This window comes from Budorcas taxicolor, chromosome 3, assembly GCF_023091745.1.
Source record: "Budorcas taxicolor isolate Tak-1 chromosome 3, Takin1.1, whole genome shotgun sequence".
NCBI classification, from domain to species: Eukaryota; Metazoa; Chordata; class Mammalia; order Artiodactyla; family Bovidae; genus Budorcas; species Budorcas taxicolor.
The window spans coordinates 110,652,663-110,721,174 of NC_068912.1; the positions used below are offsets into that span (position 1 = coordinate 110,652,663).

The window sequence follows — 68,512 nt, forward strand, 5'->3', positions numbered from 1 at the left end:
TCAGTATAGGTTGAAGGAACGGATGACTCCACAGATTTGATAGGAAGCATTGTGAAGTTCACAAGGGGATTTAGAGAAATGTCTGTGATCTTGACATTGGTTATTAACAAATAATATGAGGATTATGAAGCCCTAACAGTTGCATTCAGAAAACTAAGATCATGGCATCCGGTCCCATCACTTCATGGCAAATAGATGGGGAAACAGTGGAAATAGTGACAGACTTTATTTTGGGGGCTCCAAAATCACTGCAGATGGTGACTACATGAAATTAAAGACGCTTGCTCCTTGGAGGAAAAGTTATGACCAACCTAGACAGCATATTAAAAAGCAGAGACATTACTTTGCCAACAAAGGTCCATCTACTCAAAGCTATGGTTTCTCCAGCAGTCATGTATGAATGTCAGAGTTGGAATATAAAGAAAGCTAAGCACCAACCAAAGAATTGATGTTTTTGAACTGTGGTGTTGGAGAAGACTCTTGAGAGTCCCTTGGACTGCAAGGAGATCCAACCAGTCCATCCTAAAGGAAATCAGTCTTGAATATTCATTGGAAGCACTGATGCTGAAGCTGAAACCCCAATACTTTGGCCACCTGATGTGAAGAACTGATTCATTTGAAAAGACCCTGATACTGGGAAAGATTGAAGGTGGGAGGAGAAGGGGATGACAGAGGATGAGATGGTTGGATGATATCACCGACTCAACGGACATGAGTTTGAGTAAGCTCCGGGAGTTGGTGATGGACAGGGAGGCCTGGCATGCTGGAGTCCATGGGGTCGCAAAGAGTTGGACGTGACTGAGTGACTGAACTGAACCGAACAGTTGCTGTTAGAACACCTGGAGCAGATTCTTTATTTCAAGGGAAATCTAGTCTTCTCTCCATGGTCCTCTGACTTTCCTTGTGCATATTTGGTCTCGTGAGTCTTTTTAGGGTTCCCTGGAGAACCTTGGACACTCAAAGTTGGTAGAATGATGCTTTTGGCTGTTGGCTGCAAGTTTCACAAAATCTGTGAGGTATTAAAAATTAAATGAGATATTTAAGATATTCAAAAGTATTACTTGTCTCATTCTAGGGTTATGTGGGAATGCAAGATTCCTTCAAGTCCCAAAGTATTTAAAACTTAAAATTTTAAATGGAAGAAAATATATCCTTGTGTTCCCTCAAATCCAGTGGTTTTAATAATTAGGAAGAAATGACATATACATATTCAAAAGCCCTGGAAATGCAAAAGTCAATCAACTAATTGAAGAAGGAAAAATTAGGAAATGTGCATATTTAACATAGGCTTGTTATCATACTCCACTTGAAGTTAATGAGTACTGATTTAACAATTTTAAGGAGAGTTCAGTATTTCTGTGGTCATTCATAGCTTCAGTAAATGTCTCCCTTTCTGGTCTGCATCTTCTCTCTCTCTCTCCTTTTTTCCCTTTGTCCTAGTGGAACGCAGGATCCTGTTTCCCAGACTAGGGATCAAACCTGCCACCCCTTCGGTGGAAGTATAGTCTTAACCACTGGACCACCAGAAAGCCCCTGCATTTTCTAACTCTGGGAAGTTTTAGAATTTAATATGGGAAAATGTAAGAGACTCAAACTGTGTTATTACCACTTGTGAGTTCAGAAAGAGTATATACACAATTGATAGTTTACATACTTTTATGTTAAGAGAAATTATCTCTAGATTGAAACAGTCTAACAAATGAATGAAAGAGGCTCACCTTAAAGCATACATTCTTAAAAATCTCAGGTTACAGGGACTTCCCTGGGGGACCAGTGGTTAAGATCCCGACCTCCCAATACAGAGGTCATGGGTTCAATTCCTGGCTGAGGAACTAAGATTCTGAATGCTGCAAGGTGTGGTCTAAAAAAAAAAAAGAAAGAAGGACTCAGATTCAGTTCAGTTCAGTTCAGTCACTCAGCCGTGTTCGACTCTGCGACCCCATGAATCGCAGCACGCCAGGCCTCCCTGTTCATCACCATCTCCTGGAGTTCAATCAGACTCACGTCCATCGAGTCGGTGATGCCATCCAGCCATCTCATCCTCTGTCGTCCCCTTCTCCTCCTGCCCCCTATCCCTACCATCATCAGAGTCTTTTCCAATGAATCAACTCTTCTCATGAGGTGGCCAAAGTACTGGAGCTTCAGCTTTAGCATCATTCCTTCCAAAGAAATCCCAGGGCTGATCTCCTTCAGAATGGACTGGTGGGATCTCCTTGGAGTCCGAGGGACTCTCAAGAGTCTTCTCCAACACCACAGTTCAAAAGCATCAATTCTTCGGTGCTCAGCCTTCTTCACAGTCCAACTCTCACATCCATACATGACTACTGGAAAAACCATAGCTATTCAGATTACAAACTATGAAAAGGAATTCCTAAAAGTTTCCAGAGAGAGGAGGAAAACAGATGACATTCTGAAATCATAATGTAACACTGGAAGCTAGAAGATGATGGAGCAAGACTTTCTTTACCTTACCATACTGTGAAACATAACAGTAAAATTAAGACGTTTACAAGCTTTCAGGAGATTTTCCTTACATGCCCCCTTAATAGAGAAACTACTGGAGGGTGTGTTCCAATAAAACAAGGGAATAAACCTAATGAAATAGATTTCTTTTATTTCTAATGAAATAAGATGGAGGAAACAGAAGACACAATACAGCAAAATGGTGAAAAAGAGTGCTATGCAAATAGTTTGTGTCAGATCTGGAAATCTTTCTCTTTATTTTTTGGCTGTGCTGGGTATTCATTGCTGCACAAAATTTTTTCTCCAGTTGTGGTGACCGGGGCCTACTCTCTGGGTGTGACACATGGGTTTCTCATTGTGGTGTCTTCTCTTGTTGCAGAGCATGGGCTCTGTGACTTGCAGGCCTTCGGGAATTGTGGTTCTCTGGCTCAAAAGCACAGGCTCAATAGTTGTGCCGCAGGGGCTAGTTGCTCCACAGCATGTGGAGCATGCTGGACCAGGGATAGAACCCGTGTCTCTTGCATTGGCAGGTCTTCACCACTGAGCTACTAGGGAAGCCCCTAGAAATCTTGATCTTACTCCAGAACAGAGCAACGAAATGAGGCTCTAGTAATGAGGTGTCTGGGGGAAAAAATGAAGCTGATAGAATATCTGATATGTTTGACCAGTTTAAAAATAATATTGTTAGACATATAGCAGACTCCATGGAACACTCAAAGCAAGCATTTTATGATTATTGAAAACTAAACAAATGTAAAAATGAAGCAATAACTGCAGGAAGAAACAACAAAAGAACAAGAGAATTCCCTACTGGTCCAGTGGTTAGGACTCAGCACTTTTACTGCCATGGCCTGGGTTCAATCCTTGGTTGGGGAATTAAGATCTTGCAAGTAGTACAGCATGGCAAAAAAAAATTAAATTTCAAGCATTTATTATTCACTTCTGTACCACATGGCACCAAAGTGAATAATGCTTATTAAATTATAATAACGTAAAATATTGCTTACCAATTGAACAAACAATTGTGATACTGGGAGAATGAGGAGAGGAAGAGGGAGAGGTAAATGTAAGGAGCTAAATCCTCACTTTACATAGTAAAAATCAATGAAGAATGTCTGTAATTAGGAAGAATCAAGAAATAATGGTATGAGGGAGTTCCATGATGGCCTAGTAGTCAGGATTTCAGGCTTCCACTGTCACGACCTGGGTTGAGGAAGATCACACAAGCCACATGGCACAGCCAAAAAAGAAAAAAGAAACGAATAGTGACAGAAGCATATGATTAAAAAACATGAAAATAGTTATCAGGAAAAAATATAGATAACATGGTCTACAGGTCTGGGGAGTGGAATTAGCGGGCAGGGACTGGTAGGAAAAGGGTGACTAGGTTTCATAAAGCCAGCTCATACTGATATTTTAATTACATAATATAAACTATATTAGTATAATTCATATAATATAATAATATATTATATAACACATAATTATATAATTAACATATATTATATAACATAATATATTATATATCATATATCATATCATACATTATTATATATTATTAACAATATACTATATTATAATAATTAAAATAATTAATTATAATAGTATATGAAAATAATACAAAACTTTAATATTAAATTTTTAAAATTACAAATGATGCTGCTATACATATACACAGGCATGTGTCCATGCTAAGTCTCTTCAGGCACATTTGACTCTTTCTGATCCTATAGACAGTAGCCCACTAGACTCCTCTGTCCATGGGATTCTCCAGGCAAGAATACTCAAGAGTGGGTTGCCATGCCCTCCTCCAGAGGATCTTCCTGACCCAGGGAAGGAACACGTGTCTCTTATATCTACCTGCTTTGGCAGGTGGGTTCTTTACCACTAGCATCACCTGGGAAGCCCAAATATATATATCTTTATACTCATTTTTGATTATGCCCTCACAGTCAGTTCCAAAAGATAAAATTTAAGGGTTGAGGGGACTGCATATGTTCAAGGTTCTTGATGCTAATTGCCAAATATCTCTTTGGTAGCGCTAGGCCGATTTGCATTCCCATCAAAGAGGGCTAGGCTAGCCTATCACCTCCCCAACAGGTTGTCAGCAGCTCCAAACACAATTTAACAGATTATTATTGTTTGCCTCCCAGATCATTCCTATGCCTGCTATTAGAAACGAAGATTTTGTTTTTGGCCACGCTCCATAGCATATGGTATTCTTTTTCCTCTGACCAGGGATGAAATCTGTGCCCGCTGCATTGGAAGTGTGAGTCCCAACTACTGGATCACCAGGGGAGTCCAAAAACCAAGATTTTGAACTGGGAAGTTTGGTCAAAGAGAAACCTGGATCAGCAATTCTATTCTGGATCTGCTACTGCCTGCCTACATGGTTTTGAACATTTCTTTCTTTCTCTGACCTCAGTTTTAGTATCTGTAAAATGAGGTGCTTGGACCAGAACAGAACTCCTGAAAATCTGTCCACTAAGATGCTTCCTTTGAACACTATGTTTTTATCTACTGAAGAAATTGCATTTACTAAGAAATTATTTATTCTCGTTCCTTTATGTACTACTCACACAAGGTGTGAGAGTCAGCAAGTATTTCTGAATAGCAGGGGTGAAATACCTCTTGCAAGCTAAGTTAATTAACAAATTCAAGCTGAAAGAATTTTATTATCCTAGACTTCCCTGGTGGCTCAGATGGTAAAGTGTCTGCCTACAATGCAGGAGACCTGGGTTCAATCCCTAGGTTGGGAAGATCTTCTGGAGAAGGATATGGAAACCCACTCCAGTATTCTTGCCTAGAAAATCCCATGGACAGAGGATCCTGGCAGGTCAAGGTCCATGGGGTCGCAGAGTCAGACACGACTAAGCGAGCTTGCACAGCCCAGCTGAAGCAAATAAATAAACTATATCGAAATCCTCACAGACCATCTTTGTTGTTTTCAGATTCCCCAGGGTTAATGGAGTGAGATCCAATAAATTATTTTCCCCAGCGTAGACCCCCACCATCATCAGATTTTATTCTTTCAAGACTGCTCCCCCAGCAAAATCAGTTTAACTAGATATACCAAGGGAACATTTCATGCAAAGATGGGCTCGATAAAGGACAGAAATGGTATGAACCTAAGAGAAGCAGAAGATATTAAGAAAAAGTGGCAAGAATACACAGAGGAACTGTACAAAAAAGATCTTCATGACCCAGATAATCACGATGATGTGATCACTCACCTAGAGCCAGACATCCTGGAATGTGAAGTCAAGTGGGCCTTAGAAACCATCACTAGTAACAAAGCTAGTGGAGGTGATGGAATTCCAGTTGAGCTATTTCAAATCCTGAAAGATGATGCTGTGAAAGTGCTGCACTCAATATGCCAGCAAGTTTGGAAAACTCAGCAGTGGCCACAGGACTGGAAAAGGTCAGTTTTCATTCAATCCCAAAGAAAGGCAATGCCAAAGAATGCTCAAACTACTGCACAATTGCACTCATCTCACCTTCTAGTAAAGTAATGCTCAAAATTCTCCAAGCCAGGCTTCAGCAATACGTGAACCGTGAACTTCCTGATGTTCAAGCTGGTTTTAGAAAAGGCAGAGGAACCAGAGATCAAATTGCCAAAATCCGCTGGCTCATGGAAAAAGCAAGAGAGTTCCAGAAAAACATCTATTTCTGTTTTATTGACTATGCCAAAGCCTTTGACTGTGTGGATCACAAGAAACTGTGGAAAATTCTGAAAGAGATGGGAATACCAGACCACCCTGACCTGCCTCTTGAGAAACCTATATTCAGGTCAGGAAGCAACAGTTAGAACTGGACATGGAACAACAGACTGGTTCCAAATAGGAAAAGGAGTACGTCAAGGCTGTATGTTGTCACCCTGCTTCTTTAACTTCTATGCAGAGTACATCATGAGAAACTCTGGGCTGGAAGAAGCACAAGCTGGAATCAAGATTGCCAGGAGAAATATCAATAACCTCAGATATACAGATGACACCACCCTTACGGCAGAAAGGGAAGAGGAACTAAAAAGCCTCTTGATGAAAGTGAAAGTGGAGAGTGAAAAAGTTGGCTTAAAGCTCAACATTCAGAAAACAAAGATCATGGCATCCGGTCCCATCACTTCATGGGAAATAGATGGGGAAACAGTGAAAACAGTGTCAGTTTATTTTTGGGGGCTCCAAAATCACTGCAGATGGTGACTGCAGCCATGAAGTTAAAAGACGCTTACTCCTTGGAAGGAAAGTTATGACCAACCTAGATAGTATATTGAAAAGCAGAGATATTACTTTGCCAACAAAGGTCCATCTACTCAAGGCTAGATGGTTTTGCCTTTGATTTTTCCAGTGGTCATGTATGGATGTGAGAGTTGGACTGTGAAGAAAGCTAAGTGCCGAAGATTTGATGCTTTTGAACTGTGGTGTTGGAGAAGACTCTTGAGAGTCCCTTGGATTGCAACCAGTCCATCCTAAAAGAGATCAGTCCTGGGTGTTCATTGGAAGGACTGATGCTGAAGCTGAAACTCCAATACTTTGGCCACCTCATGCGAAGAGTTGACTCATTGGAAAAGACCCTGATGCTGGGAAGGATTGAAGACAGGAGAAGGGGACGACAGAGGATGAGATGGCTGGATGCCATCACCGACTCGATGGACATGAGTTTGGGTGAACTCCGGGAGTTGGTGATGGACAGGGAGGCCTGACGTGCTGTGATTCATGGGGTCGCAAAGAGTCAGACACGACTGAGCGACTGAACTGAACTGACTGAGCCTTTTGCATATTTGCTGGAGCCACCCTATAAGAAAAGACCATTGGAACAAAGATTAGCACTTCGTCCTATAAGGAAAGAAGGAAGGAAATAAGATTTATTGTGAAGTTAATGAGGCTTATTGGAGAAGGAAATGACAACCCACGCCAATATTCTTGCCTGGAGAATCCCAGGGACAGAGGAGCCTGGTGGGCTGCTGTCTGTGGGGTCGCACAGATTTGGACACAACAGAAATGACTTAGCAGCAGCAGCAGCAATGAGACTTAAGTTTCAGGGTCCCTCACTTGCAGGAGCCCCTATGAGAGGTGGGAGTTGCTGGGATTTGTTGTCTGCGAGTTTAGGAGAGGAAGTGGCTTGCAATCAAGAAGCATTTCTGAAAAATTGCCTAAAGATCTCAGAAAAGAGGGATCTGAGACTGAGTCTTCAATAATTTGTCTTGACTTCTTTTCTCATTCTAAACAAACATTTACTTTCATACTTAATATTGTACTCACAATTTTGTATTCTTTTTCTTGGAGAGGATCTTTGGGCCTGTAGAAACTCAGCTCTTACAAAACCTGGATCCATTGCACATATAGACACACATGCTTCCCAAGCTAGATAATAGCTAGTGATCTGACTTTTTCACAGGAAGCAGAAGAGAAATGGCTCTCTTGCTTTCTTATCTTTGATCAGCATATCCAGGAAGGCATGCTCCACTACCGTAAAACAGAGCACGTGGGTGACCAGCGACTCCTTCGTAGTCCCAGATTATTACAGCTATCTCACTAGAGACCCTGAGAGTCTCTGTAACTAATTATTCAAACAGTTTCTCAATTTCTTCTTTTGACCATTGTTTTCAAATCTCTCTTCCCAGTTGTTTGCCTTCCTTTCTAATACATTTCAAAAGCAATGTGTTGGGTTTCCTATGCCTGGTACATTTGAAAACATGCAACAAATAAGTGCTAAATGAATAATTTAGAAGAACAAATCCTAGGCTTTCTGGCTCTCAGTCTCTGAGAAGAGTGCAAACAAGCTATACAATTACAAAAATATGGGCAGGTGTAGGAAGGAGGAGTCTTTATTCACTGAACCAGTTATTTGCAAACTCAGTGTGTTTTACAGTCTTATTTTAAATGCAGATTCCAGGACTGTGGCCCTGGAGGTTGGAATCAGTAGTCTGGGAAAGGATTCAGGAGGGCACATTTTGATTAAGGACCCCTTGGTGATTCTGATGTAGCCTACTTCTTGAGAAATGCTGCAAAAGGGACTGGGCCTGGCTGGTATAGAATTTAATTATCTTCTACAACCACTCCCTACATTGCTAATTCTGGTCCAAGATCTGTTCTGGAGATAGTTTCTGAGAAGATTTGGCCCATGGATTTGTGGTAATCCTCAGTTTCTATTCCTCAGGCAAATATTCACAGCTACTGTAGTGAAAACAATGCAAATTTGGGAATTTGGACAGATCTGGGTTCCAACTGCGACATCTCTCTGAGCCTGATTTATCCATAAAACAGGGATACTAGTGCTATTCATAATTAATATGAGGATTAAATACATTGATTTATGTGAAAGTGTTGTATACAATGCCTAGTATGGACAAGTTATTCAGTAAAAGTTAGTTTTTGTCTCATTTTTTTGCTGTCAAGGATTTAGAGTTTCCCCCGGAGAACTGAGACACCTGGAGTTTTCCCATTTAGAGATCCCTGGTGGCCCAGATGGTAAAGTGTCTGCCTGCAATGTGGGAGACCTGGGTTTGATCCCTGGATTGGGAAGATCCCCTGGAGAAGGAAATGACAACATAATTCAGTACTCTTACCTGGAAAATTCCATGGACAGAGGAGCCTGGTAGGCTACAGTCCACATGGTCACAAAGAGTCGGACACGACTGAGTGACTTCACTTTCACTTTCTTAGGCTTCAGCCTTTAGTCCTTGTTTCCTTGGGGCTTCCTTGGTGGCTCAGATGATAAAAAATCTCCCTGCAATGTGGGAGACCTGAGTTCGATCAGGGTTGGAAAGAACCCCTGGAAAAGGAAATGGCTACCTACTCCATTATTCTTGCCTGGAGAATTCCACGGACAGAGGAGCCTGGTAGGCTACAGTCCATGGGGTCACAAAGAGCTGGATATGACCAAGCAACTAACACTACTACAGCAAAATGAAAATAACCCTGGAATTAGTAACTAGATGCCCCACTCTTATGTATGACATAGTCAAAGTGGTTCATGAATTGTTTGGGGAAAGCAAAGGCAGGAGGACCTCTTGGGGGTGACATGAAGGAAAAGGAAAGAGAGGGGAAGAGTGTAAAGAAAAATTGAAGATACCTGAAAACAAAATTTTCCAACATTACAGTCTTATATGGGGCCAGGAAGTTGACTGAGAACAATGGTTTTCAGCTAATACTTCTGATTGTCGTGTGAAGAAATGTTGAAAGAGTGCTAGACACAAAGGAATTTTATCTCATCTGTTGGTGAAAAGGATGTTCTTAGTGTAAAGGTGTGGAAATTTTAACAGCTTTTCTAAGCAAAAGTTTTTCCTTGAAAAAAAATCTTGATAATCCTCTTAAAGTAGAAGGTGAACCTCTAAGGGGATGACTGTGGTTGGATAAACCACTTCAAGCAAACTGGGGAGTTTGGTTTCACTCCTGAGAGGGAGAGGAAAGAAGAATGGAATGGGACAGAGAAATGCGGAAATGTTATGAGGTTGGAGAGTATGTGGAGTAAAAATGGCTGGTATAAATTCCTTAGTGATGGGGTAACCAAATGACATTAGAAAAAGGAATGTCTGGTGTTCTCACTGAAACTTTTGGTGGTAATGTAATGAAGATGATGATGAATAGCCACTAAAGTGCTGGATCTTCCCAGATCCATCTTCTACTCTTATGGTGGTTGCACCCCAGCTTTGGCAGAGACTGCTGATGGTCTTCCCAAAATCCAGCCTCCTCTTCTTTAATCTTTACAGAAACTTTAGCTGAGCACAGAGCTGTCTACTATGAGACTATACTTCCCAGCCTCCCTTGCAGCTAGGTATGGCCATGTGACTAGGTTCTGGCCAATGGAATGTGAGCAGAATGAATGAACTGTGCAACTTCCAAGTATGTCTTTAAAAAAGAGTACACTATCCTTTTTCTACTGAATGTGGATGCTGTGGCAGCCTCTAAGGCACCCATCTTAGTCATACAACAACCAAAACTTCCATTGTAGCCACGATGGCTACTTGTTAAACAGAACTATCCGACAGAAGTAATCTGGGTCTTTTGCCAACCTTGTAAAGCAAACTGCCCCATCAGCTCTGGACTGCTCTGTCTAGACCTTTTTAAGAGAAAGAAATTAATTTCTATCATGTTTTAATATTTTTTATTTCTGTTATAACAGCCAAATTTTCATCCTTAACAAATATATAAAAATGCATTGTTTGTTTTTAGAACTTTAAAAAGCATATTACTTTTTATTATAAAAATAACATACCAAACTCCAGGAGATAGTGAAAGACAGGGAAGCCTGGTGTCCTGAAGTCCTGGTGTCACAAATAATCGGACACAACTTAGCTACTGAACAACATACCAAAAAGTGATTAAGTACTCAGACTGCAAGGAGATCCAACTGGTCCATTCTAAAGGAGATCAGTCCTGGGTGTTTTTTGGAAGGAATGATGCTAAAGCTGAAACTCCAGTACTTTGGCCACCTCATGCAAAGAGTTGACTCATTGGAAAAGACTTTGATGCTGGGAAGGATTGGGGGCAGGAGGAGAAGGGGATGACAGAGGATGAGATGGCTGAATGGCATCACTGACTCGATGGATGTGAGTTAGAGTGAACGCTGGGAGTTGGTGATGAACAGGGAGGCCTGGCGTGCTGCAATTCATGGGGTCGCAGAGTCGGACATGACTGAGTGACGAACTGACTGAACTGACTGACTCTTGAGGTGATAAGAATGGTACTCTATTTCTCTGGTCTTTCCTAAAACCTGTAACTTCAGTCTGGGAGAAAAACATCAAACAAATCTTATAAAACAACTGACTATCTCCTAAACTATCAAGGTCATCAAAAACAAGGAAAGGAGCCAGAGGAGACATAATGACCAAAACTGTAGACAGCCCTCCATATCCATGCGTTCCATATTCATGGAGTCAACCAACTGCAGATCAAAAATATTTTTTAAAAATTAGAGAAAGTTCCAAAAAGCAAAACTTGACTTTGCTGTGCACTGGCAACTGATTACATAATATTTACTAATACATTGTATTAGGTATTATGAGTAATCTAGAGATGATTTAAAATACATAGGAGGATATGTGGAGGTTATACACAAATACTACACCATTTTATCTAAGGGACTTGAGCATTGTTGGATTTTGGTATCTGTGGGAGTCCTGGACTATAGTATGTGGTATCCTGAATAGGATCCTAGAACAGAAAAAGGTAAAAACTAATGTCCTTTTAGTATGGAATTAAATAAAGTATAATTAAAGCATGAATAATACTTCATTTAAAGAAAGTATGAAGTTTAATTCATAATAATGATCAATATTGGCTCATTAGTTGTGACAAATAATGTTAATAATAGGTGAAACTATGTCGAGTATAAGAGAACTAATTTTTTTTCTGGCTGCGCTAGGTCTTCATTGTTGTACACAGGCTATCTCTAGTTGCAGCGATGGTGGGGGCGACTCTTCATTGTGATGTGCGGCCTTCTCACAGTGGTGGTTTCTCTTGCTGCTGGGCACAGGCACTAAGCATGCAGGCTTCAGTAGTTGCAGAGCATGGGCTTAGTTGCTCAGCAACATGTGGGGTCCTCCGGCCCAAGGACCAAACCTGTGTCCTTCGCATTGGCAGGTGGATTCTAAAACACTAGATCATCAGGGAAGCCCTAAGAGAATTTGTCAATGTTAGCAACTTTTCTGTAATCTAAATCTACTCTAAAATAAAGTTTATTGAAAAAGTAATAAAAGATAATATGCCTTATAATGTTTTTAAAAATTACATGCTACATTTCAGAAAATTTGAAATACAAATTGAAATTTTAAATTTTAAAATCATCCTAAATTCCCCGGCTATCCGGGGGTTAGAGCTGCATTCTCACTGTGGAGGGCCTGGGTTTAATCCCTTTTGGGGGAACTAAAATCCTACAGCCATGCAACACAACCAAAAAAAAAAAAAAATCCCAAACAACAAGGTCCTACTGTAGAGCATAGCGTATCCTTGGATGAATCATAATGGAAAAGAATGTTTAAAAGAATGTATGTATATGTATAACTGAATCACTTTGCTGCCCAGGAGAAATTAATGCAAAATTGTAAATCAAGTATCTTTCAATTAAACAAGAAAATAATCCCCCAAATTTTGCTGTATCTGTGTTTGTGTGTGTTTTTAATAAAACTACCATACTGTATACACAGTTTTCTGTCTTGATTATTTCACTTAACATTTATCATTAAGCATTTTTATACATATTCATTTTTGAGCCCTTCAAGAGCACCAGAAGCAATGACAGTACAAGAACATTGAATATGCTTGGAACCAGGAACTCTTAGAGAAATGACTGATTACAGGGCTGGGACAGAATAAGCCTACAAATGTTTTGTTGTGCCAGAAACTAAGCAGTGCTCAAAGAATGATGCAATATTCAAAAGTACCCATGAGCCAGCTTGAAGGAGCTTCCCCTGGTCAAATCTAGAATAATTTGAAAATCAGTACTCATTGATGAGTCCATCTTTAGTGACAGCAATGAAAAATAACTCAGGGAATAAAATGAGAAAGCAGTTCCAACAGTTTTCTCTATTTCCCCACACCCTTGCCAGTACTTGATAGTAGCACTATTTTATGTTTTGCCAATTAAAGGATAAAAAGTAGTAGCTCACTATTATTATAGTTTTAGAAATCACTACTTACCAGTAAGGAATATTTACTGAACATATGTGATTATTTATTCAGGGAATTTTTGATTCATATTCTTTGCCAATATTTCAACTGGATTATCTGTATTTTTCTTATTGATTTTAGAAACTCTTGCTGTTGTTCAGTTGTTAAGTCATGTGTGAGGCTTTGATATACCATGGACTGCAGCACGCCCGGTTTCCCTGTCCTTCACTGTCTCCTGGAGTTTTCTCAAACTTATGTCCATTGAGTTGGTGATGCCATCTAATTGTCTCATTCTCTGTCACCCCCTTCTCATCCTACCTTCAATCTTTCCCAGCATCAGGGATTTTTCCAATGAGCCAGCTCTTCACATCAGGTGGCCAAAGTATGGGAGCTTCAGCTTCATGCTATGTGATCAATCCTTCCAATGAATATTCAGGGTTGATTTCCTTTAAAATTGACTGGTTTGATCTCCTTGCTGTCCAAGGGAGCCTCAAGACTCTTCTCCCACACCACAGTTCGAAAGCATAAATTCCTCAGCACTTAGCCTTCGTCTCAGTCAGTTCAGTGTCTTACTCTTTGCAACCCCATGGACTGCAGCATGCCAGGCTTCCCTGTCCATCACCAACTCCTGGAGCCTACTCAGACTCATATCCATCGTGTCAGTGATGCCATCCAACCATCTCATCCTTTGTTGTCCCCTTCTCCTCCCACCTTCAATCTTTCCCAGTATGAGGGTCTTATCCAATGAGTTGGTTTGTCGCTTCAGGTGGCCAAAGTATTGGAATTTCAGCTTCAGCATCAGTCCTTTCGATGAATATTCAGGACTGATTTCCTTTAAGATTGACTGGTTTGATCTCCTTGCAGTCCAAGGGACTCTCAAGAGTCTTCTCCAACACCACAGTTCAAAAGCATCAATTCTTCGACACTCAGCTTCCTTTATATTCCAACTCTCACATTCATACCTGACTACTGGAAAAACCATAGCTTCGACTAGACAGACCTTTGTTGGTAATGTAATGTCTCTGTTTTTTAATATGGTGTATAGGTTGGTCATAGCTTTTCTTCCAAGGGCAAGCATCTTTTAATATCATGGCTGCAGTCACCATCTGCAGTGATTTTGGAGCCACCCGAAAAACATCTCTTACTGTTTCCATTGTTTCTCCATCTATTTGCCATGAAGTAATGGGACCAGATGCCATGATCTTAGTTTTCTGAATGCTGAGCTTTAAACCAACTTTTTCACTCTCCTCTTTCACTTTCACCAAGAGGCTCTTTAGTTCTTCACTTTCTGCCATAAGGGTGGTGTCATCTGCATATTTGAGGTTACTGATATTTCTCCTGGCAATCTTGACTCCAGCTTATGCTTCATCCAGCCTGGCATTTCACATGATATACTCTGCATATAAGTTAAATAAGCATTTTGACAATACACAGCCTTGATGTACTTGTTTCCTGATTTGGAATCAGTCTGTTGTTCCATGTCCAGTTCTTTTTTTTTTTTAATATTTGGCTGCATTTTTATTTATTTGGGTCTTAGTTGTGGCACATGGGAACTAGTTCCCTGACCAGGGATTGAACCCAGCACCCCTGTATCGGGAGCACAGAGTCTTAGCCACTGGACCACCAGGGAATTCCCCCATGTCCATTTCTAACTGCTGCTTCTTGACCTGCATACAGATTTCTCAGGAGACAGGTCAGGTGGTCTGGTATTCCCATCTCTTGAAGAATTTTCCACAGTTTGTTGTGATCCACACAGTCAAAGGCTTTGGCATGGTCAATAAACAAAAGTAGATATTTTTCTCAAAGTCTCTTGCTTTTTCGACGTTCCAACGGATATTGGCAATTTGACCTCTGGTTCCTCTGCCTTTTCTAAATCCAGCTTGAACATCTGAACATTCCAAATCCAGCCTTCATCTAGAAACTCCTGTTATAAATATTAAGGTTTTGTCTGCTACATATGTTGCAAAATTTTTCTCCCAGTCTTTTGGTTATTAAAAAAAATTTATTTACAATATTTTTCAAGGGTAACTGTAATATAGTGGTTGAGAACATGCACCCTGGAACTAGGCTGCATGAGATCTAATCTGAGGCTTCACAATTTAGTAGCTGATCTTGAGCAAAGTATTTAATCTTGTTGAGCCTCATTTTCATTATATGTAAAAGGGAAATGATAATAGTGCCTGCATCATAAGGTTATTAGGATGCATAAATGCATTAAGAGATATAAAATGCTTAGAACAGAAGCTAGAACATATTAAGTGACATATAAGTGCTAGTTATTATTTTTCAGGTGGAAAATTGTGTGTGTGTATAGTCAGTCTTGGCTTCTTGATTTTCTTTTTTGTATAGAAAGGTTTCATACCCCCCAAGAATTTAAAAATAAATGTTTCCCAATATTTCCTTGTATTATTTTTATAGATTGCTTTCTATGTTTAAAATCTGTAACAACATGCCAGGCATTGTGTTGGTTGCCACGGATACAAAGATAAGCCAAGACTGAAGGTCTGTTCCTTGCCCTCCTGGAGCTTATACTGTAGGGGAGTAATGGACGAAACTAAGAGACCAATTGCTAAAAAGCTAAATTAGATATGCATCATGAAAGAAACAAAAAACATTATTAACTTTCCCTCATATTTAATATCTGTTACCTCCTCCCCAGAAAGGTCTCTCCTCTTTGTAATGTAGTTTACACAACAAAGACCCACTTTATAGCACAGGGAACTATATTCAATACCTTGAGATAAACCATAAGGGAAAAGAATATGAAAAAATATATAGGTATGACTGAGTCACATTGCTGTACAGCAGAAATTAACACAACTTTGTAAGCCAACTATATTTCAGTTGACAAACAAACAAACAAACAAACAAAGCAGGGATTTCCCTGGTGATCCAGTGGCTAAGACTCCATGCTTCCAATGCAGGGAGCCCAGGTTCAATCCCTGGTGGGGGAACTAGATCCCACAGGCTGCAACAACGGCCCAGAGCAGTCAAATAAATAAAACAAAATTTTTTAAAGCAAATAGAAAAACAAAAAGGGGGTGGGGAGAAAATAAGTCTGGTCCAGCAGCTTTTGGTAGACTTCATCCCTTTTACTCCATCTTTTCTGGCCTATATATTATCTCCATTGTTTTTTGTTGTAGTAAAGCTTCTCTGTAACCTTAAATTTTTGTTTCGTTGAAATATAATTGACATATAACAGTATATTAATTTCATGTACACATAATAATTTGATTTTTGTATCTATTGTGAGGTGTTGCTAGTGGTAAAGAACCTGCCCACCAATACAGGACACATCAGAGACATGAGTTTCATCCCTGAGTTGGTAAGATCCCTTGGAGAAGGAAATAGCAACCCACTCCAGTATTCCTGCCTGGAGAATTTCATGGACAGAGGAGCCTAGCAGGCTACAGTCCATGAGGTCACAAAGAGTAGGACATGAATGAAGCAACTTTACACACACATATATTTTGAAATGGCCACCACAATAAGTCTAGTTAACATCCATCACCACACTTAGAATTTTTTTTCTTATGATGAGAACTTTTACCGTGTAAACTTTCTTTCTTTTTTTGACCTCACATCGAGGTTAGCCACTGCAGTGAAAGTGCTGAGTCCTAACCACTGGACTGCCAAGGGGTTTCCCCTTGCTTGTATCCCCTAAACAGTGTCCTTGCCACTGTCCCCTAGCTTGAAGGCTTTGGTGCAGAGTCAAGAAGAAATTACAAATACTGAAGAAGGATAAGAAGTAAAGGTGGGGACTGCCTCAAAACGGACATCAGTAACTTTTTCAAAGTACCAGAAGCTGAATTTCAAGGCATTGAAACCCATCTTTTGCTTGTATGATTATAGATTCTGTGGATGCTTCTAATTCACAGGTCAATCCTTTTGTCTTCCTTTTGAGAGCTGCTCTTCATTCAACTCTACTAACGATCTCATTTCCATAAATTGAAATCTCTTCAAACCTAGAAATGGAGCCACTTCAGTTTCATTAAAACAGAAGTTCTAACCAGAGGGGTTCATTTCTCTTCTTTCAAGGGTGGGAGGTACTTGACTCTTGAAAGAACAAGCATTCAGGTGGCCAAGTAGGAGAATGTTAAAAGGTTTGTATGAACTGGGAATGATGGTTTGTCACAAACTATCAGAGCGGCTGAGCAATTAAAGATCTAGAATACAAGTCCCAGTTGTCATCTATATAACGGAGTTCAAAGCTACCTTCTAGTAAAATCATAGACTACGTCTTTATAGCAGGTCTCACGTGCCGTTCTATATGCTTTAAATGCTCCGTTAATCCTCCTAATTCTAAAAGTAAGTATCAATACCATTATTATCATCCCTGTATTACAGATAAGGAAATCTCCCTCAAGGCCTAGAGAGGTTAAGAGACTTGACAAAGGCATATAACTAGTTAGCAGCAGACCAAGGATTCAAACACACAGTCTGATCCTAGAATTCTATGTACTGCTTAAAAGCTATGCTGACCTCTCAGGAGTGAGTTTTGTCCGTCCTGAAACATTTTTGGTTTTGTTGTTGTTTTTCTTTTATTAAAAAGGAACTGATTTCTTTTAAAAGACATATACAAAAGACATCTAGGGTAGACAATTCCTTGCAAATTTTAAGAGAATGAGAAATGAGGGATAGAGCAATTTCCTTATGGAGTTGGACAAACCTTCCCAAGAAAAGATGCTAATATTTCAGATAAGAACTAAGAGTTCTGAACTCTTTTCAAAATCACTGTTTCAGACTTGTGAGACTGAGGTAACTTTCTGAAAAACAAAAACAAAAAAAAATTGAGTTTTATTTATTTATTTATTTTGGCTATGGGTGTGTGGGATCTTAAGTTTCCCGACCAGGGATTGAACTCAGGCCCCTGCATTGGAAGCATGGAGTCTTAACCACTGATCTGCCAGGGAAGTCCCCTGAAAATCTTTATAACTTCGTAAAAGACAATAGGGTAGAAGAGGCCATTCTCCCCTGAAGGGCAGTGGGAAGGCGATGGGAAAGGGAAAGGGGCGAGTGGGCACTGGCAGATGGAGTCCCAGAATGATAACTCACAGGGGTTGGAGGAGGGTGGCGGATCTAATCCAGTTTCGTGAATAAACTGTTCAGAATTTTAGCCCATTTCCTCCAAGCATCATCTCTTGCGTGACTGCTTCGCTTCCCCCCAAATAAATGGAGCCGCTGGTAGAAAACAGAAGCAGCAAGCTGTTCGTGCAGTGGATTCCCCGGCTCCTTCAGAAGCATCCGATTCTCACTCCCGCGAGGGTTCTCAAGAGGCTGCCGGCACAGCACGTGGTTCAGGGTCGAAATTCAGCAGCCGTGAAAAGGCAGTGGGGGAGGGGTGGCAGGTGGGTAATACAAGACTTGGAGAGGAGCTACTGAGCAACCTCGGGATCTGGCTTCCATGAGCATTCCAAGGAATGTCTCTCCGTTTACCTCTGAGGTTTACCTCGCGTCTCATCTTTTATCCTCTGTCCAATAGGATTCGTGTTTATTTAGAGTCAGCCCCCTCCGTGAGTCCCAGCCCTTGTTGCAGCCATTCGCCAGGCCTGATGAATCTTGAGTCATATTGCCAGCCTTGTTCTGGTTGGGGTGATTCAGAGAGAAGCCCCAGGGGTGGAGGAGGACGCACTTAGCAGGGTTTATTAGTGTCTGTGAAGAGAACTGAGAAGAAATGTTGCTGCTTCAAGTGGGGGAGGGAAGCTCCTGCCCAGGCTTTCCCTCCTGGGAGGAGTGTTCTTGAATTAACCCCCAAAGAGACTGTATTTTCATCCATTATGGTAGAATAGCAGAGAAGACTTAATTAAGCTCAGTAATAACACATTAGACTCTTCCTTCAGCTAAACACCCATTGTTCAGTCAGAGACATCCTTGCATTACTTTACATTTATCTCATACCTCCTTATTCCATGAGAATTTTACAAATGAAGGAGACTTAAGAGTCCAGATTTGCGTTCTCATTTCTTTAGTGTATTAGTGTAAATTCAGTTTATAGTAGGAACTCAGTTACTGAGCACCTAAAATTGGCCAGATTTTTTTTTTTCGGGGGGGTATATTTTTTCTTATATTATTCTATTTAATCCTCACAACAATGTTAGGAGGGAGTTACAGGTCACCCTTCTTTTGGGGGTGAGGAAAGGGAAGCTGTGAGCAAAGTAACTTACTAGGGACACACAGCTTTATTCCCAAGGTTAGGATTCATATCCAGATCTATAAAAATTCCACAATGCATACTTTTTTCAGTGTACTTTGCTTTATTTAACAGTCATGAAACATTCATAATTCATCTAAGATGTGATTTCACAGGCTGAATTCACAGATAAAGGATGTAGTCTCAGACTTCAAAAAACTCACAGCCTTGTGGAGGAAATCTGCAAGTCAGCAGACCATAGAAATGCAATGCAGAGTGATCAAGCACAATGACAGACCCAGAACAGAGTGTTTAGGAAGAAAAAGGGAGGAAGTCACAGGCCCTGCCTGAGAAAGGCCAGGGAAGATGACCTGTAATCAACCAATGTCTGCTGCATTCCAGGTCGTGGAGCATGGGGATCCACAGGAATAACAGCCAAAATTTTGTAGTGGGCATTGTGCTAAATATGCATTATCTATCTCATTTAATCCTTATAGCCTTGAGCCTGAGTTAAACTTTGAAAAACGGCAAAGGGAAATGGAGGCAGCCACCTCCTGCTCTCTCCCGCCCATGGTACTAACTCTAGGCTGTTGGGAGAAGAAGAGAATCTTGAATAGTGGGACTTAACCTAGAGAAGGCCACCTTCTGGGCCTGTGTGAGGGCAGGCAGATGAGACAAAGGCTCTTTTGCTGCTCATGCTGTAGTTCCAGTGACTAGCAGGAGAGGGCCAGTGCCCAAACTGGCTTTCACTAGTGTCAAAAGTCCCGGAAGATATTGTGGTCTGAAAGATATTAAAATTCACTCCAGCTTGCCCCAGATACACCCCTGCAGTGTGTAGCATGCCTGTCAAAAACCAGCCAGCCTTGATGATCTTGCCTGCTTTGTCCTACCCTTCTAGATTGTTCCTTTGCATTCTCTTGGGTAAACGTCACTCAAGCTGTGCTTTCATTGTGTCCTTTACTCAATGAAGTACTCAAAGCAGAGGGGTTATTTTCAAAATTGTTCTTGTCTAACGAGGGTCACCACGTAAGAACCCGAGTTGGGTTCCCAGAACTTGGATGTCAGTCACATAGATAATAATAACTAACTTCAACTGAGAATTTACCAGAAGCCAGACTCTATGTTAAGACTATGACCCACTTTACTTCATCCCAGGTGGTATTATTACCCTTATCCTTTTACAAATGAGGAAATTGAAGCTCAAAGAGGTTCAGAAACTTGCCTAGGGACAAATGACCTGAGATGGAACTGGAGTGGAAACTTGAATCTGCTTCATTCCATAGCTGACCTATGCAACATTCAGCATCTGAGAATGAAACTAGGAAATATCAACACATAATGGATGAGGCATCTATAGTCAATCTTTAACATGGGCTATGTATCTGTAGCCAAGGTGACTTGGAAACACTCAAGCCCATGAAAGGGAATTTGATTGGCACCAATCAGAGAAGGCAATGGCACCCCACTCCAGTACTCTTGCCCTGGAAAATCCCATGGGCGGAGGAGCCTGGTAGGCTGCAGTCCATGGGGTCGCTAAGAGTCAGACACAACTGAGCGACTTCACTTTCACTTTTCACCTTCATGCACTGGAGAAGGAAATGGCAACCCATTCCAGTGTTCTTGCCTGGAGAATCCCAGGGACGGGTGGAGCCTGGTGGGCTGCCGTCTATGGGGTCGCACAGAGTCAGACACAACTGAAGCGACTTAGCAGCAGCAGCAGCAGCAATGTAGCATTATTCAGACTGGTAAGGTGATACTTCAGTATACCAGGGTCCCGTTTAAGGAGGTAATTTAAAATTTGTCCTTTTGTAGTATATGATTTTTTAAAAAAGTGACTTGAAGTTATTAAACAATTTAGGTTAACAGATAATTAAAACTAGCACGAAACAGTTGTTTTTATAAATTCTCAATAACACTCATAAAGTATTTTTTAACATTTCCTTACTTGGTAATGCATATTGTTTAGTTCACTTTAAATTAATTAATCATGAAAGAAAAATATTATTTGTCCACCAACACATTTTTTTTGTTTTGCCACATGGCATGTGGAATCTTAGTTTCCTGACCAGGGATTGAGCTGCGCCCCCTACAGTTTAAGTATGGAGTTTTAACCACTGGACCCACCAGAGAAGTCCCTCTACCAACACATTTAAAACAGGTATTTTAATCATGTGTACTTAATGTGTGTTGAAATTTAAATGAAAATTTAAATATATATTAAAAAAGGACATTCATAACTTTGTGTTTGGGATTCTTACAGTTTATAAATTTTTGCATCTTATATTTCTAAAAAATCAACTATTTTATAATGTAAATATTATGTTTCTCAGAAATAAACAGAGACCTTTTGGGGCTATTATTTGTAAGCACTTTTCAAATAACATTTATGTAGGTAGTCAACATTCCCCCATAAATGAAAAACAAGCTCAATTGGATATAGTTGTCCCTATGGGCAGGATACTGTAGTGTTTAAGGGTATGGAGATAGATTGCTTAGGTATAAATCTTGGTTCCACCACTTGGTAAATTTGTGACTCTAAGTAAGAAATCTCTCAGTACTTCAATTGCCTCATTTCACTGTTTTTTTAAAGATAGAGGAAAAAATATTACAGGCATACCTTGCAGATGGACTTCCCTAGTGGCTCAGATGGTAGAGAATCTGCCTTCAATGCAGGAGACCCAGCTTCCATCCCTGGGTTGGGAAGATCTACTGGAGAAGGGAATGGTAACCCACCCCAGTATTCTTGCCTGGAGAATCCCATGGAGAGAGGAGCCTGATGGGCTAGAGGCCTTAGGGTCGCAAATAGTCGGATGCAACTAAGCAACTAAGGACAAGCCCACCTCGGAGATATTATGGGCGTGGCTCCAGACCACTGCAATACACACAATACTGCAACAAAGACAGTCACATGATTTTTTTTGGTTTCCCAATGCATATAAAAGTTATGTTCACACTAGTCTGTTGTCTATTAAGTGTGCAATAGCATTATGTCTAAAATAAAGTACATCTTAATTTAAAAAATGCTAACTGTTATCTGACAAGGCAGGCTTGCCCCAAACCTTTAATCTGTAAAAAGCATAATAAAGTGAAGCACAATAAAATGAGGTATGCCTTATCGGGTTGAGAAAATTAAATGAGTTAATGCATGTAAAGCCCCATATGCATAGAAGATATTTTATCTTTTCACTTCAGAAAATCCAGAAATTATAGAAAAATAGAGGCAACACCAGAAATCACCCTATCTCAGTAACTTGATCGGCAGTGGCTAATCTTCGTGGTGCTTTTGTACAAATTAAAAAAGCTGGCCCTTTCTCAAAATACTTCACTACCATTAGCCAGGAAGTTGTCTAAATGGGGGCACCATTTAATAATTACTCTGGGACATCAGGCATAAACCAAGAGTGTCAGGAGCAAAACAGGACATTCGGTTACCTTGTCTATGGATGAAAATGTAGGATGTTTTCAATCTGAGGCTATTACTGATCATTTGAGATGAACAAAATTGCAGATAAAGTTTTTTACTGTATTTAGAATTTAGGCTAGGTTCCAGCACCTAGCAGGCATACAGAGGGTATTTGTTGAATAAAAATGAATGAATGAAAGAGGGGAAGGAAGCTCGGAGGAGAAGACTGAGATTGATGGAGGAGAAAGGAGAGGATGAATTTGCCAAATGGTACGCTACATTATTTTCCAAAACGGTTGTATCAAAACTGTTTCAATTTGTTAATTTTTAAATTTTTAAATTATTTTTTATTTTATTGTTATTTTCAAAATTTTTGGCCATGTTACATGGCTTATGGGATCTTAGTTCCCTGACCAGGGGTCAAACCTCTTCCAAACCTGGCAGTGGAAGCATAGAGTCCTAACCACTGTAAAGTCCACAATTTGTGTTAACTTAGATGAAAAATGGTATCTAATTTTTATTTGCATTTTTGGAATTATCAGTGAAGATGAATATTTTCCATATGTTTGTTTGTTTACTTTGGCTATTTTTTACTGAGATCTTGGTGATTTTATAAAATAGTATAAATTACTTATATTAACATATTAAAGATATTCACCACTTATAATTTTTCTTTGCAATTAAGTTTTTCAGTTTAACTTTTAATTTTTGTCTTTTTTCACATGGTGATTTCTAACCTTCATGGATGGAAATTTATTGATAATTTGTTTCGTAATTTATTTGTATCATATTAAACATTAGAAATTTCTCTTCCTGACAAAGATCTGATATTCACATAGATTTTTTCCTCATTCTTTCTTTCAGGATTTGATTTAAAAGGATATTTACCTCTTTAATCCACCTATCTAGAATTAGTTTGGTAATTTTTTCATAAACTAGTTATTTTAATATCATTTATTGACTGTTCCTTTCTCACTGATCTCTGATGTTCCCTTATGGAAAAAATTCATATATATGGTTCTGTCTCTGAGCTATCTTCTTCCCTTTGATGATTCTTTAAACTCTTAACTTTTTTGATGTTTAAAATCAATCCAGGAAAATAATATGAAAAACAATATATGTATATTATAACTCAATCACTTTGTTGTACACCAGAAAGAACACAACCTCATAAATCAGCTATACCTCAGCTTTTAAAAATCAATCCAAGTGGTCAATTTATGGCTTCCCTGATAGCTCAGTTGGTAAAGAATCTGCATGCAATGCAGGAGACCCTGGTTCGATTCCTGGGTCAGGAAGATCCACTGGAGAAGGCATCAGCTACTCATTCCAGTATTCCTGGGCTTCCCTGGTGGCTCAGCTTAGCTTCAGAGTGATGACACCTTCAAGTACTTGTGTGGAGAGGGCCTGGAAGGACACGTAGTTCACTGTAGGGGTAAGAGGTGATCAAGATCAGGTAGAACATCATAATCACTTCAAGCCAAGTCTCCTTCCCTCTCCCCCAATCCATAAACAAGTAAATAGAGAAATAAATACATAAATGTTCCACCAACACAGCATGATTTTCCTTAGCAAAGGAAAGCCATACTGAGTGAGACACTTTGGTTAATCCAATGTTTCTCTTATTGAGAGATGCGATCTAGATTCTGATTAGATCTGCTGGAAGACTTACTCAGGTATTGATACCAACCCTTCCTATAGGATATTTGCTTGAAAGTTCAATAACAAGAGTACTGGAGTTTGTGCAGCTGGCTGCTTTCCAAGGAGGTGGACGAAGTGCCATAGCCACTGAGACACCTAGTGGTGAGTATCTTTACTACACTGTTAGAATTTGCCATTTGGGCCTATTTAGCTTGCCTGGCGGAGAAGGCAATGGCACCCCACTCCAGTACTCTTGCCTGGAAAACCCCATGGACGGAGGAGCCTGGTAGGCAGCAGTCTGTGGGGTCGCTAAGAGTCGGACACGACTGAGCGACTTCACTTTCACTTTTCATTTTCATGCACTGGAGAAGGAAATGGCAACCTACTCCAGTGTTCTTGCCTGGAGAATCCCAGGGATGGGTGGAGCCTGGTGGGCTGCCGTCTATGGGGTCGCACAGAGTCGGACACGACTGAAGCAACTTATCAGCAGTAGCAGTAGCAGCTTCTCAGGTGGAGAAGGCAATGGCACCCCACTCCAGTTACTCTTGCCTGGAAAATCCCATGGACAGAGGAGCCTGGTGGGCTATATAGTCCATGGGGTCACAAAGAGTCAGACACAACCGAATGACTAACACTTTCACTTAGGAACCCCTTATCACTGGGAGGAGTGGGTTTGGGGACCTCAGGTGCCCTCCTTTCTGCTCCAAAATAACTTGAGGCCTCTATTGTGTTTGTGAAGCTACAGAGATAGATCTGTGCTGATAGATCTGGAAACTGAATAGCCTCTGCAAAGCTGGAACTACAAAGCTAATTAACACAAATTAAGCTGACCAACATGGTAACTCAGGCCTTGGGATACAGTTGAAGATGTAAATTTAGCCGATTCAATTAATATTCATTAGGGAGTGGCAATATGTTTTATCAAGCATATTATCTCTACCTCCTACTTTCTATGCCTTATAAAAAGTCAAACCAGAGAATTATTATACTTTTTATTATTGAAATTATGATTTGAATTGTAAGTTCATCCACATTCAGAGTATTGTAGACTGAATATTGTTCTACACGCCATTCAGCATAATTTTCCATATATTTGAACTATGGAGTTGTGTTTAATATCAGAAATTAGTCATTTATGACTGGGGCCATTCTTCAATGACTAAGAAAAGCCATGAAATTAAAAGACGCTTATTCCTTGGAAGAAAAGTTATGACCAACCTAGATAGGATATTCAAAAGCAGAGACATTACTTTGCCGACTAAGGTCCGTCTAGTCAAGGCTATGGTTTTTCCTGTGGTCACGTATGGATGTGAGAGTTGGACTGTGAAGAAGGCTGAGTGCCGAAGAATTGATGCTTTTGAACTGTGGTGTTGGAGAAGACTCTTGAGAGTCCCTTGGACTGCAAGGAGATCCAACCAGTCCATTCTGAAGGAGATCAGCCTTGGGATTTCTTTGGAAGGAATGATGCTAAAGCTGAAACTCCAGTACTTTGGCCACCTCATGCGAAGAGTTGACTCACTGGAAAAGACTTTGATGCTGGGAGGGATTGGGGGCAGGAGAAGGGGACGACTGAGGATGAGATGGCTGGATGGCATCACTGACTCGATGAACGCAAGTCTGAGTGAACTCCGGGAGTTGGTGATGGACAGGGAGGCTTGGCGTGCTGCGATTCATGGGGTCGCAAAGAGTCAGACATGACTGAGCAACTGAACTGAACTGAACTGAATGGATTTGTTCTTTAATTCATTCAAATACATGTTGAGTATCCACCACCAGGTTGGAGGGATTTGGTGGCTTAAAGAGAATCTCAGTCATTGCCCTCATGATCTTATAGACTTAAAGAGTACAATTTAGAAAGTCTGTACAATAGAGTGGGATGAGTGTTATGAGAGTGTAAGTTCAGGATGCCAATCAAATGATGCAACTTGGTCTTTCTTTGGGGTCACAGGAGGCCTTCAGGGAAGGGTAGGTATAAGTTAAGTCCTAAAAGATGGATAGGAGCTAACCAAAAAGTGGTAAGAAGGTAGCTAGAGAGAGATTATTTCAGGTGAGGGCAAGTTAAAAGAACTAAAAGGTAGCCAGTATGACTGCAGCAAAGAATGCAAGAGGGAGAGATAACTGGAGAGAAATGTGATGGGAATGTTCACCTTAGGAATTTAGGAGTTTGTATTTTTTTTTCCTATGGACAATATGAAGACAACAAGGGGTTTTAAAAAGAAGAGTAAGAAGCATCAGATTTGCTTCTTTAAAAGATAATTTTGATTGCTACCTGGGAAATAGAAAGAAATGGCAGTAGTGACAGCACTTTTAGGGCCCACTGCTTTGGGAGCATGGTAAACAAAGTAAGTCAGAAAGAGAAAGACAAATACCATATGATATCACTTATATGTGGAATCTAAGTATGACACAAATCAACATAGCTATGAAACAAAAACAGACTCAGATATAGAGAACAGAATTGTGGCAACGGTGGGTGGGTGGGGATAGAGAGTAGGGGAGGGAAGGCATGGGTGTCTAGGATTAGCAGAGGCAGAGAATTATAGACAGGATGGAGAAGCAAGATCCTACTGTGTGTGTGCTTAGTCTCTCAATTGCATCCGACTCTGCACCCAGTGTAGCCTGCCAGGCTCCTCTGTCCATGGGATTTTTCAGGCAAGAATCCTGGAGTAGGCTGCTGTTTCCTTCTCCAGGGGGATAGTCTCATCCCAGGGATTGAAGCCACCTTTCCTGTGTCTCCTGCATTGCAGGCAGATTCTTTACCCACTGAGCTATCAGGGGAGGCCCTACTGTGTAGCACAAGGAACTATATTCAATCTTCTGTGACAAACCATAATGGAAAAGAATATGAAAGGGAATAAATATAGGTATGTATATGTACACTTTGTTGTACAGCAGAAATTAACACAACATTGTAAATAAACTATTTATTTTTAATAAAATTTATTTAAAAAATAAGAGCCATTACTAACCTTGCCTCTTTGAAAATACACTAACCAGACATTTGTTACTGAACTCAATTTGTCTTCTGGCCTATAACATTCAAGAGCTTCTGAATTTTTTTTCAAAATAATAGCTAGTATTTATTGAGCACTTGACAACTATACTAAACACTTCACCTAATCTTTACAACTTCCCTAAGGAGTATGTCAGAAAAGTACAGAACCTTGGGACAAGGCCCTGGAGATGGAACCAGAGCCTTAAAAACTGTTATGTTTCATTCATTCATTTAGTATGTTAAGCATTTCTGTGCTCTTGTCTGTTAGGTACCAATGGTACAGACTTAAAGAACTTTGACAGAATCTCAGTGCAACAGAGGAAATAGACAATAAACAAAAGAAATAAGATGAATACTAGAAATTGTAAAGAGAACTCTCATGTATGTTACATCACATATGAAATGGCATTACAGAGAAGGGAGAAGACTTTCGAGGTGACATTCAATCTGACATAGAAGAATGAAGAAGCCATAACTCTGCAGAAAGTTGGGGGAAGCGCACTTTGAGCTGGGTAAACAGCAAGCTCAAATACCTTGAGGCAAAAACCATACAGACGAAGTAACTTGATAAATCCTAAGAAAAGACAGGGGCTTCCTGTGGGTGGGGTTTGGGAACTAGAGAGATAAGAATGGGGAAGCAGATGGAGTGGGGGGGGGGGTTGGAGGGGGGCAGGCGGGGCGGGGGGGTTTTTTAAATCTTGGTAAGGTGTTTGGATTTTTATTCTAAGAGCAATGAGAAACCACTGAAGGCCTTTAAATAGGGGGAGGAAAATGACATCTGAATTGTTTTTTCCTAAAAGTTCACTCTAGCTGCTGAATGGAAACTGAATTAGGGAGGACCCAGAAAGAAAGCAAGGAGAAAAGTTATAAAGTGGTTGTAGTGAGACTTCCCTGATGGTCCAGCGCTTCAGACTCCACACTACCAATGCAGGGGGCCAGGATATGATCCTGAGAACTAGACCCCATATGCCACAACTAAGAGCCAGCACAGCTAATCAATAAATATTTTTTTAAAAAGGTGGTTACAGTAATTTAGGTGAGAGATGGAGAGAGAAAAGATTAGGTTGTAGTGATATTTGAGATATATTTCAAAGGTAGAAATGACTTTTTAATTTCATGCAGAGGATAAATCCCTGTTATGGTTAACTATCTGATGCCATTTACTATGCTGGGGAAGACTGGAAGGAATATGTTAGGTTGATAAAGTTAAGAGCTCCAGATTGGACATATTAAATCTGATATGCAAGCTAGACCTCTGAATGGAGATGTCTAGTCAGTAGTTGGATATATAAGTTGGGAACTCAGAAGAGAGATCTACCCTATCAAGTAAGTAAAAATGTAAAGATTATTAATCTTTAGAAGGTGCTTGAAGTCTTGAAGAGACTATCTAGATCAAAAGAAAGCCTGATTGTTAAAGTGAGTCCCAAACTGAGATGTGAACTATCTCATCATTTAGAGGTCTTAAGAGGAAGAAGTCAGCAAAGGAGACGTCACTGAGGCAAGAGGAAAATCATCCGAGTGTGATGTCACAGAGGTCAGTGAGAAAGTGTTTCATCAAAGACAGAGTACCATCTATGTTGAATGTTGCTAACAGGTAAAAAGAAATAGTATAGAAAATTTTTATTGAATTTGGCAATATGTAGCTCACTGGGGAGCTTACCTGGTGGCTCAGTGGTAAAGAATCGACATACCAATGTAAGAGACGTGGGTTCCATCCCTGGGTCTGGAAGATACCCTGGAGAAGGAAAGGGCAACCGACTCCAGTATTCTTGCCTGGGAAATCCCACATGGACAGAGGAGCCTTATGGGCTACAGTCCTGGGGTTGCAAAGAGTTGGACACAACTTAGCAATTAAAACAGTAGCAGCAGCAACAGCAGGCTCATTGGTATCCTTGGCAAGTTTATCAGAGAGGGGCCCAATTGAGGTGGACTGAAGAGGCAACAGAGGCAAGGAAACAGAGACCTTCAACACAGACAAGACCTTTTAGAACTAACACCAAAAAAAGAAAAACACCATGAAAAAGAGATGTCCTTTTCATCATGGGCACCTGGAATGCAAAAGTAGGAAGTCAAGAGATACTTGGAGTAACAGACAAGTTTAGCCTTGGAGTACAAAATGAAGCAGGGCAAAGGCAAAGAGTTTTGCCAAGAGAACGCACTGTCATAGCAAACACCCTCTTCCAACAACACAAGAGACAACTCTACATGGACATCACCAGATGGTCAATACCAAAATCAGATTGATTATACTCTTTGCAGCAGAAGATGGAGAAACTCTCTACAGTCAGCAGAAACAAACATGATCTGACTGTGGCTCAGATCATGAACTCCTTATTGCCAAATTCAGACTGAAATTGAAGAAAGTGGAGAAAACCACTGGACCATTGAGGAATGACCTAAATCAAATCCCTTAGGATTATACAGTGGAAGTGACAAATAGATTCAGGGATTAAATCTGATAAGAGTGCCTGAAGAACTATGGAAAGAGGTTCATGACATTGTATAGGAGGCAGTGATCAAGACCATTCCCAAGAAAAAGAAATGCAAACAGGCAAAATGGTTGCCTGAGGAGGCCTTACAAATAGCTGTGAAAAGAAGAAAAGCAAAAGGCAAAGGAGAAAAGGAAAGATATACTTATCTGAATGCAGAGTTCCAAAGAATAGCAAGGAAAGATAAGAAAGCCTTCTTCAGTGATCAATGCAAAGAAATAGAGAAACACAATAGAATGGGAAAGACTAGAGATCTCTTCAAGAAAATTAGAGATACCATGGGAACATTTCATGCAAAGATGGGCACAATAAAGGACAGAAATGGTATGGACCTAACAGAAGCAGAAGATATTAAGAAAAGGTGAAAAGAATACACAGAAGAACTATACAAAAAAGATCTTCTTGACCCAGATAACCACGATGGTGTGATCACTCACCTAGAACCCGACACCCTAGAGTCTGAAGTCAAGTGGGCCTTAGGAAGCATCACTATGAACAAAGCTAGTGGAGGTGACAGAATTCCAGCTGCACTACTTCAAATCCTAGGAGAGGATGCTGTGAAAGTGCTGCACTCAATGTGCCAGCAAATTTGGAAAACTCAACAGCGGCCACCGGATTCGAAAAGGTCAGTTTTCATTCCAATCCCAAAGAAAGGTAATGCCAAAGAATGTTCAAACTACTGCACAATTGCAGTCATTTCACAATCTAGCAAAGTAATGTTTAAAATTCTCCAAGCAAGGCTTCAACCGTACGTGAACCAAGAACCTCCAGATGTTCAAGATGAATTCAGAAAAGGAAGGAGAACAAGAGATCAAATTGTCAACATCCATTGGATCATAGAAAAAGCAACAGAATTCCAGAAAAAATCTACTTCTGCTTTATTGACTACACTAAAGCCTTTGATGGTGTGGATCACAACTAACTGGAAAATTCTTAAAGAGATGGGAATACCAGACCACCTTACTGCCTCCTGAGAAATCTGTATGCAGGTCAAGAAGCAACAGTTAGAATTGGACATGGAACAACAGACTGGTTGCAAATTGGGAAGGAGTATCAAGGCTGTATATTGCCATCCTGCTTAATTAACTTATATGCAGAGTACATCATGCAAAATGCTGGGCTGGATGAAGCACAAGCTGGAATCAAGATTGCCAGGAGAAGTATCAGTAACTTTAGATATGCAGATGACACCACCCTTATAGCAGAAAGTGAAGAGGAACTGAAATAGGAGAGTGAAAAAGTTGGCTTAAAACAACATTCAAAACACTAAGATCATGGCACCTGGTCCCATCACTTCACGAAAAATAGACGCGGAAACAATGGAAACAGTGTCAGATTTTATTTTCTTGGGCTCCAAAATCACTGCAGATGGTGGCTGCAGCCATGAAATTAAAAGACACTTGCTCCTTGGAAGAAAAGTTATGACCAACCTAGACAGCATATTAAAAAGCAGAGACATTACTTTACCAACAAAGGTTCATCTAGTCAAAGCTATGGTTTTTCCAGCAGTCATGTATGGATGCGAGAGTTGGACCATAAAGAAAGCTGAGCACTGAAGAATTGATGCTTTTGAACTGTGGTGTTGGAGAAGACTCTTGGGAGTCCCTTGGACAGCAAGGAGATCCAACCAGTCAATCCTAAAGAAAATCAGTTCTGAATATTCATTAGAAGGACTGATTTTGAAGCTGAAACTCTAATACTTTGGCCACCTGATGGGAAGAACTGACTCCTCGGAAAAGACCTTCATGCTGGGAAAGATTGAAGGCAAGTGGAGAAGGGGACAACAGAGGATGAGATGGTTGGATGGCATCACCAACTCGATGGACATGAGTTTGAGCAAGCTCTGTGAGTTGGTGATGGACAGGGAATCCTGGCATGCTGCAGTCTATGGGGTCGCAAAGAGTCAGACAGGACTGAGCGACTGAACTGAACTGAACTGAGCATAGACAATTTTAGTGCTGTTGTAAAGAAGAGTGGAAGAAATGAGATGATAGGGTAAAGAGAAGGTTTTGTTTAAGATGGAAATGATTCAGTAGAAGTAACTGATGATACAGCAAAGAAAATTCCCTGAGACGGCACTGGGGGTGCAGCGTGGAATCCAAATCACTGGGGCAGGAGTGGTGGGTGGGGGCCTAGGGCTTGCCCTTTGGTAGTGGCAGAGATACACTTTTCATGATATCACGGAGGAAGTCAGAGATGATGGGTACAGATCCTGGTGGCTTCTAGCTGGATGAGAATGTTCCTATGCAGTGATTGTTATTTTCTCGAAGAAATATGAGAAGTCATTAGTTATGGGGTGTGACAGAAGAGAGTGTTGGAGTTTGAACAGAGAAAGCATGAAATACACTATCTCTGGAAGAGAGAAAGTGAACTTACTAGGGAAATTCGGTAAGATTGACAGGAAAAGCCTAATGCCCTTTTGAGAACTGTGGTCAAAATTTAAAGTGAAAGCCTCAAGCCCTTGTTAAAGAAGGTGAATTCTTTGGTTTAACCAGAAACAGAATTTTACCAGGTGAGTATAATGGAGAAAGAGTTATGGCAATCGTAACATCTAAACTAGGTGACATAAGTTATGAATGTGAAAGTGAAAATTTTGGAGTTGTTTTTCTTTTTTCTGGCTGGATGGCATGTGAGATCTTAGATCCCCAACCTGGGATCAACCCTATGAACCCTGCAGTGGGAGCATGAAAGCCTAACCACTGGACTGCCACGCAAGTCCTGGTTTGGTGGTTCTGATGAAGTCAGACTCAGAAGTTACTATGTTGGCTGGGATTCCGAAATAGAGAATTTTTTTAAGGGATGTTATTCCTGGCAATAACTAACAGGATTAACTACGATGTGGGTGGGGTGGCTAACATAGGATAGAAGGAAAGATGGCTGGAGGTGAGGAGGTAAAGGATTGACAGAGTATTACTGGGTGGTCATCCATTCAGATGGTGAATGATGTACAGAATTAGAAAAGAAGACATGAGCCATGGGCTAATATTAACCAGAGGTGTGATCCACCCAAAGGTCTCTGCTGCTGCTGCTGCTGCTGCTAAATCACTTCAGTCGTGTCCGACTCTGTACGACCCCATAGACGGCAGCCCACCAGGCTCCCCCGTCCCTGGGATTCTCAAGATGACACTAATTAGGAGAGGTATTAAGTGAAATGGCTCATGCACTTCGAAATAAGAAGGATGTTGTTCATTGGTTGATTCCATATATTTTTTTAATATGGTAATTTTAAAATATCTTAATCTGTTCATCAAGTGTTTTGTGGTAGAATTAAGAAAAATGTTTAATTTCTTCTGTGATTTGTGTTTGTAAATAGTCTATATGCTGCTGCTGCTGCTGCTAAGTCGCTTCAGTCGTGTCCGACTCTGTGCGACCCCATAGACGGCAGCCCACTAGGCTCCGCCATCCCTGGGATTCTCCAGGCAAGAACACTGGAGTGGGTTGCCATTTCCTTCTCCAATGCATGAAAGTGAAAAGTGAAAGTGAAGTCGCTCAGTCGCGTCCGACTCTTCGCGACCCCATGGACTGCAGCCTATCCCTCCGTCCACGGGATTTTCCAGGCAAGAGTACTGGAGTAGGTTGCCATTGCCTTCTCCGAAATAGTCTACATATATAACACAAAATCAAGGCCTTTTTGAGCAAAACACTCACTTAAGCCTATTTAGACATTTATACTGCTAGAACCAATACTCCAATGAGGTTCCAAAATCAAATCAGTAAACGCTGTGTACGAAATCTGTAAAATTTTCTCTAATTCCATTGGCCCAGCACAAAGCTAATTTATGCTTTTGAACTGGAGACTACTGTTCTTACTGGGGAAAGATCCCAGCAGGCTGCTCATACGGGCAATCAAGAATGAAAAGGGCCTCTCCCCAGGAGCTGATAGGGCCCTGGCTATTTGCTTTCACGGGAAAATTGCTGGGGAGAACCCATTCAAATATCTCCCAGCAAATCACGGTGGCCTACAGACAACTCTTTTCCCGCTCATTGGCCGACTGAAATCTTCAACCACTCCATTCCTCCCGCCTCTCACCGAGAGCCAATAGGAGAGATGAGATCTTCGTAACCAAGCGTCACCAAGCACAGTGCTTGCAATTGGCTATTGGAGCTACCGATCGAGAAGTAGGCGGGGCCATGCCAGCCGGCCTATATAAGAAGAGGACAAAGGCGGCGCGCCGCCTGTGTCATCCGCCATCTTGTGCGAAGCAAGGTGGCCTCCACGTTCCCTGAACGTCTTCTCCGCTTTTGCCTCGACCGCCCCTTGATCACAGACATGTCTCGGGACCGGTTCCGAAGCCGGGGCGGTGGCGGTGGCGGCTTCCACCGACGCGGAGGAGGAGGCGGCCGCGGCGGCCTCCACGACTTCCGCTCCCCGCCGCCCGGCATGGGCCTCAATCAGAATCGCGGACCCATGGGGCCCGTGCCGGGCCAGGGTGGCCCCAAGCCTCAGATCCCGCCACCGCCTCCGCACCAGCAACAGCACCAGCAACAGCAGCAGCCACCGCCGCAGCAGCCGCCACCACAGCAGCCGCCGCCGCTTCAGCCCCCGCCGCACCAGCCGCCCCATCAGCAGCCGCCGCACCAGCAGCCGCCGCACCAGCAGCCGCCGCCGCCGCCACAGGACTCATCTAAGTCTGTCGTTCCACAAGGACCCGGTTCGGCTCCCGGAGTAGGCAGCGCCCCTCCGGCCACCGGCTCGGCGCCGCCCGCCACACCCCCGACCTCGGGGGCCCCCACGGGGCCAGGTCCCACCCCGACCCCGCCGCCCGCTGTCACCTCGGCGCCCCCAGGTGCGCCTCCCCCGGCTCCGCCGAGCAGTGGGGTGCCCACCACCCCCCCTCAGGCTGGGGGCCCGCCGCCTCCACCACCTGCAGGGGGCCCGGTGCCCGGGCCTAAGCAGGGCCCGGGACCCGGCGGCCCCAAGGGCGGCAAAATGCCAGGCGGGCCGAAGCCTGGTGGCGGCCCGGGCCTAAGCACTCCTGGCGGCCACCCTAAGCCGCCGCACCGAGGTGGCGGGGAGCCCCGCGGGGGCCGGCAACACCATCCGCCCTACCACCAGCAGCACCACCAAGGGCCGCCGCCCGGAGGGCCCGGCGGCCGCAGCGAGGAGAAGCTTTCGGACTCTGAGGTGAGTGTCAACCTGAGCTACGCGTCGGTTTTCCTAAGATGGCGGCGGCCCCCCCTCCCCGCCCTCCATTTTGTCGGAGGCCGGAAAGGGCGCCTGCGCGCGGGAGGCGGGGGTGGGTGGGCGGGGCTGCGCGATTGAGGGGCGGACGGCGTGGGTCCGCTAGCGGCATCCCTGGGGAGGCCTCTGGGCTGGCAGCGGGTGGCTTGAGGAAAGTTTGATGGGCCCTGTTAAAGCTAACGGATCCTGGGGTCCAGAGTAAAGAGTATAGCTTGAAATTTAGGATCGACGACATCGGGCGAGTTTTTCTCTTAACGCTTAGCCACAGGTTTCGTCGTTGACAACAGTTTTAATCGTTTTATTGATACTCTTCCACCCTTTTGATTTCTGTCCACTATAGTGTTGATGCTGTCAGGGACTTCAGGCATAAACGATTGACGAGGTTCCTGATACAGAGCCTACTCTTTTTTAAAGAGACTTCTCAAGAGTATTATGATGGTTTCGGCTCTTTAATGTTATGAGTGATTACTTTGGAAGTCCGGTTAGACATGTAATATGATCTTTAAAGGCAACAGAAGAGCAACCGCTATTGGACTGGTAACATATTCAGTTTGGGGAAAAGACTATTGCTTCTTCCTACTTGCAGAGGTACCTTCTTCCTACTTGGAGAGGTACCTTGTATCTGAAAGTTTCCTTCCTTTTATATCAGGGGTTTAAAGCCAACTTGTCACTTCTGAGGAGGCCTGGAGAGAAAACTTACACCCAGCGCTGTCGGTTGTTTGTTGGTAATCTACCTGCAGACATCACGGAGGATGAATTCAAAAGACTTTTTGCTAAATATGGAGAACCAGGAGAAGTTTTTATAAACAAAGGCAAAGGATTTGGATTTATTAAGCTTGTGAGTTTTGTTTTTGTGTTTTTCTGGTGGAATTCTCTTTTTTTACTACTACATAGTGTTTTTTGAACCAGCAACTTTATAAAGTTTTCATCACTAACAGAAAAGATGTAGCTGCTGTGTAGTGCATAATAGTATTTAAAAAGGGGGATTGGGTGGGTAAGTGTCAGGGAAGACTGCTTGGAGATAAGTTGAACTGAGCTGGCAGAAGAATAGGATTGGGGGTTAGACTTGTAACAATTTTAGGGTGGGCGTTAGCCAGTTTTGAGGTCATTAACTTTTAGTGTATGTCTTGATGCTTGCAGGAATCTAGAGCGTTGGCTGAAATAGCTAAAGCTGAACTTGATGATACACCCATGAGAGGTAGACAGCTTCGGGTTCGATTTGCCACACATGCTGCTGCCCTTTCTGTTCGAAATCTTTCACCTTATGTTTCCAATGAACTGTTGGAAGAAGCCTTTAGCCAGTTTGGTCCTATTGAAAGGGCCGTTGTAATTGTGGATGATCGTGGAAGATCTACAGGGAAAGGCATTGTTGAATTTGCTTCTAAACCAGCAGCAAGAAAAGCATTTGAAAGATGCAGTGAAGGTGTTTTCTTACTGACAACGTAAGTTTATATGTTTATCTTCGTAACTCTTATTAACTTAATGAAGAAATTGCAATATAGATGGAACAAAATTAAGATGGAACTATTTTTGTTGTTAGAACTCCTCGTCCAGTCATTGTGGAACCACTTGAACAGTTAGATGATGAAGACGGTCTTCCTGAAAAACTTGCCCAGAAGAATCCAATGTATCAAAAGTAAGAACAATCTCTTAAAGTACAAAAGAGAACTTGTTCATTTTTTTTTGTTTTAAACTTTTAATTTTGGAGTATAGCAGATTGACAGTGTTCGATAGTTCCAGGTGAACTGCAAATGGACTCAGCCATACATGTATTCATTCTCCCCCAAATGCCCCTCCCATCCTGTCTGCCCTGTAGCATTGAGCAAAGTTCTCTGTGCTGTACAGTAGGTTCTTGTTGGTTATCTATTTTAAATAATAGGAACGTGTGCATGTCTTACCCAAACTCTAACTGTCCTTTCCCCTTCAGTAACCATAAGTTCGGAGAACTTGATAATTTTTCAATTTTGCTTAATATGTACAAAAATCTTAGATATGCTTAATGAAAACATAGGTTTTGAAGCAGTCATTCAAATACCTAGTGTTTGTACCTGTTTTGAAGCAGTCATTCAAATACCTAGTGTTTGTTACTGTGGTAGGTAGATTTTATATGCAGTCTTGTTTTGTTTTTTTAACAGTTGTTAAGATGTATTGTAGATACCTGGTTTTTCAAAGTTGGAAAAATATTCTTTGAATTGAAACTTGGCTTGGGAAGTGGAATTAGGACAGTGGGGAAGGTAGGATTGATCCTCATTGCCTATGTTACTGTCTAGTATCATCCAGGTATGTGTAGAGATAATTACGAATCAAGGTGATTTTTGCCTTCCAGTATTTCTTAGAAGTGAGAAGCCAGTGGAAGGACCAGTGTTTTTTAGGGGATATCAGATTACGTATATTTCTTGTGTGCATCCATAAATTGGTTCATATTTAAATATTGTCAGGGAGAGAGAAACCCCTCCTCGTTTTGCCCAGCATGGGACATTTGAGTATGAGTATTCTCAGCGGTGGAAGTCCCTTGATGAAATGGAAAAACAGCAGCGGGAACAAGTTGAAAAAAACATGAAAGATGCAAAAGACAAATTGGAAAGTGAAATGGAAGATGCCTATCATGAACATCAGGCAAATCTTTTGCGTCAAGGTAAAATACCTTCTGAATTTTGCCAGTAGGATCATTGGCCTTTTGAGCTTACTAGAATTTGTTAATGTGAATCTATAACAGAATTTTCCAATGTTCAGATCTAATGAGACGCCAGGAAGAACTAAGACGCATGGAAGAACTGCACAATCAAGAAATGCAGAAACGTAAAGAGATGCAATTGAGGTACAGTTTTGTCAAACCTTAGTTTCAGTGTTGCTGCTGCTAAGTCGCTTCAGTCCTGTCCGACTGTGCGACCCCAGAGACGGCAGCCCACCAGGCTCCCCCGTCCCTGGGATTCTCCAGACAAGAACACGAGTGGGTTGCCATTGTTTCAGTGTTAAGTGTACCTAAATTTTGCAGGTGAGTCAGTTGAGGTACAGAGATGTTAAATACGTCAGTGTTGGTTTAATGCTTAAATTGCAAAATAGAGATTTCTGTTATATGGCTCATTTACTTTGCTGGAATACATTTAGGGCTTTTCGCCTTAGTCACTGTCCCAACCTTCGTTTGCTGTAATGCTCTTAAGTAAACTACTAGTTTCTTTTAAGCTGAATTTTTTTAATGTGCATAAAAAGTTTTTGTTTATGTACTTGATGAATATTTCCAGGCAAGAGGAAGAACGACGTAGGAGGGAAGAAGAGATGATGATTCGTCAACGTGAGATGGAAGAACAGATGAGACGCCAAAGAGAGGAAAGTTATAGTCGGATGGGCTATATGGATCCAGTAAGTAAACTTTTGCAATGTAATCAGAGTTCTCTACAGAATTTGTGGATACCTAGGGTGCAGTTTATTCAGTTAAATATCACTTTTCACGTGGTAGCTATTCTGCCTTTTTCTTTGTTTTTAACCCAATGTTTATGATTGATAGGCCTTGAGTTTTACCTTCTCTTTGGGTGGGCCAAAAGATTTCAGTGGTTAGCAAGAAGCTTGGTTTACAGGTTTTTTGATAATGGCATCTTTTAAAAAATTGCCTAATTGGTTTTTTCCTTTAAGTTGAAAACAATTTTTGTTAAGCTTTGGAAATTCCTTCTTAGGGAATTTCCAAGTTAAGAGTTACCAAGTTAAGAATGCTTGGTATGGATTTAGTGCAAGTGTATGAAAGGTTTGTTTTTTTTTTTAATTTCAGAGAGAAAGAGACATGAGAATGGGTGGTGGAGGAGCAATGAACATGGGAGGTAAGAATGAAAATTAAATTAGTAGTATTAATGAAGAGCAGTATTTTGGTTGAGTGGTAACCAGCATTTTTGTTTCCTAGATCCCTATGGCTCAGGAGGCCAGAAATTTCCACCTCTAGGTGGTGGTGGTGGCATAGGTTATGAAGCCAATCCTGGAGTTCCACCGGCAACAATGAGTGGTTCCATGATGGGAAGCGACATGGTAATGTATCTTGTGGGACATAGTTCAAAAGGAAATTCTCATTCTCACAACTTACGTGTGTGTGTTTTTTTTGTTTTTGTTTTTTTAAGTAGGTGACTGGACTTCTTTTAGTTCCCCTATCGTGTAAATCTGTAATACTGATGAATACCTTGGCAACATAGAAGAACTCAATGTGGTAACCTCACCTGATAAGGTTGCCAACAAAAAGTCAATACTGTTAGTAGTATGTTGGGAGTTACCTTTGGCAATAAGTAGACTTAGGTGCTTTCCATTATATTGCTTGTGTACTTTTGCACAATAGTTCATGGCAAATCCAAATTCTAAATGTTAGATACTACTGATTATTCTACATCCAAGTGAGTAATCAAATGGCAAGCTGTCATTCATAAAGCTGGTATTTGCCATAAGTGTGAATCAGACTTGTTTGTAGCTTGTAGCTTTAGGCATGTTTTAGCAATGTGTAGGCCTTTGACCTACATTTGGTGTGACTTTATCCATGAAAAGGGAATTGTTTAGTCTTCGGACTCGTCGTTTCCCTCCTGTTGGGCCTGTCTTTAGGTGTACTTTCTAAAATAAATGGACATCTCTTTTGCTACAGAATAGCAAAAGTCACTGTTATTTTTTAGCATACTAGTTGTGTGCATTTGATCTGAACCTTCTTGATGGTGTCATATCTTAGCTGTATAGATAGCCTGTCAGGATCCTTTAGGACAACCAAGAGAATTGGTCTGAGTGGTGATATCGGGATTTTGCAATCCTTAGAAGAACTGAATATTGGCTGTAGAGGTGGGTTTGGAGAAAAGTGCTTTGTCACAACTGAATTGAATCTAATTAGTTCATCTACAGTCTTTTGGCAAAGGAGAGAAGCTGCAGTATATAGCTCACTAGATTCATTTTACAAATAAGGATTTAGAATGGGGCCTCATCTACTTTAGGCTTTGAAGATTAGAATCATAAATAGTTGGAGGGTTAAATGTAGTGCTGTTAGCTTCAAAATGAATTTTAAAAATAATGTGTTATATTTTGGTTTATATGCTTCCTAATAGTCAGATCTAGGTTCTATATCAAATTTGTAACTAATTTGACACGATGTTCCCACAGTTCAGATGTTACAGTCCTTGTGACGTATAGCTTCTGGATTCTAAGATGATGTGGTAACAAACCCCCAAATTTCCTTTTCACCTTTTTGAGATAATACAATCTGCTGAAAACCTGAAATTGTTAGGATTTTGAAATAGTTTGAAGGGTTAGGATTTAGTCTTAAGTAGCCCTGTAGTGTTTTATAGGAAGCATATTGAAATTATTTATTATAATAAACAGTTTTAAACCCTGATACCTTTTTTTAATTTCTGGCGGGTTTTGTTGGATTGTTTTGGGGCTTTGTTTTGTGTTTTGAGCAATACTCTTAATGATTGATCTGCTTTATATGAATTTGAAAGATAGCTCAGGCTGCTGTGCTTGCATATCTGTAGGGTTACTGTGTTTGGGATCATAGGTTTCTAGGACTAGAATTAATCTAAAACAAGATGGAATAAAGTCCTGCTTTATTGCAGTCACTTAAGCTTGGTATTAATGCTGTTTGGGAGACACCCAAAACACGGAATCATAATTGTCGGGACTTTTCACAGACATAAGGGAAAACGAAAAGTTGGGCTGTTAGGAGGGTGGGCTGTATATTCAGTTAATTTGCAACTATAAAGAACAGTACTGTGAACATAATTTCTCTGGTTTTATGTAGTGATGGCTGTGAAGGTGATATACTTGGAGAGAATATGGCAACACTTTTAAATCAAATTACTGTGCCGGTTAAGTGACTAAACCTATTAGTCTTCTATTCTTTTTCTTTTTGTAGTCTGGTAGCATTTTATTAAAAACTTTGAACCTTTTAAGATTTCTGCAACTTAGCAGATGTGTCTTAAGATCTTGAAAAGCACAAGGTTTCTTATGCAGCACATACCACTAACTGGTGAGTAGGTCTTTGTCACTTCATTGAGTGAATTGAATCTGTCTGGTTGGGCTTGTTAGGCTTACTTGGAAATTAAATTTCCTGTTCAGACCTTGAAAGCGAGAAGTTTGTAAGCTTTTCAGTGGGTTAATCTGATGTGAAATTTCTTAAAACTCATTTTGGAATGGGTTTTCACATCTGCACTAATTCTTAAATTTTTTAGCACTACAGGGAAGATCTATTCTTTGAAACAGGTGTATGAGAATGGCTCAAGTGGGAACATACCACAAGGCATGTATTATCGTAAACTAATTTTCAAATTACCCTTTTTTCCTTTCTATGTTCCCGGTACCTGTGGATCGACTCATTGGTGATTGTATCGACGAACGTTGACTACGGAACCTTCTAAAATATTTACTTAACACACATGGACATCAACTACATATAATGAACTGTTAATTACTGTTCCAATAGCGTACTGAGCGCTTTGGGCAGGGAGGTGCGGGACCTGTGGGTGGACAGGGTCCTAGAGGAATGGGGCCTGGAACTCCAGCAGGATATGGTAGAGGGAGAGAAGAGTATGAAGGCCCAAACAAAAAACCCCGATTTTAGATGTGATATCTAGGCTTTCATTCCAGTTTGTTTTTGTCTTTTCTTGTTTAGATAACCAATCTTTTAAATTCTTGCATTTTAGTAAGAAAGCAACCTTTTTATGGATGTTAGCAGTTTATTGACCTAATATTTGTAAATGGTCTGTTGGGGCAGGTAAAATTATGTAATGCAGTGTTTGCCACAGGGGAATTTTTTTTTCCTTTTTTTTCCTTTTTTTTTTTAAACTGTATAATGTCCCTCAAGTTACGGCAGTGTACCTGTGCCACTGAATTTCCAAAGTGTACCAATTTTTTTTTTTACTGTGCTTCAAATAAATAGAAAAAATAGTTATGATATTGATCTTCAACTTTGCCATTCATGCTTCTATGCACATTAGGCTAGGTATTCCACTTGGAAAGCATAAGAGTGTCTAGGCCTTTGAATGGCATATGCCATTTCTGGGAAATGTTATTTGTAGGCTAAGTATTGCTTTCTACTTATAAGTACCCCCTTGTTTTAAAAAGAAGAAACGCTTATTGAAGTAGTTTCATGATTTGATTTGTTTGGCAAGGAAGCAAGCTGGTGCTAAGTATTTTTAAATGGCTATGTAAGCAAAGCTGAATTGTAAATCTTCATTCAGGAATGTGTATCAAGATTATGGAATGGGTGTAAGACTATTGGTAGGGGGAGAAAGTGGGTATGACTTAAATGGATCTTTTATGGCCCTGTGATCTATTCTTTCCTTGAAAGTTTCTGAAGAAAAAGTGGAAAGATGATTTTGTTGCATTCCTCCATTCTTGTTTTTTAAAAAACGAGTCCCAAGCCCTACAAACGGCTTGTATTGAACTTTCACATTTGAATTAAAGATTGTTAAACATGAAGCCTTTTCATGTATTACTTTTAAGTGATTTATAAAGGTGGAGTTTAGTGTGAATAATTCAAAAATAAGAGGTGTAGTTAATCATAAAGTAGGTTAGAAATGTATATACTTGCACTCTAACTTACATCTCCTTGTGCTACTTCTATTGGGCAAAATCTGTAGGACTATGAAAAAAACCTAGTCTGTTTTCTACGAGCTTGTAGTGACTGTTAATAACATAGGGTGGGAGAGAACCATTCTTACGAAACATTTTTGTTTTTCATAGTTTCCTTTTGATGTGGCACAAAATCTGGAGAGAATTGCTCGTGCTACACAGTACAGATGTTCCTTCCTCCCACCATAAAGCTTTCGGAGTGTTTCGATGGTGGTGTCAGTTTAACGTCAACTTCATTGACTCTCCTTCCATCAGAGACATTTTGACTTATTAATAAAATAGTTTGTTACTGGTGTCTGTTAGTACAATGGGAACACCTGCTTTCCCAGTGTATATATAAGCAGAGAAACAATTTCCTAAAAGTAGTAGGTAAAGTAATTGAATGGTTTGGCTTTGATTTTAGCTATGTTTCCATTCAAATTTGTACATTATAGAACTCTTACTGTGGAATGTGTCTTCCTCCTTTTCACCTCTTTTAGTGTTAATTGGCAAAAGTAAAATTCTAAATCAAATCTCGGTTTAAATGCTGAAGTAAGTTTAGTATTGTGCCTGAGTACAAAGGGAAACCTAGAGTTGAAACAATTGAGCACTGTGCATAGGAGGCCTGTTAGTGCTAAAACACTAGTGGGGTGTAAAGGCATGCCACCACATTCTGGCTGTGTGACTGACAGGTACCTGGTGTGCTAATTACGGGAGAGAATCTCGTTAGAAAATGTTCATTATTTCTGTTCACCAAGACACTTGGAAATGAGTAGTTCTGCCATAATTATAGGAGGAAGTTTTGTCCCAAGTCATTAATTGGTGATAATGTATGAGATTTTCTGTACTGGAAACAAGGGTCTTGATTTGAAAGGAGTCCATTACAATTTGAATTGTATGGTAGGGACTCCGTTAATGATAAGAAAAGAAGGGGTGTTCATGGGACACCCACAGAGGGTGAACTTGAATGTGTGGGTGGGGGCTGGTGGGGAGATGGGAAAATCTGCCTATAAAATTAATGTTTCAGTTTATTTTTCAGATTACATGCCTTTCTTTGTAAGGGATGCTGGCACAGACCCCTAAAATAAGCTTTTCGTAGTACTGTACCTTTGAAGAGTGGTGAAGGATGCTAATGGATTATCTCCTAAAAGTTGTGGTTTTGGTAGCCTTACTGTGTAGAATTGCTAAACATTGTTTAGCAAATAATGTTGCTTAGTTTTAACTAAGTTTTGACTTTTATCACTGAAATAGCAGTGTATCAAGGGTTGTAAGCTACTCAGACTTTCAACAAGTCCTGCAATGTATATCATAGCCTAATGTGAATTTAAATCATCTTAAAAAGTATATTCCTAAAAGTTGATTTATGAAACTTGGGGTGGGGAAGGGAAGGTAGTAGTTTAGAGGTAAAATTTTGGCCAGTCTTCTCATTTAAAGAAACCACCTGCCCCCATTTCCTCTTCTCCACTTTCTCTCATAATTTTAAGAGGAACGCTTGATTGTTTTTAAACTAACTGCTCCTCTTATTACTCCTTATCTTTAAAAACTGCATTCTCTAAGAGATCCCAGTGTATTTAATAGGACTTTAGAAACTTAACCCATTGGTTCATGTTTAGTGAAACCATAATCCTCTTCGCTTAAAACACTAATTAAACTTCTTCTAAGAAGTACTGTAAAACCCCACCACTCTTTATTAGATGTATTATATCACTAATACAAATAGACAGTAATTTGGGAAATTGTAATGTTACGCCTGTGCAATTTTTGTAAGTGGCATATCATGGCAGATCAAAATTTAGATACTTGGCTTTGCTTGGGCAAGCCACTAAGTTTGTGGCGGAATATTTTCTGGTGTTCTTGGACTGCAATTGTGCACTATTAAAGTAGTGGCCTGCTACATAACTGCATTTAGCCAGCATTTCTGCAGTGCGTAACTGTGAGGAACGTAGTACCGCAAATGGCAATGGACATTAGGACCCGGATGTAGTATTCCTGCTTGCTCCGAGATTCTCATTGCCGACTGCATACAGGTAGGTAACAAGCAATATAATCTAACTTGGTGACTTGCTATGTACTTTTATTCCGTGGGCATTCTGACATCATACTTCTGACAATGAAATTACAGTGCAGCACCTAACATGTGTATGATAAAGCTAGCTTATGTCAAAACTGCGTGGGTTTGGGTTAGAGCTGTAATTTGTCAGGCAGAATTCAGTGCTGTTGCAGTTCTCAGATAAAAAGTGCAAACTTGAGTATTTGGTATGTATCTGATTCAGTTGTGTGGGTTTTAGTTGCATTGTAACTGAAGATAACATGAAACACATCAGTGGTGTGGGGGAGAGGGGACCATACCATGTTTGGAAAGTAGAGTGCTTTTAGCATCTTGACACAGACTGTATACAGCATGTGACAATTAGTTTCTGTTGTAGCAAACTGACCTCCCCATAGGTCAGCAATATCAATTTCAGAGTGTAATCTTGGTTATTACTCCACAGGGTTGAGTGAATTAAAACTAAAAGTACAGTTTTTTTTTTTGCAATGTGATTTGAACATTTTTAAAATGGGCTCCATGGGAACAGCTTTGTTATTAACTGGGGGCATAGAGGGGCATCTAACATGAATAGTTCAAGCTCTGTGATTTGTCTAAATATGTCTATACTCTAAACCTGGGGGAAGATGGTGTGGCATGTTGACTTGCCTATTGAATACACGTTGGGAATCATTTCCCAACTGTAAGACTTCGTCGTATTCTGTAGGATAACTGCAAACGTTCAGGGTAGCTTTTTGAATTTGGTTCCCTTAGCTTTTTAGGGATGAGATGTTGCAATCCAAACTGTTCGATTACCAAAATAGTAAGTCTTCAAAAGCACCCTCTATGTTGTTCAGGATTTAAGCTTTGCCTCGACAGTTGTTCCAGACCTCAATTCAACTGAACATTGGTCTATGAACTGATTTTTAGCTAGCATGCATGAGAAATAGCTTTCATGTATAATGTTTTCTGCTCTGTAACTGGAAAGTTTGGTTTACTTCGCATAAATGTTGGCAAAACTCTTCATGATTATGAGAATTTCTTTTGTATCAAGAAAAATGGCTTGCTCTTTGGCAAGCAGTTCACATGGTGGGGACAGACTTGTAACTTTAATATGTAGTCCATTCAACCAAATGACGTGACTCCTGCTAGATGGAAGAATAAATGGTGACTAGTTTAGCTCTGTATTAGTAATACAATGTACATCAAACATAATGCTCAGTATTAGTGACAATAGTGTCACGAAATTGGCATGCAATTCTGATGGGGTTTTCCTATGGCATAATCCATGAAGTTGGTAGCCAACACTTGGCTACCGTGGCTCAGTGATTGTTTAGAAATAAAAGATCAGGTTTATTTCTTAACAGTCAATAGCACTTTTGAGAGAATGTACTTAATATATGGACATCATCGGGTTGGGGGGTAATTTTGCTTCATTCTGCTTATTTCAAGATGATAGGCTTTTGCACTTTCAATGAGAAACCTGTGACTTAAGTTGATTCTTACTAGTTTCGATTTGTATGTAGCTGTAATTTGTGAATTTTAGTGCAGAGGGTCTTTTTAAAAATCAGTCAAAAAACGGGATAAACGGGTTTCAATAGTAACTATATCCCAGGTGCTTGCATTGTATTTCATAGTCTTTTCTTACTACAAACAAAAATTATTTTTAATGACAATGGTCGCAAGTTCAGAGGTGTGATGCCAGAATGCATTTTCGTACTGTTAGGCCCTTGGGAATAGATACCGGTGCTTTATGAAAGATGAAAGAAATGCAATGGGTGCTCTTCACATAAGGTTGCAAAACCTACAAAGAATGCATAATAGTCTCATTTTTCCCGAGAAAGATGCGTGTGACTAGTTTTGGACTTTTAACCTTAATGGGGGTTGCATGTTTCTTATTGTTAATCATTGTCAGCTGCAGTGACATGATCCACAGTCCTGCATTTACTGCCTTAACATTAATGATTTTGGATAGGTTTTAGAGAGCTGGGATGTTTGTTCTGGGCCTTTATTTGGTTTGGGCTTTAGCTGATAACGTTTCAGTGCTCTGTCAGCTAGTGCAGTTCTCAAACGGCTGCCTGTTAGGGAAAGAATTCAGAGGATTTGGCTGCTCCTAATCATCTGTCATTGCTGCTAGATAATGATTGGCAATTTTTAAGACTCAACTGTGGAACACACAGTTGTTGGGAAACCATCAAACTTAAATGTTGCTTTTGAACACCAGTGCTGAAAAGATTTATTCAGAGGGTGAAAAGGGGGCTGGATGCAGAATAGGATAATCTGGAGAATGGAGGAAGAATGCAAAACGATATAGTATCCCTTATGGATGGTACATGTGCAACAGGGAACTATTTCATATACCCTTGGCAGTCTCTGAGTCAGGGAGGAAGAAAAACCTGGAATTTGGATTAAGGCTGATCTTTCTGGTTTTTGTGCACTGTGGCTCTGCCAGGCATACATAGTGAAGGTGAATGTCTTCTCCCTCAGAAAAACTCAGGTTCCTTGCTGTCCTGATAAGGCATAGCTTCCCTGCCGTAACTTAAAACTCAGTGAGGACTTAAGAGGGAAAGAATGAGGCAAATATATAGGACTGCAGGATAACAACTGCATTGTTGTGTACTGTGGCACGGGGAGGGCACTCTTGTAGGACTCTCGGAGGACCACGCCTCAGGTGGTCAGTCCACCTGAGGATGGAAGACATACTTGGTGGGGAGCAGGGTATGTGCTTCTATATGAAAAGAGCCGATGTTAGAACTCATTTGGTAAGGTGAACGTTGTCACATACCTTCACATAAGGGATAGTATATTTTGGGTTGCAGTCAAACTTCATTGTGCTCAGACTGGTGAAGATGCAGTTAGGCTTTTGTAAATACAAAGAAGATACAGTTCTCACTCTAATTCAGGTGTCTACTGCTACTTCAGAATGATTTTAGATTCCACCCCGCCCCCATGAAGTTTCTTCCTATTTTTTATGCTGTAACTTGCCCCCAATCTTTGTTTCTCGAATTTTACTCTTTAAATTTTGAAATTAACTAGCATTTCAAATCTTCATGCCCTTGTCTTTTATATTAACTTTTTCTTATTATTCTTTAGGTAAGAATGATTGATGTTGGCTGATAACTGGAGTGCTCATTCACTTGAAGTAAGCTTCCTTGAAAGTCTACCTATTAAGGATTTGGGGTTTGGTTTCTATTTAATGGTTAAATGATTTTATTTAACTGTGGGGTGAAAGCCTTTTGATTTTTAAGATGTTCACCTCTTGATACCCCTGTATTTTTGTTTTTTAAAATAGATGTGTGTGGGTGTATATGAGTTGGAAAGAAAAAAGGCTGGGAATACTTACTACAAAAATGTTAAACAATAGAAGAAAAAGATGGCGTTAGATCAGAAAAGGCTTGAATTTGTGGAGAAATACTGTATTTTGTGGTACTCTAAAATCAACTTTGGACCAATTCAGAAATCTTGAGATTCCTTTTACATTATAAATTGTGAAGAACAATTGTTTCATCACTGGTAGGGAGAATTCCTTAAGTACCTTTGACCTTTGAACAACATGGGTTTGCACTTCAGGAGTTCACCTAATGATGCAAGATTTTTTCTAATAAATACATACTACAGTGCCAGGTCTTACCTAAACAGTAACTGTAGAGTGAACGTTGCTCAGTCGTGTCTAATTCTTTGCAACCCCATGGACAGCAGCCTGCCAGGCTCCTTTGCCCATGGAATTATCCAGGCAAGAGTACTGAAGGACATCTTCCCAACCCAGGGATCGAGGCCAGGTCTTCTCCCTTGCAGGGTGGATTCTGAGCCACAGGGGAAGCCCATAGCCAAAAAAAAAAAAAACCAAACCACTATTGAAATCCAAAGCTATGCTAAAATATATACCTGTTGATGTCAGAATAAAGTGTACATGTTAAAAATCAGTTCAAAAATGTTCAAGATATGCCAAATAAGTTGTCATAACAAAGTTATATTTTAATGATAGGTGGATATAAGTTTTCAAGACATCACACAGCATGAGCTGATCAAGAAAGAAAGCCACAACTTGTTAGACTGATGAAGTATCAAGGTAAGTTGAGATTCTTGACTCTAAACTGTCCTCAGGAACTCCAGTGGTTACGCCTTCTAATGCATGGGGTGAGGGTTCAGTCCCTGGCAGGGAGTTAGACTCCCACATACCAAAAAACAAAAGCATAAAACAGAAGCGGTCTTGTAACAGATTCAATAAAGACTTTTAAAATGGTCCACATGAAAAAACATCTTAAAAAAATGTCTTCAGAAGGAATCTTGGGTGGTGTAAGATGACTACTTATGTGGATATCTCATTTTAATTTCTTCTATGTTAAAACTTTTTTGTAGCAAGTATATTTTTATAACATTTACTTAAATATTTAATCATCTTTTTTTTTAAGTCTTCTGAGGTGTAGTAGCCCATGGCTTTAGTCTTGTTTGGCTAAAGCCTTGGGAAAAACGGGGACTTTATTAAAAAACAGTTTTTAATAAAAACATATATAGCTGTATTTACCTTTACATCCATATAACAATGCAGAGGAAGAAGATTTGAAGTTCCTATTTTTCATCCAGATAGTTAAGTGGTGGAGTCACTGATAGAATAGATGGAAAACAAAATCTAGAGGGTTGGCAATTTTAAAGGGCAATTCAACTCTGCTTTTCTGGCTAGAAAGCAGTCATAGACATTATGTAGACAAATGGACAATGACTGTGTTCCAGTAAAGGTTCTTTTTTTTTTTTACAAAATTGGCTGTAGACAGCTTACCTGTCTGATGTAATAAAAATTGCATTTGTTCATGGTATCACTTAGGTATAAAGGGCTATTAGTTGAATTACATTTTAATTCAGTTGAATTTTAAGCAAAAATGGGAGAATTGAGATCTGTGTCTTACACCTTAGAAAGTATTAGTTGCTCAGTTGTGTCTGATTCTTGCAACCCCATGGACTGTAGCCTGCCAGGCTCCTTTGTCCATGGGATTTCTCAGGCCAAGAATACTGGAGTGGATTGCTATTGCCTTCTCCAGGAGATCTTCCTGACCCAGGGATCAAACTTGGGTCTCCTGCATTGAGGGTAGATTCTTTACTGCCCAAGCCATCAGAGGGTGCCAATTAATGGAGTGTCTTGAAGAGATCTGCCTTTTAAGAGTTTGGTTGTCACTAAAAGTTGTTGTGGAAGATGAAAATAAAATTTAATAAACTCGCCAGGTGAGTCTGGTATTAAAATTATTTGTGCTGCTTAACCCTTATTTATCTGAAGATAATCAAATACTTATGCTACCACATTCTTTGTTTAAAGTTTATTTGATTGTTGCTGATAAATAAATTTGAGACCTTGATACCTAATTATTATGACTTTTGGAATAATTGTTTCCTTTTAATTGGCAGGATTACGTGAACTGTCCTGAAAACCAGTGAGGAAAAGAGCAGAGAGAGGAATCAACCTGTTGAATAAAAATGTTTCAAGATGGGAATTTGTTTTGGTTTTGTTTCTAAGTAGGATTCTTCTATTTTCTAGAATTTTCCGTGTCAGCAACTTACTTCTCAGTGGCATTGAGGTCATTCCATATTATATTTCTTGAGGCATTTTTGGCAGAGCTGTTTTAGCACCCCCCCCCCAGCTTCTTAATAACTAATCAACCTGATGCCCTTATTTATTCACAGGTTTAGCTGTCAGTATCTTAAAAATTGCCTTCAGGGACTTGTGTCTGTCCAGTGGACCAGTGCACGGGGTACAGGTTTGAGGCCTTATTGGGGAATTAAGATCTCATGTGCTGCCCGGTGTGGCCTTAAAAAATTGCCTTCAGTCTTCATAAGTTTTAGTCTTAGAGTTACCATGTGATCAGCAATTGTTAATTGCTTCAGAGGTGGCATAGGATGAGATAGCATCACTGACTTAGATGGATGTGAATTTAAACAAACTACAGGAGATGGTGCAAAGACAGGAGCTTGGTGTGCTGTGTAGTCCATGAGATAGCAAAGTCACAACAGATTGTAACGTGACAGCATCAAAGCAACTGCTTAGTAGGTTTTTATATACCACTTATGTGTATTAGAAAAGGATTATCAAATTATGGTTATGAATAATTGGGTGTTATTTCACTCAAAGACTGAATTGCATGTTGCCAAATACAATATTTTGGTTGTCCTGAGTAGCAATTTGTAAGCTGGAGTTGAATTTTATATACAGTGTAATGGGTAAATTCTCAGATTACCTATAAGTATAAGGGAAATACTGTTGTAATTTACTATAAAATCTGCTTATCCCCTTCATTCTTAAAACTCATTACAATTTGACAAGCTGTTCACAAACCAAATTAATGTGAGGTATATATTCAAAAGTAATTTTTTAAACTTTCCTTGGTTAAGTTATATGTTCAGTTGCTAAGTCATGCCCCAGCTCTGCAACCCCATGGGCTGCAGCACACCAGGCTTCTCTGTCCTTCACGGTTTCCTGAAGTTTGCTCAAAAAATTCATTTGATGATGCCATCCAACCATCTCATTTTCTTGCCCTCTTAGCTTCCTAGCATCAGGGTTTTTCCCAATTTGTATCAGGTGGCCACAATATTAGAGCTTCAGCGTCAATCCTTTCAATGAATATTCAGGGTTTATTTCCTTTAGGATTGATTGGTTTGATCTTGCAATCCAAGAGACTCAAGAGTCTACAGCACCACAGTCTGAAAGAATCAATTCATTGGCACGGTTCAACTCATGACTACTGGAAAAACGGCTTTGACCGTATGGACCTTTGTCTCTGCTTTTTAATATGTTATTTGACAAGTTGTTTAAATTTAGGCTATAGTAGGGTTAAAAATCCCTGCCTTGCAAGGTGTATTGATTAGTTGCTATTTTTAAGTGTGTATGTAGGGAAATGAGGGGAGCTTAAGTTGAGAACAAGCCACAAGGTTTTTAACAAATTGTGTATGAGGCATATAATGTTTTGCACACCTTCTATCTTTGATGTTAAAATGGGTTGGGAGACTTCCCCAGGGATCCAGAGTCTTAATCCATCTTGGAACTTGATTCCACACGAGCAACTGCCTGTGAGCTGTAGCGCCCATGTGCAGCAACAAGAGAAGCTCAAACCGGTGCCATAGTGGAGACCTGGCACAGCCAGATTTTAGGAAGTTCCATGCTTGAGGTCAAGGAGGATGAGGGGAGGACAAGACTCAGTTCGGTTCAGTTGCTCAGTTGTGTGTCTCTGCAACCCCATGGACTTACGCACAGCAGGTTTCCCTGTCCATCACCAACTTCCAGAGCCTGCTTAAACACATGTCCATAGAATCGGTGATGCCATCTAACCATCTCATCCTCTTCCCTTTCTCCTGCCTTCAATCTTTCCCAGCATCAGGATCTTTTCAAATGAATCAGTTCTTCGCATAAGGAGGCCAAAGTATTGAGAGTTTAAGCTTCAGCATCAGTCCTTCCAGTGAATACTCAGGATAGACTGGTTGGGTCCCTTTGCAGTCTAAGAGTGCTCCAACAGCACAGCTCAAAAGCATCAATTCTTTGGCGCTCAGCTTGCTTTATAGTCCAACTCACATCCATACAGGACTGCTGGGAAATAGCTTTGACTAGATGGACCTTTGGCTGGTCTCTGCTTTTTAATATGCTGCCTAGGTCGGTCAAAGCTTTTCTTCTGAGGAGCAAGGGTCTTAATTTTATGGCTGCAGTCAACATCTGCAGTGATTTTGGAGCCCAGAAAAACAGGCTCACTGTTTCTGTTGTTTCCCCCTCTTACTTGCCATAAAGTGATGAGACTGAATGCCATGATCTTAGATTTCTGAATGTTGAATTTTAAGCCAGCTTTTTTACTCCTCTTTCACCAAGAGGCTCTTTAGTTCTGCTTTCTTCTATAAGAGTGGTGTTATCTGCATATTTGAGGCTACTGCTACTTCTCCCTGCAGTCTTGATTCCAGCTTGTGCTTCATCCAGTCCAGTATTTCTCATGATGTACTCTGCATATAAGTTAACTAGGGGTGACAATATATAGCATTGATGTACTCCTTTCTCGACTTGGAACCAGTCTGTTCAATGTCCAGTTCTTACTGTTGCTGCTTGACCTGCATAGATGTCTCAGGAGGCAGGTCAGGTGGTCTGATATTCTGATCTCTTGAAGAATTTTCCTGTTTTGATCCACAGTCAAATGCTTTGTCAATAAAGCAAAAGTAGATGTTTTTCTGGAACTCTTCATTGATGATCCGTCAGTTCAGTCGCTCACTCATGTCCAACTCTGCGACCCCATGAATCGCAGCACACCAGGCCTTCCTGTCCTCCACCAGCTCTCAGAGTTCACTCAGACTCAGGTCCATCGAGTCAGTGATGCCATCCAGCCATCTCATCCTCGGTCGTCCCCTTTTCCTGCTCCCAATCCCTCCCAGCATCAGTCTTTTCCAGAGTCAACTTTTCACGTAAGGTGGCCAAAGTACTGGAGCTTCAGCTGTAGCATCATTCCTTCCAAAGAAATCCCAGGGTTGATCTCCTTCAGAATGGACTGGTTGGATCTCCTTGCAGTCCAAGGGACTCTCAAGAGTCTTCTCCAACACCACACTTCAAAAGCATCAATTCTTTGGCGCTCAGCCTTCTTCACGGTCCAACTCACATCCATACATGACCACTGGGAAAACCATAGCCTTGACTAGACGGACCTTAGTTGGCAAAGTAATGTCTGCTGATGATCCAATGGATGTTAGCAATTTGATCTCTGGTTCCTCTGCCTTTTCTAAATCCGTCTTGAACATTGGAAATTCACGGTTCACATACTGTTGAAGCCTGGCTTGGAGAATTTTGAGCATTACTTTGCTAGCTTATGAGATGAGTGCAATCGTGGGGTCTGGGGAAAGACTCAAGAAATTAAAGTGCCAATAGGAAAACATCCTGTTTTTAAGAATTTAAAGATTTAACACAGCATGGTATTCCCCAAACTAATTTACTTACCGACTAAATTGTTGAACATGTAAATGTATGAATAAAATTAAACTTAGAAAATGGGTAAGTGACTTTGACTTGGGCGAGAGATTATTAAATATGACACCGAAAAAGGTGTTCAACAAAAAAAATGGGCATATTGGGTTTATCACTTTCCTTCAAAGGAATATGGCAGTCCCTGGAAGTCCAGTGGTTAGGACTCCATACTTCCAATGCAGGGGCCCAGCTTCCATCCTGGTTGTGCAGCTTGGCCATGAAAAATACATGTATATACGCTGAGATACCACTTCACAGTTCAACTATAGGATGTCTGAAGATAATATGGTGTTCAGTTCAATTCAGTCGCTCATTCGTGTCCGACTCTGCGACCCCATGAACTGCAGCACGCCAGGCCTCCCTGCCCATCATCAACTCCCAGAGTCCACCCAAACCCATGTCCATTGAGTCAGTGATGCCATCCAGCCATCTCATCCTCTGTCATTCCCTTCTCCTCCTACCCTCAATCTTTTCCAGCATCAGGGTCTATTCAAATGAGTCAGCTCTTCACATCAGGTGGCCAGAGTATTGGAGTTTCAGCTTCAGCATGAGTCCTTCCAATGAACACCCAGGACTGATCTCCTTTAGGATGGATTGGTTGGATCTCCTTGCAGTCCAAGGGACTCAGTCTTCAACACCACAGTTCAAAAGCATCAGTTCTTCGTAATATGGTGACTAGTTCATAAACACTGCGTTATAGAATTGAAATTTACTAAGAGAGTAGAACTTAAAATGTTTTCAAAGATAGCAGCAGTTGATAGGTGCTTTCATAATGTATCCAGTCACAATGTACACTTTATTATACAATTATGTTTGTCAATAATACCCCAATAAAACTTGGAGAAGGAAAAGATGCCACTTCACAACTACTAGATTGTCTACAGAAATGTGAAGAAATCAGAGCCCTTTTACACTATTGGGCGGAGAAGGCGATGGCACCCCACTCCAGTACTCTTGCCTGGAAAATCCCATGGATGGAGGAGCCTGGTGCGCTGCAGTCCATGGGGTCGCAAAAAGTTGGACACGACTGAGCGACTTCACTTTCACTGTTCAGTCTCATGCATTGGAGAAGGAAATGGCAACCCACTTCAGTGTTCTTGCCTGGAGAATCCCAGGGATGGGGGAGCCTGGTGGGCTGCCGTCTATGGGGTCGCACAGAGTTGGAAACGACTGAAGCAACTTAGCAGCAGCAGCAGCATATGGTATTGGGAGTGTAAAATTGTGTAGCTATCTTGGAAAACGGTAGCAGTTCCTCAGTTACCATATGACACAGCAAGTCTAATAACTTGAGAGAAACAAAATCATGCTCACAAAATTTGTACCTGAATGTTTATAAAATCATTCATAACAGCCAAAATGTGGAAATGAAAGTCACAGATGATAAACAAATAATGATATATCCATACTATGGAATATTAGCCATAAAAGAGAATGAAGTAGTGATATGTGCTACAACAGAAGGTGAAGCCCGTCACAAAAGACTGCGTATTATATGATTCTATTTGTATAAAGTGGCCAGAACAGGGAAATCGATAAAGTAGGTAAGTGGTTGCTTAGGACTGCGGGAAAGGTGTTGAGAAATGGGAAAGTGGGAATAAGGGTGTAATTGCTAAAGGATACAGGATTCCTTTTTGTGGTAATAAAAATATTCTAAAGTAACTAGTAATGGATGCATGTATCTGTGAATATACTAAAAACTATTAAATCATATACTTTGGAGGGAATTGGATGGTATGTGAATTACATCCCAATAAAATGGTTTTTAAAAAAAGACTGTTGTATAAGAAGAAAGAGGCCTGAGCAGTAGGCTGAGGTAAGATCATTTGTAGGCCATTATTAAGGATTTTGATCACAACACTTTTCTTTTGTTCTTCGCAAACAGCTTGAGCAACAGGCCCTGAGATCTCAGACCCAGATTATTAAAATTGCCTCCTAAATTGTCTGACCCCTTGCCCACTGTTATCCATTTCAGTAGTTCTATTATCTAATGCTTCATAACAAACCACCCCTAAATTTAGTGACTTGGGACAACAAATTATGGTGTTGAGAGTTGACTGGCCTCAGCAAGGTGGACAGACACTGGAGCTTCTGTCTTCTGAAGACTGTTGGACCAAGATGGCTATTTCACTCACGTATCTGATGCCTCAGCTGAGATGGTTGGAACTTTATATTCTTTGTTTCCACAAAAGAAATATGTCTCAGATCCTAAAAGCAAAAGGGACTGGTGTATGTTTTGAGACCAGTGAGAAAGAGGGACTTTAGAGAATGTTCAGCTCTACGCCTGTGGTGTGGAGAGACGTTTAAATGACATTCTGTGGTAGCAATTCCAACAGACTAGAAAGCCAGTCTGTGTCTGAGAAAAGGGTTTTGGATTGGGCAGTAGAAAAACACTTTGCCCTTAGCTGTAATAGACAAAAAGGAAAAGTGTTGCATGTGAGGATTCATTAATATTTTACTTTGTGTCTTAGGGAAACCAGCTCTTCATTTACATACTGATTTGGAACCAGGGATTGATTTTCATCAGATAAGACGGTGAATTTAACAAAGATGCGCTAGCTCCACAAGGACTGCTGGATAAAATTATGAGTGAACCCAACAGGGCTCAGCGGGACAGCTTATCCTGTTCTCTTGCTGGTTTCAAACTTTAAACTATAGGGACTTCCCTGGGGGTCCAGTGGCTAAGGCTCCAAGCTTCCAGTGCAAGGGCTATGGGTGTGATCCCTGGTCTGAGAAGTGAGATCCCACATGCCACACTGAAATAACTAATAATGTCATTTTTCCATTAGAGAGTCAAACCAAATTTTTCTATTCAGGGCAAAACCAGATGAAAGTAACAATACAGTTCCCTTTTATATGGAACCAAGTAATAGATATTATAGACTTTTCTGGTGGCTCAGTGGTAAAGAATCCGCCTGCTAAGGCAGGAGACAAGGGTTCAATCCTGGGTCAGGAAGATCCCCTGGAGAAGAAAATGGCAACCCACTCCAGTATTCTTGCCTGGGAAATACCTTGAACAGAGGAGCCTGGCGGGCTACAGTCCGTGGGGTTGCAAAGAGTCAAACACTGCTTAGCAATGAAACAACAGCAACAAATAGATGTTACTCATCTTTCTTTCCTTCAGTTTTATACTTTTTAGGTTCTCTGATATATGGTTGTATTGTAGACTTGTATACTCTTGTCCCTCCTTGTTTTTAAATTTTTTGGTGGAATTCTATTGAATATTTTACATGAGACATTAAAAAAATAATAAACCAAAGCAAATGTTTTTTTTTTCCTCACAACTTTCCTTTATGGTAGAATTTAAAATATTTTACATATTTTATAATATGTATATGTATATAATATGTATAATATGTATATGTATATAATATGTATAATATATAAAAATATTTATTATTTTACATTTCCCTCCCCTTTTCTCAGGCAATCATTCTTTAAGTACTGTAGATTATACTTCCTAAATATCTAATTCAAGCCCTTTTTGTATCTGCCCAAACCATCCTAATTCAGTGTCAGTACACTCCACTTGGGCTCTGCTACACTTCACCCGTCTCCCCGCCTTCACTGGCACTTAACTGCTGTCAGTTTTTTTCCCCAGAACTCTAATTTTATTTATCCTGTGTTCAGAATCCCTTTCTCTTGTACTGTGTTGGCCAGAAAGGAAAACTCTGAACGAACTTTTGGGCCAACTCAAGATGCTGAAGTTGAAACTCCTTACCAGGTCACATAAATCTATTAAGAGCTCCTTATTTAGTTATACCTTTTGTTATGCCTGTGAAACAGTTGTTCATGCAAACTACACTATTTGTACTTCCCCAGGTATATCTTGCGTTTTCTACCTCTTTACCTCTGTACACACTGCTCCAGCTTCCTAGAAAGACCTTCAGTTTGTCAGACTTACCAAATGGCGTGTAGTGGATCTGGCTGCTCACCAGTCAAAAGCCAATAAAGCAGGCCGGGTTGGTGGAAAAGAAAGTTTGCTTTATTTCAGATGCCAGCAACTGAGGAGGCGGGGAGGGTGCCAGATGTCTGTCCAAAGGCCAACTCACTCCCCCTCTGACAAGTAGGGAGTGAGAGCCTTTCTAGACAGAAGAGGGGGCAGCTACATGCAGAAACGGCACAGTCATCTCTAACAGCCACCTTCAAATCGGTCATCAGTGGCCTGGCTAGCATCATTTAGGTTGTTTCAGGTACAGTTCATTTTTATTTCCAGGGTCCATTTGCTCCCATTTCTTTGCAGCCAATTCTCAGAATTGTAGCAGCTCATGTCCTGGGTAGACTCTGGTCATCGTGTAATTAGCTTCTCCACTTGGTGTTTTAGTATCTGGAAGACAGCTCACAGGATGTGGCTCAGAGTACTATCTATAGCCCTTGGAAAAAGCTAAAGGCCCTTGACTATGTTTAATGACAATTATTTAGTCTCCTATGACTGTTTTCCTTTGTTTCAGCAGCATTTCTCACTTCTCTGATTAAACTTGTTATTAAACTAAAGTTATCCACAGACAAAAGGCATGCAGAGGACACGGGGGAGGGGGTGGTGGCAAGGACCAAATGGTCCTGCTCCGTTTCAAGACTAGCAAATATCAACTTTCAAGATATTCTTTTCTTTTTCTTGTAAAACAAAGATTTTTTTTTTTAATTTCCACAACTCAGAGGTAAGCACACACATGCAGACACACAAAGAAAAATGATGATTCCTTTGGTGTTCCTTTATTGTTAACCATTGGATTTATTTGTCTACATACAGTCTGTTTCATCCATTAGATCTCTGAGTGGCAGGGAGCATGTCTTACTGGACTTTGAATCTTCTGTGAGAATCCTGGTGTAAAATAAATTTAAAATAACTGTATAATTATTTTATATATTATATTAGAAATAATTTCTGTTTCACCAAGACTGAGCCTGAGAACAAGGCTTATCCAAAGTCTCTGAACTAGTAAATGGCAGAGCTGACACTCAGATATGAAATTTTTTATTCCAGATTTGGTGTCTTATCCACTGTATCTAGGGCTTCCCTAGTGGGTCAGCAGTAAGGAATCCACCTGCAATACAGGAGCTGCAGGAGACATGGGTTCAATCCCTGGGTGAGAAGGATCCCCTGGAGGAGGGCATGGCAATCCACTCGAGTATTCTTGCCTGGAGAATCTCACTGGCAGAAGAGCCTGGTGGGCTACAGTCCACAGGGTTGCAAAGAGATGGACATGACTGAAGCGACTTACCACACATGCACACAGGCCAATATATCTAAGATATGGATGATATCTTACATTTTACTCAGTCAGGGAACACTATTTTATGGTCTACTAAAGTGAAGAAAAACTAAAGAGCCTCGATGAAAGTGAAAGAGAGGAGTGAGAAAGTTGACTTAAAGCTCAACATTTAGGAAACTAAGATCATGGCATCTGGTCCCATCACTTCATGGCAAAGGGAAACAGTGGAAACAGTGGCTGACTTTATTTTGGGGGGCTCCAAAATCATTGCAGATGGTGATTGCAGCCATGAAATTAAAAGATGCTTACTCCTTGGAAAGAAAGTTATGACCAACCTAGACAGCATAGTAAAAGGAGAGATATTACTTTGCCAACAAAGGTCTGCTTAGTCAAGGCTACGGTTTTTCCTGTGGTCAGGTATGGATGTGAAAGTTGGACTATAAAGAAAGCTGAGTGCAAAAGAATTGATGCTTTTGAACTGTGGTGTTGGAGAAGACTCTTGAGAGTCCCTTGGACTGCAAGGAGATCCAACCAGTCCATCCTAAAGGAGATCAGTCCTGGGTGTTCATTGGAAGGACTGATGTTGAAGCTGAAACTCCAATACTTTGGCCACCTGATGCGAAGAGCTGACTCATTTGAAAAGACCCTGATGCTGGAAAAGATTGAGGGTAGGAGGGAGGGGGACGACAGAGGATGAGATGGCTGGATGGCATCACCGACTCAACAGACATGGGTTTGGGTGGACTCTGGGAGTTGGTGATGGACAGGGAGGCCTGGCCTGGTGCAGTCCATGGGGTCACAGAGTCGGACACGAAAGAGTGACTGAACTGAACTGAATGCAAAATAAGATACAGACCTTCAGAATTCACTGGCTGGCCTGTGGTTAAAACTCTGGGCTTCCACTGCAGGGACCATGGATTCAACCCCTGATTAGGGAACTAAGACCCTGCATGCTGCACGGTGTCACTGGCCCACACCCCCCTCCAAAAAAGATACAGCCCTTGCCTTTGAGATATAATGTTTAATATGGAATTATCTTTACCGTCGTGGAAGAAGAAAAAAAATATGCCTTCAATGGTTCATACTAATGAACCATTAGTAAATAATATAGTGTAACCTTCAGGAAATAGGCTTTTTGCATATTAGACTCCACACCTTTCTTTTGCTTTTATCCCATCTGGTAACTAGGCCATTTCTGCATGTGTTTTCCTGGAAGCTTCACACGTCACTTTACTTACTAATTCTCATTTGCCACAAGAGTCATTCTGACTTTGATATTTTTGCATGAACTCAACTTCTGCTTCACATTTTCAATTGAAATTCCGAAATGTTGAGATATATGAATTTATCATCTTCTGATTACCTTGGTTCTTTCTTTCATGATCTGGGCCTGGTACTCACTTCTTCTGTTAGTCGCTGATAGATCACTGTTCTTTTCTCCCGCTCTACTCTATGCCAACTAGCCCTATGTGTGTGCTCAGTCAACAGGTTGTGTCTAACTCTTTGCAGCCCTATAGGTTGTAGCTCGGAGAAAGCAATGGCAACCCACTCCAGTACTCTTGCCTGGAGAATCCCATGGACAGAGGAGCCTGGCAGGGTGCAGTCCATGGGGTCGTGAAGAGTCGGACTTTCTTGGCTAGAATCCAGCAGAAATTTGTATCCATCTAGCCCATTTTTCTTTTGCAAATATTGGCACCAGTACTTAGTAAACTACAACAGTCCTGTTTCTAGATTCCCAAAGCAGAATTCTCCAAATGAAGGCAAGGAAGTGGTTTTAAGAGGAAAAGATAACTTCTCGACATGGAAGTATAGTAAATAGTAGAAGGGAATACAAAGGTTGGCTAGACTGACAATGAAATCAGTCGATTGGGATCCAGACCACTTTTCCCTGTAGAGAGGCATTGGTCTGAAATACAGCCAGAGGAAGCTTTTAAGTCCTGTATGGGGATATAAATAGATTTCGAAAGATTATTCTCATGTATAAAGCCTTATATTCCAGCTTCTGAGAGTGCTTCTGAATGCTGTGTGAGGATGGAAATGTAGAATTAATATCAGAGGTTTATAGTAGTACACTCTTATTGTTACCCTTTTTTTCTTGTTCAGTTCAGTTCAGGTGCTCACTCGTGTCCAACTCTTTGCGACTCATGAATCGCAGCACGCCAGGCCTCCCTGTCCATCACCATCTCCCGGAGTTCACTCAGACTCACGTCCATCGAGTCCATGATGCCATCCAGCCATCTCATCCTCGGTCATCCCCTTCTCCTCCTGTCCCAAATCCCTCCCAGCATCAGGGTCTTTTCCAATGAGTCAACTCTTCGCATGAGGTGGCCAAAGTACTGGAGTTTCAGCTTTAGCATCATTCCTTCCAAAGAAATCCCAGGGTTGATCTTCAGAATGGACTGGTTGGATCTCCTTGCAGTCCAAGAGACTCTCAAGAGTCTTCTCCAACACCACAGTTCAAAAGCATCAATTCTTCGGTGCTCAGCCTTCTTCACAGTCCAACTCTCACATCCATACATGATGACAGGAAAAACCATAGCCTTGACTAGATGGACCTTAGTCGGCAAAGTAATGTCTCTGCTTTTGAATATACTATCTAGGTTGGTCATAAATTTTCTTCCAAGGAGTAAGCGTCTCTTAATTTCATGGCTGTAATCACCATCTGCAGTGATTTTGGAGCCCCCCAAATTAAAGTCTGACACTGTTTCCACTGTTTCCCCATCTATTTCCCATGAAGTGATGGGACCAGATGCCATGATCTTTGTTTTCTGAAGGTTGAGCTTTAAGCCAACTTTTTCACTCTCCTCTTTCACTTTCATCAAGAGGCTTTTTAGCTCCTCTTCACTTTCTGCCATAAGGGTGGTGTCATCTGCATATCTGACGTTATTGATATTTCTCCCGCCAATCTTGATTCCAGCTTGTGTGTCTTCCAGTCCAGCGTTTCTCATGATGTACTCTGCATAGAAGTTAAAGAAGCAGGGTGACAATATACAGCCTTGATGTACTCCTTTTCCTATTTGGAACCAGTCTGTTGTTCCATGTCCAGTTCTAACTGTTGCTTCCTGACCTGAATACAGATTTCTCAAAAGGCAGGTTAGGTGGGCTGGTATTCCCATCTCTTTCAGAATTTTCCACAGTTTATTGTGATCCATACAGTCAAAGCTTTGACATAGTCAATAAAGCAGAAATAGATGTTTTTCTGGAACTCTCTTGCTTTTTCCATGAGCCAGCGGATGTTGGCAATTTGATCTCTGGTTCCTCTACCTTTTCTAAAATCAGCTTGAACATCAGCGAGTTCACAGTTCACGTATTGCTGAAGCCTGGCTTGGAGAATTTTGAGCATTACTTCACTAGCCTGTGAGATGAGTGCAATTGTGCGGCAGTTTGAGCATTCTTTGGCATTGCCTTTCTTTGGGATTGGAATGAAAACTGACCTTTTCCAGTCCCGTGGCCACTGCTGGGTTTCCAAACTTGCTGGCATATTGAGTGCAGCACTTTCACAGCATCATCTTTCAGGATTTGAAACAGCTCAACTGGAATTCCATCACCTCCACTAGCTTTGTTCGTAGTGATGCTTTCTAAGGCCCACTTGACTTCACATTCCAAGATGTCTGGTCTAGATTAGTGATCACATCATCATGATTATCTGGGTCGTGAAGATCTTTTTTGTATAGTTCTTCCGTGTATTCTTGCCACCTCTTCTTAATATCTTCTGCTTCTGTTAGGTCCATACCATTTCTGTCCTTTATCGAGCCCATCTTTGCATGAAATGTTCCCTTGGTATCTCTAATTTTCTTGAAGAGATCTCTAGTCTTTCCCATTCTGTTGTTTTCCTCTATTTCTTTGCATTGATTGCTGAAGAAGGCTTTCTTATCTCTTCTTGCTATTCTTTGGAACTCTGCATTCAGATGCTTATATCTTTCCTTTTCTCCTTTGCCTTTCGCCTCTCTTCTTTTCACAGCTATTTGTAAGGCCTCCCCAGACAGCCATTTTGCTTTTTAGCTTTTCTTTTCCATGGGGATGGTCTTGATCCCTGTCTCCTGTACAATGTCACCAACCTCATTCCATAGTTCATCAGGCACTCTATCTATCAGATCTAGTCCCTTAAATCTATTTCTCACTTCCACTGTATAATCATAAGGGATTTGATTTAGGTCATACCTGAATGGTCTAGTGGTTTTCCCTACTTTCTTCAATTTAAGTCTGAATTTGGCAATAAGGAGTTCATGATCTGAGCCACAGTCAGCTCCTGGTCTTGTTTTTGTTGACTGTATAGAGCTTCTCTATCTTTGGCTGCATAGAATATAATCAATCTGATTTCGATGTTGACCATCTGGTGATGTCCATGTGTAGAGTCTTCTCTTGTGTTGTTGGAAGAGGGTGTTTGCTATGACCAGTGCATTTTCTTGGCAAAACTCTATTAGTCTTTGCCCTGCTTCATTCCGCATCCCAAGGCCAAATTTGCCTGTTACTCCAGGTGTTTCTTGACTTCCTACTTTTGCATTCCAGTGCCCTATAATGAAAAGGACATCTTTTTTGGGTGTTAGTTCTAAAAGGTCTTGTAAGTCTTCATAAAACCATTCAACTTCAGCTTCTTCAGCGTTACTGGTTGGGGCATAGACTTGGATTACTGTGATATTGAATGGTTTGCCTTGGAGACGAACAGAGATCATTCTGTCGTTTTTGAGATTGCATCCAAGTATTGCATTTCGGACTCTTTTGTTGACCATGATGGCTACTCCATTTCTTCTGAGGGATTCGTGCCTGCAGTAGTAGATATAATGGTCATCTGAGTTAAATTCACCCATTCCAGTCCATTTTAGTTCGCTGATTCCTAGAATGTCAACGTTCACACTTGCCATCTCTTGTTTGACCACTTCCAATTTGCCTTGATTCATGGACCTGACATTCCAGGTTCCTATGCAATATTGCTCTTTACAGCATTGGATCTTGCTTCTATCACCAGTCACATCCACAACTGGGTATTGTTTTTGCTTTGGCTCCATCCCTTCATTCTTTCTAGAGTTATTTCTCCACTGATCTCCAGTAGGGTGTTGGGCACCTACCCACCTGGGGAGTTCCTCTTTTTGGGACCATACTCACTGAAACCATACTCACAGAAAGCTAGTCAATCTAATCACACTAGGACCACACCCTTGTCTAACTCAAGGAAACCAAGCCATGCCTGCGGGGCAACCCAAGACGGGCAAGTCATGGGGGAGAGGTCTGACAGAGCGTGGTCCACTGGAGAAGGGAATGGCAAGCCACTTCATTGTTCTTGCCTTGAGAACCCCATGAACAGTATGAAAAGGCAAAATGATAGGATACCAAAAGAGGAACTCCCCAGGTCATTTTTTCTTGTAAGTAAAAGCATTTATGAGGGAAAAGTAGAACTGGAATGAAAACAGATGATGCTTTTAAGTGAGGGCTGAAGTAGAACAGCTCTATCTCCAAATCCAGAGTCACTTTGTTTACTTTAAATCTATTTAAATGGTGTCCTGAGTTTTGTCCTTTTGATCTTGGTTGCCACCTTGGAATCGATCAACCCAGGCCTGTCTTTTGAAGATACTGTATACCTAACTAACTGAGGCCAGCCAGCTAGGGGCAAGGAAGGGACTGCCTAGGTGACAAGCTTAATGCCCTCCTTCACTCTGAGTCGTGTATTGGTTCCGAGTTCTACAATCAAACCCCAGGGAAGCCCTAATGCTGTTTGATCAAGTGGAGGACAGAAAAGGTCTACTTTCCTGAGGCCTCTAGAATTTCCCAAATGGGCAGGTTCTGTAGGCTGGGAGGATTGCTTGCTTCTCTTCTACCTGTTGGTCTTAAATTTGTACCTGTTTTATCAGTTGAGGGAGATGACTGGGTCATGTCAATGGCTGTTAACAGAATGAAGTTTTTTAACCCACAGATCTGGCTCATCCTCCCTACAGCCCACAACCTGGAGCTGTATGAGAACTGGCTGCTGTCAGGGAAACAGGGAGACATCTTTCTGGGTGACCGGGTATCAGATTGCCAATGCCTTGAGCTCAAGCAGGGCTATACCTTCGTCATTCCCTCAGGTAAGCAAGATGGAAAAAAGTGAGTTGTCTACTCTAGCCTCTGAGAGAGCCACATTACAGTGAGTGCTTACAGCCTCTGCCCTCCGTTCCCTTTCTCCTAGGCTGGATTCACGCTGTGTATACTCCTACAGACACATTGGTGTTTGGAGGGAATTTTTTGCATAGCTTCAATATCCCCATGCAGTTAAAAATATACAACATTGAAGATTGAACACGGGTAAGTAACTATGTAAGAATTAAATGCGAAGAGGTTTCATACATCTGTTTTTACTCTGCTTACTGCCTAACACTTAAACTATTGTACTTTAACATGTAAATGTGTACACTGCCTTTCTCAACTGGGGTTCCATGAGAGAATTAAACTTTGTAGAAAATGATTTCTGTGTCTTATTTTGTCAGTTTCCCACAGGGTGTTACATAGCTGATAAATCATCCGGGATATATAGGGGAAAAGTTACATGCAGTAGATACCTTAAGGCAAGAGTTGACTAACTTTTTTGTAAAGAACCAGACAGTAAATATTTAAGGCGTTGTGGGCCATACAGTATCTGTCACAAGCACTTACTCCGCCTTGTAGAATGAAGCACTTGTAGACAGGTGAGGATGGCTCAAATATAATACAATTGTATTTATGGACACTGAAATTTGATTTCATATAATTTTCTTATGTCACAAAATTCTCTTTTAGTTAGATTCTGCCTTTCCCCCCCACCATTTAAAAGTGTGGTATGTTAATGATTGATGAATCTTGGAAAAGCTATGTAAGTCTTAGTGGTACTGCTCTATAAACTTTTTGGTGGATTTGAAAGTTTCCAGGATTAAAAATCAAAAAATGATTAATGAAGAATTCATAATTTTTAGAAGGAATGGTTTCTGACTAATGATCAGTTAATCATTTTGGTGCCTATTTTGAAACATGTATTTCGGTTAGAGCTACCTATTATATAAATATTATACATAAGAGAGAAGATTGTTGCTGTTGGAGTTATAGAGATTGCCCTGTTAGAATTAAGAGAGGATACAGTGCTTTTAAAATAAATTTTATAGAAGTGAATTTTATAGAATTTTATAGCTTGTTAAGTACATTCTGAAGGAGATCAACCCTGGGATTTCTTTGGAAGGAATGATGCTGAAGCTGAAGCTCCAGTACTTTGGCCACCTGATGCGAAGAGTTGACTCATTAGAAAAGACTCTGATGCTGGGAGGGATTGGGGGCAGGAGGAGAAGGGGACGACCCAGGATGACATGGCTGGATGGCATCATAGACTCGATGAACGTGAGTCTGAGTGAACTCCGGGAGTTGGTGATGAACAGGGAGGCCTGGCGTGCTGCGATTCATGGGGTCGCAGAGTCGAACACGACTGAGCGACTGAACTGAACTGAACTGAAAAGTAGTGAAACTACAGAAGATATAATAGTAGTTTAGTAAGTTTGAAGTTAAAGTAATAGTAAAAATAGTTAAAATGTTTTAAAAGAGAAAAATCACATAATTTCATAGTAAAATACTCTTATTTAACTCAAAATCATTTTGCAATAATACCATCTACCTTGTTGTAAGATTCAATCTGAAAATATTTTTAAAAAGCGTTCCTTTTTTTGGCCAAAAATTGCCGTTATGCCCATTGCTTGTTTGCTCAGTTTGAGGGAAGAAAGGGAGGATATATATTCAATACTGTAGGTAAAATGAGCACTTTAACTCTGCATGGAAAAGTCTCCTGCAGACTGTTAATCTGGTAATAACAAATCTTGGTTTGTCTATCTAATTTTCCTAGACTTTGTTTATCAGAAAATGTCAAATTTCAGTATCTAACTGACATACTATTCCATTTTTCCTAAATATGACTTAATTCTTTCCTTCCAAATAAGGAACTCTGTGTTTCTGTGAAATTTCACTGGGTCCTCTACACATGTCCACAGAGGCTTTTTTTTTTTTTTTTTGCTTTCTACACCCAAGCTTTTACATTGCCAGTACCAACCTGACATACATTTATTATGTTACCTTCTTTAAAATTAACAAAGTTTAACGTAAAAGAGAATGTGTAGAGAATGCTTTAGTAAAGAAATGTAGAATATGTTATAAATTAATGCAATATGTTACTTTTGGCATACCAGTGTAGAAATATACTATTTGAATTGAGTATTGGTAAGTCTATTGATATTAAAGTTTCAATAATTTTATAATGAATATTAAAAACTTTTTTTTTTCAAAAATTCTAACCCAGCCTCAGAAATTGATGTGCTCTGTGGTGTCTAGCAGCATAGGTAAATGTAATGGGGTAGTTGGGGTGTATGATGTCCTGGCTATTATTAGTTCAGTCTCTTGAGTTCCAAGTGAAAATTAAAAGTGTAATGCCCATTTTATATTTTACTTTATTTTTTAAAACTTAAAAGGCAAACAGAAGCACAGTGTATTATGTTTAATTTGGGGGGGATCAAGTATCTATTAATTCTTGTGTTCCCTCCTGCTGTACCAGAAATAAATTAATTTTATTTTCAAACAAGGGAGGAGAAACCTCTTCTAGTTGTTGAAGCTGTAGTGGCATCAGAGACTAAGATTCAGAGCCTAAAGCCTTTGCATTGGAAAGCTAATGAAAAGTACATGTCTCTCCTGCCTTGCAATGAGGAAAGTGATCTTATTCCCCAGTGATGCCCTGTGACCTAGTGAAGGGTTTTGATGAGGGATTCCATCTGAGTCTCCTCGATTTGGAAAGATTGCCTGACATGGAGCTTTGAAAAGTAGGTGGGAACATTCTCAGGAGTTACATATTCAGATCAATCTTAGAAGTATTGTTTCCCTTATCCTTTTGAAAGAAGCTCTCTCTGAAAGACGGCAGGCAGAATATACAAACATACCTCAGAGATCTGGCAGGTTTGGTTCGGTACTACTGCAATAAAGTGAATACTGCCATAAACTGCATCACAGGAGTATTCTTATTTTTCCAGTGCATATAGAAGTTATATTCACATTATACATAGTCTGTTAGTTATTTTTACTTGTTGTCTGTTAATGTACAGTAGCATTATGTCTTTTAAAAAAAAGTATGTACTTAAATTTAAAAATACTTTATTGCAACAAAATCCTGTAAAGCAGTTATCCTTCAATTAAAAAATGATTAATTAAAAAAACAAAAAAATAAGTTAAAACAGGAAAAGAAAACACTTTATTGCTAAACAGTGCTAGTCATCATCTGACAAACGCAGGGTTGCTACAAACCTTCAATTTGTTAAAAAAAAAAAAAAAGGCCACAATATCTGTGAAACTCAGTAAAGCAAAGCACAGTAAAATGGGGTATGCCTGTATTCAAGATAATCTCCATGGTTGATCTTGCTCAGTGATTGATCCATGCTGATTTGCGTGTTCCTTGACCATGATAAATCTAAAGGGCAATTATTTTTATTATAATTCACCTGGAATAATTTCATACTATTTTGGGGAAGAATGGAAAGAAAGCTAAAGATAGCAGCTGATGAGGCCACATGGAATAGTAACCTGATTTGCGGACATACCATCTTGGTAGAGTACAAACTATGAAGCGGGCAAGCTGAGAGCTAACAGTGGGAGGAAATACTCAGTCTGGTGTCCTAGATGAGGTATAGCTTGGGAATGCATCTCTAATCGTACTTTCATGCATGTAAGGACATAATAAAAACATTTTCCATTATATTCTGTGTTTCATGGCCTTCTGACTCAGGTACAGGCAAGAATGGTTGATATATACAATAAGTATATTGTGCCTTATTAACATTTTACTGTCTCAAAACTTCGATGC

At 40.6% G+C, this 68,512-nt stretch overlaps 1 protein-coding gene across 5 annotated transcripts; it reads left to right on the forward strand.

Annotated features, from left to right (window-relative positions):
- Positions 1–33,919: 33,919 nt before the first annotated feature.
- On the forward strand, positions 33,920–49,982 carry SFPQ (splicing factor proline and glutamine rich). Of its 5 annotated transcripts, XR_008199117.1 has the most exons (13): positions 33,920–34,853; positions 35,560–35,748; positions 36,051–36,352; positions 36,451–36,546; positions 37,349–37,545; positions 37,644–37,728; positions 38,153–38,270; positions 38,674–38,722; positions 38,803–38,924; positions 47,593–47,641; positions 48,485–48,568; positions 49,463–49,716; positions 49,897–49,980. XR_008199117.1 is itself a non-coding variant. In XM_052636986.1 (11 exons), exons 1-10 carry the CDS (start codon positions 33,999–34,001, stop codon positions 47,614–47,616), a joined length of 2,037 nt encoding a protein of 678 aa, XP_052492946.1. In that variant the 5' UTR covers positions 33,920–33,998; the 3' UTR covers positions 47,617–47,641; positions 48,485–48,771. The 5 variants fall into 5 exon arrangements, 2 of the variants coding, with proteins under 2 accessions (XP_052492946.1, XP_052492945.1); XR_008199118.1 differs by lacking the exon at positions 49,463–49,716 and having other exon boundaries at positions 49,897–49,982; XR_008199119.1 differs by lacking the exon at positions 49,897–49,980 and having other exon boundaries at positions 49,536–49,861.
- Positions 49,983–68,512: the final 18,530 nt, after the last annotated feature.

Excerpts from the sequence above, each read along its gene's own strand:
- SFPQ (XM_052636985.1), top strand. The coding sequence starts at position 33,999 with ATGTCTCGGGACCGGTTCCGAAGCCGGGGCGGTGGCGGTGGCGGCTTC. Across the intron at positions 34,854-35,559 it reads AGAAGCTTTCGGACTCTGAG|GGGTTTAAAGCCAACTTGTC; the intron begins GTGAGTGTCAAC and ends CTTTTATATCAG. Across the intron at positions 37,546-37,643 it reads GGCAAATCTTTTGCGTCAAG|ATCTAATGAGACGCCAGGAA; the intron begins GTAAAATACCTT and ends TCCAATGTTCAG.